The sequence below is a fragment of the Cetorhinus maximus genome, chromosome 31 (assembly GCF_964194155.1).
Source record: "Cetorhinus maximus chromosome 31, sCetMax3.hap1.1, whole genome shotgun sequence".
In the NCBI taxonomy this organism is placed as follows: Eukaryota; Metazoa; Chordata; class Chondrichthyes; order Lamniformes; family Cetorhinidae; genus Cetorhinus; species Cetorhinus maximus.
Window position 1 is genome coordinate 14,139,303 of NC_135909.1, and position 72,089 is coordinate 14,211,391.

General features: G+C 44.0%; 1 long non-coding RNA gene and 7 other non-coding genes across 8 annotated transcripts; 1 reads left to right on the top strand and 7 right to left on the bottom strand.

Annotated features, from left to right (window-relative positions):
- Window positions 1–8,352: 8,352 nt before the first annotated feature.
- trnaw-cca (transfer RNA tryptophan (anticodon CCA)) lies at window positions 8,353–8,424 on the bottom strand. The gene has a single exon. It is a non-coding gene; the product is annotated as a tRNA-Trp (tRNA).
- A 565-nt stretch (window positions 8,425–8,989) lies between these two features.
- Window positions 8,990–9,071, bottom strand: trnas-gcu (transfer RNA serine (anticodon GCU)). The gene has a single exon. It is a non-coding gene; the product is annotated as a tRNA-Ser (tRNA).
- Window positions 9,072–15,249: 6,178 nt separating this feature from the next.
- Window positions 15,250–15,332, top strand: trnal-cag (transfer RNA leucine (anticodon CAG)). The gene has a single exon. It is a non-coding gene; the product is annotated as a tRNA-Leu (tRNA).
- A 5,437-nt stretch (window positions 15,333–20,769) lies between these two features.
- LOC144670299 (uncharacterized) lies at window positions 20,770–39,399 on the bottom strand. Its single transcript, XR_013573842.1, has 3 exons — window positions 39,049–39,399; window positions 38,475–38,671; window positions 20,770–21,002 (listed from the first exon to the last, which is right to left on the bottom strand). It is a non-coding gene; the product is annotated as an uncharacterized LOC144670299 (long non-coding RNA).
- Window positions 39,400–42,856: 3,457 nt separating this feature from the next.
- trnas-gcu (transfer RNA serine (anticodon GCU)) lies at window positions 42,857–42,938 on the bottom strand. The gene has a single exon. It is a non-coding gene; the product is annotated as a tRNA-Ser (tRNA).
- A 507-nt stretch (window positions 42,939–43,445) lies between these two features.
- On the bottom strand, window positions 43,446–43,535 carry trnap-ugg (transfer RNA proline (anticodon UGG)). The gene is given in 2 exon segments: window positions 43,446–43,481; window positions 43,500–43,535. It is a non-coding gene; the product is annotated as a tRNA-Pro (tRNA).
- Window positions 43,536–50,755: 7,220 nt separating this feature from the next.
- On the bottom strand, window positions 50,756–50,838 carry trnal-aag (transfer RNA leucine (anticodon AAG)). Its single transcript has one exon. It is a non-coding gene; the product is annotated as a tRNA-Leu (tRNA).
- A 7,134-nt stretch (window positions 50,839–57,972) lies between these two features.
- On the bottom strand, window positions 57,973–58,062 carry trnar-ucg (transfer RNA arginine (anticodon UCG)). The gene is given in 2 exon segments: window positions 57,973–58,008; window positions 58,026–58,062. It is a non-coding gene; the product is annotated as a tRNA-Arg (tRNA).
- Between the last annotated feature and the right edge of the window lie 14,027 nt (window positions 58,063–72,089).

Sequence of the window (72,089 nt, forward strand, 5' to 3'; positions counted from 1 at the left end):
CATAAACTCTAACCCCCTCGCCTACATGGTCATCTGTTACTTGTTCTCATATTTGCCTTCTGAGAGCGCTGACCCTTGTTCTGCTGTTAACACGTTCTGTAATCTTACCTTTATGCCCCATATTAGCATTTACTATAGTCTTTAACACCACCTTTAACACTCCCCTTGTCTTGTGACCATGATATCCTTGTCAAGTCTCTGCTGAGGTCCCTACTCTCCCTGACCTTCTGTTTTGCTCCACCTGCTCCACCCGCTCTCTTCCACAGTATAAAATCCATCACATTTCTACATCTCTTCAGCTCTGAAGAAGAGTCAAACGGAGCCAAAACTTTTCTGTCTCCACAGATGCCGCCTGGCCTGCTGAGCTTTTGCAGAAGTTTTTATTTCAAGTTTCCAGCACCTGCAGCATTTTGCTTTCATTTTATTGCACGATTCCGGGATTCCCAGCCATCGGAAATAGTTTCGCTCTCTGATGCTGTCGCCTTAACATGACGGAAAATTAGATCAAATTACTGGTTAAATGGAAAGAAGGGCTTCCTTCATGGAATGGGTTAAATGTTCCGTGTTTTAATTGCTGGAATTTATGGAACAAATGCAACCACATGTTTATTCACATGAGACCGGTATTGGTTTACTTATACCGTGTAATGACCGCGTGGCCTAATGGATAAGGCTTCGTGTAATGATGCTATTAAAAGGTTGCAGGTTCGAGTCCATCCGCCGTCGCTTTATACAGAAGTGGATTGGAGCTTTTTGAAAACCATGGTCTTACTCGTCAGTTGAAGGTTCTGCTTTTTCTTCCAAACATTTCAGAGCTCTTTCTCAGAATGCATTGTCTTGTTATTTTGTACAATCTTTGTTATTTTGTTCAATTTTTAACAAATCCACAATATCTGATGGATCTCGATCAATATCTGATGTTTCCAACTGGAACAAAACGCTTTGCCTCAACCCATTTCATGGGTTTAATAAAATGTTTTGGAAGAAATTCCAATCTCTCCGTGAAGCGGCTGAAACATACGCTAAACGCGCTGCTTTGGTGTGCAGCAGGGATGAACCACAATGTCACTGTGTTCCTCATCTTGAAGCCCAGACTAATCTCCGTGGACAAAAGCAAAATACTGCGGATGCTGGAAATCTGAAACCTTCGGTCTGTCCGCAAGCATGACCCAGACCTCCCTGTCGCTTGCCATTTCAACACACCATCCGGATCTCAATCCCACATGTCCTTTCTTGACCTGTTGCAATGTTCCAGTGAAGATCAACGCAAACTGGAGGAACAGCAGCTCATCTTCCGATTAAGCACTCTACAGCCTTCCAGACTTAATATTGAGTTCAATAACTTCAGATCATGAACTCTCTCCTCCACCCCCACCCCTTTTCCGTTCCCACTTTTTCCAAATTCATGTTTTTAAAATATATTTTTCTTTTCCCACCTATTTTAAAATTTATTCCGATCTATCGTTTTATCTCCACCTTTTAGCCCATTTCGATCCCTTCCCCCCACCCCAGCCCTACTAGGGCTATCTGCCACTTGCTTGTCCTGCTTTCTACCCTAAATGTCACCATTAGCACACTTCTTAGATAATATCAGCACCGTTAACACCCCTTTGTCCTTTTGCCTATGACATCTTTGGCAATCTCTTCTATTCATCTCCACCTGTCCCACCCCCCATCAATCAGCTTTTATTTCACCACATTTTTATATTTATTTAGTTCTGATGAAGAGTCATTCGGACTCGAAGCGTTAATTGTGTTTCTCTCCGCAAATGCTGTCAGACCTGCTGAGTTTTTTCAGTTATTTTTATTGTTCTTTCTAATCTCCGTGGACACGCGTTTAAATCCCGTGATGGCAGCTGATGGAATTCAAACTCAATTAGGTAATAAATATGGAATTGTGATCTCATATTAGTAATGGCGACCATAAAACTATAGTCAATTGTTCTCAAAACAAATCAATTTCATCAAAGCGCATGAGATACAGAAGTCTGCCGCCCTGTCGGTGTCTGGCCCGCATGTAACTCCCCACCCACAGCAATATTATTCCCTTAACTGCTCTCTGAATTAGCCGAGGAAGCCACACAGTTCAAGGGCAAATAGGGAAGGGCAACAAAATGCTGGCCCTGCAGGCGACGGCCACATCTCATGCAAAGAAGAATAATTAAGAAATAAAGAAAATCGTTGCGGACAGAGACGGAAGGAGTGACAGGTTGGGTCTTCTTCTCTTATAACAACAAACGTTACGATCCCAGCTGATGTTACTGCTGGGTAAGTCAGATCCAGGGTGGAACCTTGCTTGATATATCGTTTCCGTTTTTTGCTTAGAAACGTGAGGGATAGTTATTGAACAGAATCACAGGGGTCTGCTGATGAAATTTTAACAAAATAATAAAACATTTATTTTGCAAGGAAAGGTGAAAAACATTACAGCGCTCCTTCATCCAAACACTACCTTTACTGATATACACAAATTCATAAAGATAACAGAAACTACAAAACATATCTTATTCTCTAACGTTTACGGCAAGTGTACAGTCCATGTAGCTGAATGGGTGAGCTGCAGTCGGACATACCACACTCCAAAACGAAATTTCGAGAGATTTCTCATTAATCCCCCAGTTGCTCATCGCACTGTGAGGCAACTGCCCTCAATGAAGCTCTGTCTTTCTCACAAGGGTTTCCAATCTTCACATTCGAAGATCTCGCTTTGGTATTCTTTCCCAAACGACGCTTTCTCTCAGATGCCTTCAAGAAGGATCGACCTCCAGGGTTTCAGCCTCTCTTTCCAAAGGTCTTTTCTCCTGGATCTATCCGTACATTCAAACTTCACCTTCCACACGGACACTATCCGGTATTAGGCCCCGCCATAAAGAACAACATTGCTCCAAAGGTCCATAATAAGGGCCAACCTTTGGCTGTCTACGCAGATTTTCTGGCTTCTTGCAAGCCCATCTCGTCCTAAGTCTGCTCCGCGCGGCTTTGACTCTACTCCTCAGTCTTCACTGAACAGGATCTGTTTCAGATTCCTGTCCTCATCCTTCAACTTCCTGAGACCCCTTTTTGTACCAGTCCCTGGTTTGGGACTGTTCCTTTGTTTTGGGACCTGCTCCATGTACCTAGACTGTGTCCAGCTTTTTCTGGCACTTTTTTCAGAATGGAGCTCTCAATCACCTGCGCCCCTTTTCACGCTGTTTTGCTTTTGGACCTTCTTTCACTTCTGCGCAGGCGCAGAGGTAAATTCCAACCTGAAAGAAAGGAAACCAACTAGGCATGTGTGCAAGGCCGTGTCCCGGCCTGAGGCCGAGATAATGCGCAAAATGCGCATGTGCAAGTTTTTTTTTTTGCCGACCAGCACATGCGCAGTACTAACAACGTCGCTAAAAGAACAACCTTCTCATGTGCGACCATTTCAGAACCAGCCGCTGCGACCCCCTGGGAACTGTAGTTCCCAACATCCGAGGGCTCAATCACCATTTTGAAAGGTAAATTTTAGCTTGTTCCTTTTTGGGTTCATCACAGAACGCTGAGGAGTGGCGCCTCGTTTCAGTTCCCTCCAGATTAAGTTTTGCTTTCTGAAAAGGGGGTGGAATAATTAACTTTAAGAGGCAACGATTACAGACTGGGTGATAATTTGAAAACCTGTTCAGGCCAATATTATGAAAATTGAAACATAGGAACAGAAGTAAACGTTTCTTCCCTCATGCCTGCCCTGCCATTTAATGAACTCACGACTGGCCTGTATTTTAGCTCAATCTATCTCTCTCGTTCTAATTTTAATGCTGTGTACCTTTGGCCTGGCTTCCCCCCACCTGACGTCATAGCCTCTACTTACCTACCATGTCAAATTATTGAATCATCATAAACATTTCAGGCAGATTACCCCTTACTCTTCGAATTTCAAGGCATTACAAGACTAGGCTTTGCAATCTGTCCTCACCATTTGAGTCTGAAAACACAGCTGAAAATCTGCTGCACCCACTTCAAGGCCAAGCTGACCTTCATGAGGTTTGTTGTCCAGAATTGAACGCAATGATCTGAATGGGGTCTTAACAGTATCTTACATAACTGTAGAATAAGTTCAATCAGTTGTATTCTATTAGCCTTGTTTTTTTTTCACCTTCCTGTCCAATAGCTTTTAATGTACATGGCTCCCTGTTCTTCCACAGCTGCTACCATCTCACCACAAAAATAACACCCTGCTCTAAGTTTCATATGTTTATTTAAAAGGGCCCTAACTTTAAACTTATTTTGCTAAAACTTGCTCACTCACTTAACTTATCAAGTAAATTCTAAATTAAATGTGTTCCCCAAGGATAATGTTGTGTTTCAGCTCCATTACCATTAACTTTTTCTGTTGCTCTTTCAGCTGGTGTAAATCCAGAGAATGGAATGGAGGGAGGAAAATATCTTGCTGTCTTTCATGAATCCTATTTTATCATCATTCCAGTAAAATTTGGGTGAAAAACTGAAACTCTCAATCTTAGTGTTTTTATGGCCTGAACAGACCCGGAATCTCCATTGAGATATTAGCAAGGATAGGATTCCAGGCCTATTTGATTCAAAATGTTGGCAAACAGGAAGAAGCAATTAATTGATAATATCTACAAACTAGCAACAAGGATCCAAATCAGAATGGATCATCGGTCCATCACCTTGACCTCTCTGTCACCTCGTCACCTGTCTGAGTTTCAGAACACAGTCTCATACACTTTTTCCATCCAGGAACGTTGACAAGAAGGTTCTGAATAGGCAGGCAGGTGTGCAATGTTGGACATTCAGCTTCTGTGAGCAAAATAACCTTCCATCACTTCAGGTCAAGGATTGTTTTTAATTTACAAACGCGAAACTTTTCCTGACAAATTTATTTCGGACAAAAGCAAAACCCTGCAGATTATGTTGAATGTGTTCATTGGTTACCTAATATTCAGTCAATGGGAAAAATATGTAATAATGTGTATAAGAAAATCATATGCCTGGGATGAATTTAAATACCTGCACTGAATGTCCCCTTAACATTCTCTGTTGTAAGAAGAAAATCCCTAGTTGTTGTTTCTTTGTCCAGCCACATACAGAATCCCTCACCGCTGATGCCATTCCAGTACATCCCCACTGTACGCTCTCCAAGGCCTTGCCGTCTTTGCTAAAACTTGTCCCTAGCCCTCACCAGGATTTTATAATCCACATTATAATCTGATTCTTTGAATCACGTCGTTCTGCATTATTTTGATAAACTAAGATTTCAATACATTTTCGATCACGATTGAGCTTTTTCAATGTTAATTTCCTAAAAGATGTAGAAGAAATAGACTTAAAATCTCTCAAAATAAACCTTCATGAAAATCTGCAATCAACTCATGGACAACCCGCCTCCTTCATTCCACTTATTGCTATTTTTTTTTCCGCTAACTCTACTTCTTTACCACAAAGGCCTCTTAAAACCCTCTTCAAGAAAGGTTCTCACTTTTTTCCATCGACAATTTGCAAATGTTTTTGTTGTTCCCATAAATCTTGTGAAAGAAGAGGCCCGAGCAGGATTGGCTGCAATGAATGTTAATAAGTCACGAGGTCCAGATGTGATGCAGCTGAGGATGCTGTCGGATGCAACAGCGGAAACCCTGAAGGTACTGGCCAGAATCTTCCGAATACTGTTTGTTATTTTTAATGGACAGCTACACACCACAGGAAACAAAAATGAGTAAAAGTGAATCAGAGATGAGCGGATTCTAACGTCCTACATCTCCAGATGTCAGGTTTTTGCATTAAGAATGAGACCCCGCCTCCAGGGAACACTGCAGCGATACCACCAAGATCAGATCTGCAACCTTGAAACTCAGTGAAAGGCTTTCACACTCCCCTCGGGATCTGTGGCAGAGTGTGCGGAGCCAGCATTGGATCTTTAGTCACCTTAGAACTCACAGCCCCGGAGTGGAAGGAAGTCATTCTCATTCAGGAGGTACTGTCTAAGACAGGAGACTAAATTCTTCTGTGAGTGTCTCTGGGTGATGAGCTGATGGTGCTCGGAGCTCTCAGCTTTTACTCATTGATTTCACAGGAGTTGATTCAGTTTTGACGTTGATTGGTTCTCTGGTGTCGATTCCTCGTATTCTTCGCCCGATTTTCTGTCCAATGTAGCTCTCTCAGCAGAATTCTCATTAACGCCTTGTCTTTTCCTCGCAGCGTTTCAATCACGATGTTTTTTGAACTATATTATTAAAGGGTTTGCAACAGCCAGCTTCCAGGAACAGCAATGTGATGAAGGCAGGAGAATCTGTTTTGAAGTGGTGTTAATTGAGGGGCAAATGTTGGCTCCGACACGATGGAATAACTCCCGTGCCACTGTCCGAAATTGTGCCATGGTAATTTTACATGTGAAGGCAGATGGCACCTCAGTTTGCCATAGCATCTCAAAACTGGCAACTGTAACAGTGAAACTTTGGCTCAGCGCGGCACTGAAGTGTCAGCCTGACTTTCTGCTCAGAATTCTGGAGAGATTTTGAACTCACAACCCTCTGCCTGTAAAAACTTGAGAGCAACTGACTGAATCATAGTTCACAGAATAGGGCAAAGACAGGGGACATTGTACTGAGAGCAGAAGCAGCACTAGATTGTTATTTAGAGAGGTGTTACAAATAATGAGAGATAAACACTCACAGTTGAAAGAGGTGGACTTTTTAGCAGGGGAGGGGAAGAGAGGTTGCAGGAATTTCGATTCGAGTGTCGAAATCAGAAAATGTTAAATTTGTTTTAAAGATTGGATGTGATAAGGCGTCAGAGGCGGAGAGAAATTAATGATAAAAACTCTTATCAGTCGGATCCACATAGGGAGGAAGTGATGATTTCTGATTCCCACATTTGCCCCGGGAATGGAGCAGACACCATTACAACATTGAGAAGTTCAACGAAACAAGGAGGGAAACTCTTCAATCGACTGTCTTTGAAGACAATGGGCAACATCTGCTGTGGTGTGTGAGCTTTATTCTGAGGTATGTCTACATCACATCTCCACCAACTGGAAGAGGTTATGTTTTATTATCAGAGGCCACGTGAGTTAGTAATGACAGGACGAGCAGTTTCTCAGTGTTTCCAACTCCTTGACCTTCTCGAAGAGTTAAATTGTTTACCACGATGTACTGTAATACCACAGAGGGGTAACAAGGATATATGACACTATCCAGTAATAAACCACATTTAAAACCGAGATCTCATCTTCCCCACTGGAAGGGATGTGAACAATCCAAACAGACTATTTACAGCAAGAGAAGAGGAGTTTTAGCCGGAGTCCTGGGATCACTAATAATCCCTCATCCAGGATCACTGAAACAGGAGATCCTAATATTGATCAGGTTACTGCCTGTGGGATCATGCTGTGCACATTCAAGCACGAATCTCAATTACCAAGACCCCCAAGCAACCCCCTTGTCCAAAATGCCCACCCATTGGCTGTGAGATTTTGGATCTTTCTGCGGTTGCAAAATGTGCTGGCGAAATGCAAGTTCCTCCTCATTCCCGCCCTCCCTTCAGCTCCCTCCCTCTTTTCCTCCGTCGCTCTCTTCCTTGTTCTGACAGATGCTGTCCCCCACAACCCCTCCCCTTTTCTCCCCCGTTTGCATTCCTCCCGTCGCCAACCATTCAGTCCCCTCAACCCCGCAATAACCTTCCTTCTCTCTAACATCATTCCCTTTCCCTGGGATCTGTCCTCTCCCCAGGCTCCCTCTGACACCGGGCTCGGGGACTCTCAGGCCGGCCCGGGCTCTTTGACCGGCTCCATTCACAGGAAAAGTGGCTTCAGTTTCCACAAAAAGATCCGCTCTCTCTCAAATCCCAAAACTGAAATTCAGGCTGCCGGTTAATGTGAAGAGGCGGGTGTCGGGCTGCGGTTTCCGCTCCTGCTGTTTAATGCAGGTCGCTATAACTGGATGCCGTGAACAGAACGAAATTGCTTCTGTTTTTAAACATCTGTTTTAACTGAACTCACTGTCGCTCTGATTTAAAAGGACGAGTTTGAATCTCCTGATTTATAGATAAAATAAAGTCGGGTGATTATAGCTTACATAACCTACTCCAGCTAACGGAATTAAGCAGCTGTATGGACGGAAGCGGCTGTGGGTTTAAACCCCATGATGGACACTTTGTGTTTTCCTTCTCATGCTGGGTAACAGAACAATTGCAAAAACAGTAGATACCCCACATCGCTGAAACGTTGTTCCAATGTAAAACTGTGTAAAATGAAAACTAAGCCGGAAATTCGGAAGAGATGACTTTCATCATGGTTCTGAAATTCAACATTACGGCAGAATCCAGACACAAGGAAATTTGTGTCCAGACAAAAGCTTCAGGTACAGTGAAGAGCCATGAGCCTGACGTGATTTGAACACGCAATCTTCTGATCTGGAGTCAGACGCGCTACCGTTGCGCCACAAGCCCAGCTACAAGAAGCTAGCAGTTGCTTGTCCTAGATTCACTTCCTTAGACCTTGATCATATTCAGTGCATTGAAAATCAAACAGGGATCATGAAAGGGAACATGATTTTCCCTCCTTTCCTCGTGGCCTTCTTTGCTTTCTGTGGATTTACATCACAAGGACGAGTAACAGGAAAAGCAAAGAACGAGAGAGAAAACGCACAACAATAAGCCGTGGGAGAAGTTTATTTTCAAATTTCATAAATCGTTTAAATGAGTGAGAAATACTTTGACAGTTGGATTCACAATGAACCATAATCTGATTGAGGCCACGAATGCACGAGTTTCGCTTCGTTTTGTTTTTAATTGGTGAGATGTTGCAAACGATGGAGGAGCAGAGACCCAAATTATACAACTGAAAATTAGCGGACAGGGAGAAAGAAATAACGATGCAGGATTTCAAGGAGTCACATCATCACACAGTGCAGAACAGCACCTTCAGCACATCGAGTCTGCACCGACACGAGACCTACCAACCTAATCCCGTTTACCAGCACTTGGCCCACAGCCGTGAACGTTAAGAAAGTGACGACGAAGGTGGGATTCGAACCCACGCGTGCAAAGCACAATGGATTAGCAGTCCATCGCCTTAACCTCTCGGCCACCTCGTCACGCATCTGCGATTTATTAAACCTCCTTCTATGCTTTTTGCATTCACGATCTGTTGAAATAAATGATCCTCTTTCGTACAGGTCCTGAATATTCGGCCAGGTGTCTAAAGATGGAAATGTATTTTCTGTCCATAAAATGCATTTCCACCACATCAGATCAGATGCTGTTGTAAATGCGCTGATGTGAATCGTTTCAACACTTCAACATGATATCCAACATGTTTCTGCACAGTGTGAAAACCCATCGCGGAAAGACCGGAACATGCAAGCATTTGGCAGCAAGAAGAAACCCTTCCCAGCTCACTGCCAGTGCCCGATCACAGCTAAAGTGTGGGAAATGAAAATAAATCTTTGGAGATCCCACCTCTGCTTGGCCTTTCAGTCAAGATTTTCACTGAGTTCAATCAGCCTCCCACCTGAATCCAGAAGTAGGCAGCTCCCTTATTTGATGCATTCGGATAATTTCAGAGTCCCATAACACGGAGAAACGTTCTTTAAACCCTGTGTTCATTTTCTTCACGTGTGTTGAGGTGATGCATTCTCTGCAATGACTTCCTGGGTGTTCAAACTTGGTCCTGATTTCCGGAACTGCCACCACCTCGAGCGCGAAAAAATACTGCATTAAAATGCTTGCTGGGCTCGTCCTGGAGATGAAAGTGGGACCTCTTGCATACGAACTCATTGAAAAGCCCAAAGCGAGAATCGAAGCCCAAGAACAACCAGCCACCTGCACGAAAAACTGCTCTCAATGGATCCTTTCATTGCCACCCACAGTGTATCAACCAAAAGCGAATTCCTGTTAAGGCTGGAAATCTTTTAGAATGTATTGGAACCCCCGGGGACGACTCCAACCAGTGGAGAGTTTCCTGCCTTATTTCTATTGACTTCAGTTTTGCGAGTGTTCCTTGATGCCACACTCGGTCAAAAGCTTCTTTGGTCTCAAGTGCAGTCACTTGCACCTCAGGTATTAAGTTCAGCTGCTTCCTCCATGTTTGGACCAAGGCTGCAATGAGGTCAGGTGCTGAGTGACCCTGGCAGATACCAAACTGAGCTTCAGTGAGCGGGTTATTGCTGAGTAAGTGTCACTTGATCGCGCTGTCGAAGAAATTTCCACCCCTTTTCTTGATGAACGAGAGGAGACTGATCGGGCGCTTTTCGCCGGTTGGGTTTTCCTGTTTTTTGTGGACAAGACAGACCTGAGCAATTTCCCACATTGCCGGGTAGATGCCAGTCTTGTAGCTGCACTGGAACAACTTGGCGAGGAGCGAGGCTATTTCTGGAGCACAGGTTTTCAGTACTGCTGCAGGAATGTTGGCCGGGCCCAAAGCCTTTGCATTTTCCCGTGCCTTCAGCCATCTATTGATTTCACTTGGAGTGAATGGAGCTGGCTGAAGACTGACATCTGTGATGCATTTCCCCAGCTTTGTGCAAAAGCGGAACTGAGGGAATCACATTTGTGGCTCCATGAAACTCACCTGCTAAACAGTGAAAGATGACAGTGTTTATCACAAGTGGGTCCCATTAATTCAGAAACAGGTTTGCTGCAAAAGTAGCCATGACCATGTGCGACACACAGTTTTCTTATCTGCAATTAGATGTGCTCCCGCTGTGACACTTACTTACGCGTGAGTTGAGAAGGTTTAGGCGCTATCTGGTTGAGGTAATTGAGATGATTAATAGGTTTTAATGTGGAGAAACAATTTCCTCTTTTGGGGGAATACAGAACAAATGTATATAACCTTAAACTTAGAGTTAAGATATTTAACGGTGACATCAGCAAACAATTCACTGAAAGGATGAAGAAAGCTGTTTGTAGGACAATTCCAATGTAGCGATTGGCCGAGAGCTTATGGCAATGAACTGATGCTTCGTTGGGCTATGGACCCCCTCTTTGTCAAGAAAAACATCGAAATCTGGAGGGAACTGAAACGAGGTGATGGCTGTCCTTTGTCATTATGCGATCATGTTCTCTAATATAAGCGGAGGACAGTCGGTGACTGTAAAACTGGTATCCTGGTCGCTGTTTAAATTCTGGCTCGAAGCATCACTTCTGTCAGTTGGAATAGCTCGTTTGGGAGAGCTTTAAACTGAAGATCTAAAAATCAGTCGTTTAATCCCGGGTTTCGGCAAAGAGTTGCAAATCGACTCTCCTGAGCATCTCCGGTTTCGTGTTTCCCGGTCGCTGAGTGAGGGTGCCTGTCTCTTTTGGGGAGACGCAGTCCCATTTCTGAGGGCAGCGGATACTTGCCCTTCCCGCTTGCACGTGTCCAGCTCTGTTCCCGCTGGTCCACGTTACTGGAATAAAGATCGGTTTAACTTCTAAAAAAATTTGAAAAAGCGCTGGTCAACTTATCCCCCATTAAACTATCGTAACCAACCTACAAATCTCAGACGCAGCAGCGTATGCGTGCTAGGCCCATAACCCAAAGGTCGATGGATCGAACCCATCCTCTGCTATTTATATTGGCACGGCAATAATTCATTCCGAGGAGGAAGCATACGAAAGGGAGGACGAGGCAACCATGGCTGACAAGGGAAGTCGGACAGCAGAAGAGCGAATGAGAAAGTATACAATGCGGCGAAGAACAGGGGAAACCAAAGGATTGGGAAGCCTACAGAGGACAACTAAAAAAGAAATAAGGAGTGAGAAGAGTAAATATGAGGGTAAACTAGCCAGTAATGTAAAAGAAGATTGCAAGAGTTTTTTTTTTTGATATATAAAGGGTAAGAGAGAGGCAAAGGTCGACATTGGGCCGCTGGAAAATGACGCTGGAGAAGTAGTAGTGGGGAACAAAGAAATGGCGGAGGAACTGAATAGGTACTTTGCGTCAGTCTTCACGGTGGAAGACACGAGTAACATCCCCAAAGTTCAAGACAGTCGAGGGGCAGAGCTGAGTATGGTGGCCATTACCAAGGAGAAGGTGCTAGGAAAACTGAAAGGTCTGAAGGTGGGTAAATCACCTGGACCAAGTGGATTATACCCCAGGGTTCTGAAGGAGATAGCTGAAGAGATAGTGGAGGCGTTAGTGGTGATCTTTCAGGAATCACTGGAGTCAGGGAGGGTCACAGAGGACTGGAAAATCTCTAATGTAACCCCCTCTGTTTAAGAAGGGAGTGAGGCAGAAGATGGGAAATTACAGGCCGATTAGCCTGACCTCGGTCTTTGGTAAGATTTTAGAGTCCGTTATTAAGGATGAGATTTCAGAATACTAGGAAGTGCATGGTAAAATAGGGCAAAGTCAGCATGGTTTCATCAAGGGGAGGTCATGCCTGACAAATCTGTTAGAATTCTTTGAGGAGCTAACGAGTTGGTTAGACACAGGAGAGCCAATGGATGTTATCTACTTGGACTTCCAGAAGGCCTTTGACAAGGTGCCGCACAGGAGGCTGCTCAGTAAGGTAAGAGCCCATGGTGTTAGAGGCAAGGTACTAGCATGGAGAGAAGATTGGCTGTCTGGCAGGAGGCAGAGAGTGGGGATAAGGGGGTCCTTCTCAGGATGGCGGCTGGTGACTAGTGGCGTTCTGCAGGGGTCAGTGTTGGGACCACAACTTTTCACTTTATACATTAATGATTTAGATGAAGGAACTGAGGGCATTCTGGCTAAGTTTGCAGATGATACAAAGATAGGTGGAGGGACAGGTAGTATTGAGGAGGCTGGGAGGCTGCAGAAGGATTTAGACAGGTTAGGAGAATGGGCAAAGAAGTGGCAGATGGAATATAACGTGGGGAAGTGTGAGCTCATGCACTTTGGTAGGAAGGATAGAGGCATAGACTATTTTCTAAATGGGAAGAGAATTCAAAAATCTGGAGTGCAAAGGGACTTGGAAGTCCCAGTCCAGGATTCTCTTAAGGTTAACTTGTATGTTGAGTCGGTAGTTAGGAAGGCAAATGCAATGTTGGCATTTATTTCTGGAGGACTGGAATATAAAAGAGGGGATGTGCTGCTGAGGCTTTATAAGGCTCTGGTCAGACCACATTTAGAATATTGTGAGCAATTTTGGGCCCCGTATCTCAGGAAAGTTGTGCTGGCCCTGGAGATGGTCCAGAGGAGGTTCAAGAGAACGATCCCAGGAATGAAAGGCTTAACATATGAGGAACGTTTGAGGACTCTGGGTCTATACTATGGAGTTTAGAAGGATGAGGGGGGATCTGATTGAACCTAACAGAATACTGAAAGGCCTGGATAGAGTGGACGTGGGGAAGATGTTTCCATTAGTAGGGGAGACTAGGACCCGAGGGCACAGCCTCAGAGTAAAGGGACCAACTTTTAGAACAGAGATGAGGAGAAACTTCTTTAGCCAGAGAGTGGTGAATCTATGGAATTCATTGCCACAGAAGGCTGTGTAGACAGGTCATTGAGTGTATTTAAGACCGATATAGATAGGTTCTTGATTGGTAAGGTGGTCAAAGGTTACGGGGAGAAGGCGGGAGAATGGGGTTGAGAGACTTATCAGCCATGATTGAATGGTGGAGCAGACTCGATGGGCCGAATGGCCTAATTTCTGCTCCTATGTCTTATGGTCTTATATGTTCCCAGCTGCTGATTCGTTGATCAACCACTGGGAATGTAAATCCTGAAAAATCCGCCGATTGATCCATTTCATTGGTGCTTTGGTTAACATTAATCGGGGGGAGCGGAATTTTAATCTATCGTTTCCCACTCGTTTATTATGCTTTATTGGTGTTTGTATCTGTCAGTGATGAGATCGAGAAGTGAGCTCGCCTCAGTCATGCGGCGGACGGATCTTATGAGTATGACAAATATTTACCCTTTCCTTTTAAATTCAGATCAGAATGTATCACTGAAACACAGGAAATGCTGCTTAATCTGCCCGAAGGAGGCTTTAATGACTCTCTCAGACAATGTAATTTGACCTTTCACTAAGCGCTTTGTGTGCAGCAGTTACTGGTCGTTTTCCTCAGTCACAGAATTCCACAGAATCACAGTGCAGAAGAGGCCCTTCAGCCCATTGCGTCTGCACCGACACATGAGAAACACCTGACCTACCTACCTAATCCCATTTACCAGCAATTAGCCCATAGCCTTGAATGTTGTGACGTGCCAAGTGCTCATCCAGGTAATTTGTAAAGGATGTGAGGCAACCCGCCTCCACCCCCCTCCCAGGAAGTGCATTCCAGACCGTCACCACCCTGTGGGTAAAAAGGTTTTTCCTCACGTACCACCTAAACCTCCTGCCCCTCACCTTCAACTTATGCCCCCTTGTGACTAACCCTTCAACTAAGGGGAACAGCTGCTCCCTATCCACTCCGTCCATGCCCCTCATTATCTTGTACACTTCTAACAGGTCGCCCCTCAGTATTCTCTGCTCCAAGGAAAACAACCCAAGTCTATCCAACCTCTCTTCCTAACTGAAATGTTTCATCCCAGGCAACATCCTGGTGAATCTCCTCTGCACCCCCTCCAGTGCAATCACATCCTTCCTATAATGTGGCGACCAGAACTGCACACAGTACTCCAGCTGTGGCCTCAATAAGGTTCTATACAACTCCAACATGACCTCCCTAATTTTGTAATCTATGCCTCGATTGATAAAGGCAAGTGTCCCAAATGCCTTTTTCACCACCCCACTAACCTGCCCCTCTGCCTTCAGAGATCTATGGAAACGCACACCAAGGTCCCTTTGTTCCTCAGAATCTCCTAGTGTCATGCCATTCATTCAATAGCTCTTTGTCAAATTTCTCCTTCCAAAGTGTATCACCTCACACTTTACAGGGTTAAATCCCATCTGCCACTTATCTGCCCATTTGACCATCCCGTCTATAACTTCCTGTAGCCCAAGACACTCAACCTCACTGTTAACCACCCGGCCAATCTTTGTGTTATCCGCAAATTTACTAACCCAGGATGTAACTCTCCAATTGGACACTTCACGTCGCTCAGATCTTACACTCTGAACACCTTCGTGTGAGGAACAGGTCGGGCGGGAATTGGGTCTTTGTTGATTTGAGGAAACGGAGCAATGTAGCAATGAGAAGCTCCTCACCCCCCAGCGGCTTGGGGAAGGATGGCACTCAGATACAGGAAGCTGACAGGTGCTGAAAAAAGGAAAATCACATCGAGTGTTTTAAAGCAGTGTCGATGAATTTGTACCATTTGTACAGAACCATTTGTACAGAATTCAATGGATTTAGTGTCCGAGGAAACGCTACCAAAGCGTCAGGATGGCCGAGCGGTCTAAGGCGCTGCGTTCAGGTCGCAGTCTCCTCTGGAGGCGTGGGTTAGAATCCCACTCCTGACACTAATTTTCCTTCAGCAACTTCCAAACCTAAGGCCTCCAGCACTTGGAAGGAAAAGGGCAGCAGATGCATGAGAACACCACCAGCAGCAAGCTCCCCTCCGAGCCACAAACCATCCTGACTTGGAACTGGATCGCCGTCCCTTCACTGTCGCTGGGGCAAAACCCTGGAACCCCCTCCCTAACAGCACTGTGGGTGTACCTACACCACATGGACTGTAGCGGTTCAAGATGGCAGCTGATCGCCAGCTTCTCAAGGACAATTTCAGTTGGGTAATAAATGCTGGCCGAGCCATCGACGCCCACACCCCGTGAAAGAATAAAGCAGAAGCTCTTGGTCACCGGAACACAGCTCATTTCACTGATCGATTTCAGCAACAGCTCCGAGATTTAATAAAACTACCCAAAGCGCTTCAAAGGAGTTTTATCAAGCAACATTCGACATCGAGTCACATATTTGGACAACTGAACAAAACCTTCGTAAAACTGTTAGATTTTAAGGGGGCGTTAAGGGGGAGAGTGAACTGCGGACGTTTCTAGAAGGAATTGCAGAGCTAAAGGCTCAGACAGCTGAAGACGTGGCCGCTAATGATGAAACAATGAAAAGTGTAAATGAGCAAGAGGACAGAGATAGATTCAGAAAGAGAAAGGGAGATGTCTGGGAATGGAACTGGAACTCCAGTTCAGCCAATGAGAAATCTCCACCTCAACCACTAATGCTCACACAGCCGCTCATTCCATGTGTCCAGTTGGAAGCCTGTCTGAAGGAACATGCAGTCTGACAGAGCGCCTGTGATAATCCTCCACTGTCTGATCTAAAGCTGTAACAGGAGCTGTTCATTACAGCTGTCTAAACCGTGATGACCTTGATATTCAGTGGTGCAGATTCACATCATCATTTGAAATCTTTCTGAAAGCTGAGCAGACTGACTCTGGTCAGCATCTTTAAAGGTTTTGGTTTTCTCCTGCAATAACCCACAGGGCAGGAAAGGCAGCTCATTGTCCTTTGGTACAAAAACAAAATACTGCGGATGCTGGAAATCTGAAACAACGCCAGAAAATGCTGCAAATGCTCAACACATCTGGCAGCATCTATAGAGAGTGAAACAGATTCACGTTTGAGATCTTTTTGGTGCAAGTTCGAGCCCTGAAATTTAAACTGTTTCATTCTTCACAAATACTACCAGATCTGAGAAGGATTTCTAGCAATTCCTTGCGGGTAATTAAGCATCGTTAGGTTCTGTGGCTTAATTGGTAAAACACCTGCCGAGTAAACAGGAGATCCTGGGTCCAAATCCCAGCAGAACCTGACTTCCTTGGATTTCATCTGGGCAGTTGGGCGCTTACTTTATAACAGGGCCAAATCTGGAATTTAAGGTTAAAATGGTCTCTCCTTTTACAGTGGACTATCTGCAAAGGCTTTAACAATGACAGGTTTTCCTTTCTGTGACCGTCGAAGATGAGACCTTGTGGAAGTTACCACACACAATGAGAAACTCTCCCCAGTGTGCCGCTACTGGAAGAGCTGGGCTCTATTCTATTTAACAATTGGTGCCCGGAACACGAACATCAAGATTTTGAAAAGACAAGGGGATCATCACTCGGTCGGTGACAGAATTCAAACATCATCCTGGGAAATAAGAGGAAGAGAGATCAAAGCAGATTACTGTATGAACGTTGGAACAAGCAGTTTCTAAATCCTGTTTTCCGGGAACTCACTGAATATCTGTGGCTAACCTGTTTCCCACTCCGGTTAAAATACTGAATATTCTGCAATTACATCGGGACGGAAATTTGGTTTATAATTCATTTGTGAACAAAAGTATCAAGTGTTTAGGTGTTGTTGAGCTGGCAGCGCGTAACAATTTCAAGAAGTTATCCTCATGACCTGGTCAACACGTTCCAATTAACTTTAATCTTTCCCAAAGAGGGATATTAGGAATCATTCCAGGGAAATCCCATAGCATTTGGGATGGATGCACTACAAAATATCAGGACTTTCAAAACACCTTAACCACCCACAATTCCTTCAAATGAAATGTGTTCACTGTTGCATTGGACCTAGAAACCGCTCTCGGCATTAATCTCGGTGAAGCAGTGTGTGACCGTGTTGTATCTGTCAGTGTGGAGGTGACCAGTTCGGGGTCACTATGGGCCGCTTCCAGCCGAGACTAAGGCACGATGCAAGGGGGATGTTTACCCCGAGCTTAGGAAGATATTGTCAGTCTGGAAAAGGGACAAATCAAAACGAACCAAAGAGTAAACCCCAGGGCCCAGATTGGAGAATCTGTAGATTCCCTTTGGGAAAGTGAATGGGAGCAGAATGAAGGGTGAACATTCCCACTGCCCAGAAGCGGTGAAGACAAAGCTCAGTCAGCCCGGCCCTCTCCATTCTCACGCTGGGACATTCCTCACATGGAAATTATTTAACCCAGTGAAATAAATCCTTACAGCCGATAATTTATACAACTGATTGAAGGAATGTCGAGCGTGGTTACCGAGTGACGGTGAAAAGTTGAACATTTGTTCCGTTCAAACAAACTGCGATGAAATCTGAACATTTTTTTCTCATTGTTAAAAATAATTTGAAGGGTCTGGATGAAAATGTTCAGTGTTTGTGAGAGTGGGGTCTGGGTGAGCAGCTGGTGAGTGCGACAGGGCCAGTGCTGGATGCAGGAAGCTCCCGTCAGTGTGGGTGGGTCTCATGGGGCTGAGTGATTGACAACTGGCGGTTGTTGGTGTTTCCATAAATCATGGAAATTCCCTCCAACAGTTTATTTTCTTCATTTGATTGTAAACAACTTGAAATAAAGGGAATAAATGCAGGAACTTTTTTGGTCTGTATTTCAGCTGCCATTGTCCAGTGGTTAAATTTTCCTCTAAAAATCCACTGGGTTTTTCGACTTTGACTTGAGTCATAGAAACATAGAAACTAGGAACAGGAGTAGGCCATTCGGCCTTTCGAGCCTGCTCCGACATTCATTATGATCATGTCTGATCATCCAACTCAATAGCCTGCTCCCGCTTTCTCCCCATACTCTTTGATCCCTTTCGCCCCAAGAGCTATACCTAACTCCTTCTTGAAAGCATGCAATGTTTTAGTCTCAACTACTTTCTGTGGTAACGAATTCCACAGGCTCACCACTCTCTGGGTGAAAAAATTTCTCCTCATCTCAGTCTCCTCATATGTCAGTCCCGCCATCCCAGGAACCAGTCAGGTAAACCTTCGTTACACTCCCTCTATAGCAAGTTCATCCTTCCTCCGATAGGGAGACCAAAACTGCACACAATATTCCAGATGTGGTCTCACCAAGGTCCGGTACAATTGCAGCAAGACATCCCTGTTCCTGTACTCGAATCCTCTGGCTCTGAAGGCCAACATACCATTTGCCTTCTTTAACACTTGCTGCACCTGCATGGTTACCTTCAGCGACTGGTGTGCAAGGACACCCAGGTCTCGTTGCACATTCCCCTCTCTCAATTTATAGCCATTCAGATAATAATCTGCCTTCCTGTTTTTGCTACCAAAATGGATAACCTCACATTTATCCACATTATACTGCATCTGCCATGCATTTACCCACTCAGTCAGCTTGTCCAAATCACACTGAAGCATCTCTGCATACTCCTCACAGCTCACCCTCCCACCTAGCTTTGTGTCATCTGAAAATTTGGAGATATTACGTTTAATTCCCTCATCTAAATCATTAATATGTATTGTGAATAACTGGGGTCCCAGCAACGATCCCTGCGGTACCCCACTAGTCACTGCCTACCATTTGGAAAAAGACCCATTTGTTCCTACTCTTTGTTTCCTGGCTGCCAAACTGTTTTCTATCCATCTCAATACACTGCCCCAATCCCATGTGCTTTAATTTTACATGCCAACCTCTAACGTGGGATTTTGTGGAAAGCCTTCTGGAAGTCCAAATAAACCACATCCACTGGCTCCCCCTCATCAACTCTACTAGTTACATCCTCGAAAGATACCAGTAGATTTCTCAAGCATGATTTCCCTTTCATAAATCCTTGCTGACTCTGTCCGATTCTGCCACTGTTTTTCACGTGCTCAGCTATTAAATCTTTTATAATGAACTCTAGAATGTTTGCCACAACCAACATCAGACTGACTGGTCTATAATTCCCTGTTTTCTCTCTGCCTCTCTTTTTAAGTAGTGGGGTTACATTAGCTACCCTCCAATCTGTAGGAACTATTCTAGAGTCTATAGAATCTCGGAAGATGACCACCAATGCATCCACTATTTCCAGGGCCACTTCCTTAAGTACTCTGGGATGTAGATGATCAGGCCGTGGGGAATTATCGGCTTTCAATCCCATCAATTTCCCAAACACCATTTCCCAACTAATACTGATTTCTTTCAGTTCCTCCCTCTCACTAACCCTGTGTTCCCCAACATTTCTGGTATGTTATTAGTGTCCTCCTGTGTGAAGACAGAACAAAAGTATTTATTTAGTTGGTCAGCCATTTCTTTGTTCCCCATTATAAATTCCCCTGTTTCTGACTGTAAGTGACCTACATTTGTCTTCACCAATCTTTTTCTCTTCACACACCTATAGAAACGTTTACAGTCGGTTTTTATGTTCCCTGCAAGCTTACACTTGTACTCTGTTTTCCTCTTCTTAATCAAACCCTTGGTCCTCTATTGCTGAATTCTAAACTGCTCCCAATCCTCAGGTCTGTTGTTTTTTTCTGGCCAATTGTATGCCACTTCCTTGCATCTAATACTATCTCTAATTCCCATTGTAAGCCATGGTTTGGACATCTTTCCTGTTTTACTTTTGCGCCAGACAGGAATAAACAATTGTTGCAGTTCACCCATCCGCTCTTTGAATGATTGCCATCGCCTACCCACCATCATCCCTTTAAGTAATGTTTCCCAATCCATCATAGCCAACTCGCGCCTCATACCATCATAGTTTCCTTTGTTAAGATTCAACACCCAAGTCTCAGAATCAACTACGTCACTCTCCATCTTGATGAAGAATTCTATCATATTATGGTCGCTCATCCCCAAGGGGCCTCGCACAACTAGATTGCCAATTATTTCTTTCTCATTACACAATACCCAGTCGAGGATGGCCTGTTCTCTCGTTGGTTCTTCAATGTATTGGTCCAGAAAAACATGCCATATACACTCCAGGAATTCGTGCTATACGGCCCTGCTCCCAGAGGATCTGTCCAGCGTTTTTAATTCTGTTTTATCTTGTAGCCTCTATTCCCACAGAATGCCGACAGAGAAATTGCTCATACTTCCTGCCATTGTTCTCTATGAAGCAGGTATTGTCTGCACGGTCTAATGGAGACATGCTCAGAGGGCTCTACCAGAGGGTTTCTTTCAAGTTTTAGGCCTCTTTTGGTCCATTAGCAGCAACCGGATGTCTGCAGAAGAACTCGGAATGCCGAACCGCTCTTCTTGTTGTTAGTTTGTGGATATTATTAATTAATTGCTTCGTTCCGTTTCATTACATTTTGCAGAAAATAGACCTGGAATCTGATGCTCGTCAATACCTCACTGGAGATCCCGGATTTGTTCAGACTTCCTCAAAATTGAGACTGGTAATTACAGGTCTTCAGCAAAATTTTTCTAGAATGATTATAAAATAGGATTCATAAAAGGCAGCGAGATTTTCCGTTCTCTGGGTTTACACTAGCTGAAAGAGCAATGGGAAAAGTTAATGGTGATGGAGCAATAACATAACATTATGCTTGGGGAACACATTTAGTTTGAAATTTTCTTGGTAAGTTTAGTGAGTGAGCAAATTTTAGCAAATGGACTTTAAAGTGAGGGGCCGTCCAATTAAACCTATGAAAAATAGAGCAGGTTGTTTAATTTTGTGGTGAGATGCTCAAAACTGTGGAGGAGCAGAGAGCCATTCACAGATATCATTAAAAGGGAGGTAAAAAAAAATCTAACAAGGCTAATAGAATATAAAGGGTTGGAACTCATGCTACAGTTATATAAAATCTGTTTAGAGCCCATTTAGATCACTGCGGTCAGTTCTGGACATCACGCCTCAGGAAGGTTAGATTGCCCTTGGTGTGGGAACAGCAGAGTTTCACCACAGTGATACCAGGCTCAAATTGATGAGGAGAGATTGCAAAGACTAGCCTTGCAACGCCTTGAGTCTCGAATGTTGAGGGGTGATCTAACTGAGATGTTTACGATGATTGAATGATTTGACAGTTCAGATAGAGAATTCCAGGGAACCCTCAATGTTAAGGGATATAGAGGATTGGATAAGGAAATAGAGGCTCGTGGCAGGTACAGAGGGCAGAACACAGCAGGAGCTCTGGAAGAGTATAGAAAGTGTAGGGGGTACTTAAAAAAGTAATTAGGTTGATGAAGAGGGGGCATCAAAAACACTGGCGGGCAAAATAAAGGAAGACCCTAAGTCTTTTTCTAAATATAATTATATTTTATATAATTTATATATTATAATTTATAAGTATCATTTATAAGACCATAAGACATAGGGGCAGAAATTAGGCCATTCGGCCCATAGAGTTTGCTCCGCCATTCAATCATGGCTGATAAGTTTCTCAACCCCATTCTCCTGTCTTCTCCCCATAACCTTTGATCCCCTCACCAATCAAGAACCTATCTATCTCGGTCTTAAATACACTCAATGACCAGGCCTCCACAGCCTTCTGTGGCAATGAATTAAATGTAATCAAATATAAATATAAATATTTCCAAAGGTCTTGCATGGCAGAATGGTCAAGAAGGTAAGAGTCCATGGGGTCCAGGGCAATTTGGCAAATTGGATCCAAAATTGGCTCAGTGGCAGCAAGCAGAGGGTGATGGTCGAAGGTTGATTTTGCAATTGGAAGTCGGTGAAGAGTGGTGCTGGGACCTTTGCTATTTGTAGTGTACATTAATGATTTAGAGGTGAATACAGGGGTCTGCGCTGGAGTGCTGCTTTGGGCTGCAGCAGAGTGCTTAAGTTGGAGTTTGATGACTGAGGGAATTTGAGGGTTAATTTCTATCTAAAGTCTAGTCTATCTTTAATTTAGTAATAAACTAAAAGTTGCTATTTGGGTTGGAAGAAGGTGAGTTTTTAGGCCAGCTTTAAAACAGGGTTTATACAGTCTCTGCTTGCAGCTACTAGTTAATTAGATAACTGGCTTCAACAGGTTTTCAGAGGCTGAGTTCAGAGGGTATAAAAACAGGCCATGTTACATTGCTGACTTTGCACTGCACAGCAGTGCTGCTTTGGGCTGCAGTAGAGTGCTTAAGTTAGAGTTTGGTGACTGAGAGAGTTCAGTGAGGAGGGAGCAAGATGATCCTTGAATACCGTGAGTAGGGTCGGGTAAGTGTTTACTACTTTTATCGCTTATAGTTTTCAAAGTCTTATTTTGTGGTTAATCGTTTGTAAGAGCAATATTCTGTAATAATGAGCTGCAGGGAAGAAGGGCCCTAGAGTAATTGATATTATTTGATACTAAGTATCTTCCAAAAGGTTTAAATTAATTTAAAGGGGTAAGTTATGGCAGAAGAGCTCAAAGCCGTGGTGTGCTCCTCCTGCTCTATGTGGGAAGCCGGGAAAATGTCCAGTGCCCGAGGCTAGCACATGTGTGGGAAGTCTCTCCAGCTGCAGCTCCTGGAAGCCCGGGTTTCAGAGTAGGAGCGGCAGCAGGGGACATTGTGGAGCATCTGCAAGGTGGAGAGTATCGTGGATAGCACTTATAGAGAGGTGGTCACACAGCAGGCTAAGAGTCCGCAGGCAGGAAGGGAATGGGTGACCACCAGGAAGAGCAAGAGGACTAGGCAGGCAGTGCAGGAATCTCCTGTGGCTATTGCCCTGCAAAACAGATATACCGCTTTGGATACTGTTGGGGGGGGGAATGGCCTCTCAGGGGAAAGCAGCAACAGCCAAATTCGTTGCACCACAGTTGGCTCTGCTGCACAGGCGAGGAGAAAAAAGTGTAGTAATGCAATGGTTATAGTGGATTCAATTGTAAGGGGAATAGATAGGCGTTTATCTGGCCACAAACGAGACTCCAGGATGGTATGTTGCCTCCCTGGTGCGAGGGTCAAGGATGCCTCAGAGCGGCTACAGATGTTATGAAGGCGGAGGGTGAACAGCCAGTGGTCGTGGTACACATTGGTACAAACGACATAGGTAAAAAAAGTGATGAGGTCCTAAAAGCAGAATATAGGGAGTTAGAAAGTAAGTTGAAAAGTAGGGCCTCAAAGATAGTGATCTCAGGGTGACTACCAGTGCAATGTACTGGTTAGAGTAGAAATAGCAGGATACATCGGATAAATATGTGGCTGAAGAGATGGTTTGAGGGGGGGTTCAGATTCCGGCAACATTGGGACCCGTTCTGGGGGAGGTGGGACCAGTACAAACTGGACAATTTACTCCTGGGCAGGACAGTGACTGATGTCCTAGGAGGAATATTTGCTAGAGTGGTTGGGGAGGGTTTAAACTAAAATGGCAGGGGGATGGGAACCTATGCAAGGAGTCAGAGAATGGGGAATCACGGACAGGAACAGAAGATAGAAAGGGGAATATGAAAACTGATCGGCAGCGAAAGCAAGGGCAAGAATCAAACAGGATCTCAGTGAAAAATAGTGGGAACAGGACAAGTAATGTTAAAAAGACAAGCCTTAAGGCTTCGTGCCTTAACGCGGGGAGCATTCACAACAAAGTAGATGAATTAACCGCGCAAATAGATGTAAACAGGTATGATATAGTCGGGATTGTGGAGACATGGCTGCAGGGTGACCATGGACGGGAACTGAACATCCAAGGGTATTCAGCATTTAGGAAGGATAGACAAAAAGGAAAGGGCGATGGAATTGCATTGCTGGTTAAAGAGGAAATTAACGCAATAGTGAGGAAAGATATTAGCTCCGATGATGTGGAACCTGTATGGGTAGAGCTGAGAAATGCTAAGGGGCAAAAGATGTTAGTGGAGGTTGTATATAGACACAAACTGTAGTGGTGACTTTGGGAATGACATTAAACAGGAAATTAGAGATGCATGCAATAAAGGCACATGTGTAATTATGGGTGACTTTAATCTGCATATAGATTGGCCAAATCAAATTAGTAACAATACCATAGAGGAATTATTCCTGGAGTGTATACGGAATGGTTTCCTTCAGCAATACGTTGAGGAACCAACTAGAGAACAAGCCATCCTAGACTGAGTATTATTTAATGAGAAAGGAATAATTGGCAATCTAGTTGTGCGAGGCCCTTTGGGGATGGGCAACCATAATATGACAGAATTCTTCATCAAAATGGAGAGTGAAGTAGTTGATTCTGAGAAAAGGGCTCTGAATATTAATAAAGGAAACTGCGATGGTATGAGGTGCGAGTGGGCTATGATGGATTGGGAAACGTTACTTTAAGGGATAACAGTGGATAGGCAATGGCAAACATTGAAAAAGTGTATGGGTGAACTGCAACAATTGTTTAGCAACAATTGTTTATGACTGTCTGGCACAAAAGTAAAACAGGAAAGGTGACCAAATCATGGCTTACAAGGGAAATTAGAGATAGTATGAAACACAAGGAAGAGGTATATAAATTAGCCAGAAAAAACAACAGGCCTGAGGATTGGGAGCAGTTCAGAATTCAGCAAAGGAAGACAAAGGGATTGATTAAGAAGGGGAAAATCGAGTACGAGAGTAAGCCTGCGGGGAACATAAAAACTGACTGTAAATTTTCTATAGGCATGTGAAGATAAAAAGATTGGTAAAGACAAATTTAGGTCTTACAGACAGAAACAGGGGACTTTATAATGAGGAACAAAGAAATAGTTGTGCAACAAAATACATACTTCTGACTGTTCTGTCTTCACAAAGGAAGACACAAATAACATACCAGAAATGTTGGGGAACACAGGGTTTAGTGAGAGGGAGGAGCTGAAAGAAAGCAGTATTAGTAGGGAAATGAAGTTGGATAAATTGATGGGATTGAAGGCCGATAATTCCCCGCTGCCTGATCATCTACATTCCAGAGTACATAAGGAAGTGTCCCTAGAAATAGTGGATGCATTGGTGGTCATCTTCCGAGATTCCATAGACTCTAGAACAGTTCCTACAGATTGGAGGGTACCTAAGGTAACCCCACTAACTAAAAAGGGAGGTAGAGAGAAAACAGGGAATTATAGACCAGTCAGCCTGATGTCAGTAGTGGGGAAAATTCTAGAGTCCATTATAAAGGATTTAATAGCTGAGCACTTGGAAAACAGTGGGAGAAACAGAGACAGTCAGCATGGATTTACGAAAGGGAAATCTTGCTTGACAAATCTACTGGAATTTTTTGAGGATGTAAAAAGTAGAGTTGATGAGGGGGAGCCAGTGGATGTGGTTTATTTGGACTTTCAGAAGGCTTTTGACAAAGTCCCACATAAGAGATTAGCGTGTAAAATTAAAGCACATGGGATTGGGGGTAGTGTATTGAGGTGGATAGAAAACTGGTTGGCAGACAAGAAACAAAGGGTAGGAATAAATGGGTGTTTTTCCGAATGGCAGGCAGTGACTAGTGGGGTACCACAGGGATCGGTGCTGGGACCACAGCTATTGACAATGTATATTAATGATTTAGATGAGGGAACTAAATGTAGTTTCTCTAAGTGTGCAGATGAGACAAAGGTGAGTGGCAGGGTGAGCTGTGAGGAGTATGCAGAGCTGCTTCAGTATAATTTGGGCAAGCTGGCTGAGAGGGCAAATGCATGGCAGATGCATTATAATGTGGATAAATGTGAGATTATCCACTTTGGTAGCAAAAACAGGAAGGAACATTATCTGGATGGCTGTAAATTGAGAGAGGGGAATGTGTAACGAGACCTGGGTGTCCTTGTAGACCAGTCGCTGAAGGTAAGCATGCAGGTGCAGCAGGCGGTAACGAAGGCAAATGGTATGTTGGTCTTCATAGGGAGAGGATTCGAGTACAGGAGCGGAGATGTCTTGCTGCAATTATACCGGGCCTTGGTGAGACCACACCTGGAATATTGTCTGCAGTTTTGGTCTGCTTATCTGAGGAAGGAAGTTATTGCTTTAGTGGGAGTGCAGCGAAGGTTTACCAGACTGATTCCTGGGATGGCGGGACTGACATATGAGGAGAGATCGAGACGGTTAGGATTATATTCGCTGAAGTTCAGAAGAATGAGGTGGGGATCTCATAGAAACATATAAAATTCTAACAGGACTAGACAGGGTAGATGCAGGAAGGATGTTCCGATGGTGGGGGAGTCCAGAACCAGGGGTCACAGTTTGAGGATATGGGGTAGACCATTTAGGACTGAGATGAGGAGGAATTTCTTCAACCCAAGAGTGGGGAGCCTGTGGAATTCGCTACCACAGAAAGTAGTTGAGGCCAAAACATTGTATGTTTTCAAGGAGTTAGATATAGCCCTTGGGGCGAAAGGGATCAAAGGATATGGGGAGAAAGCGGGAGCAAGCTATTGAGTTGGATGATCAGCCATGATCATAAAGAATGGCAGGGCGTGCTAGAAGGGCCGAATTGCCTACTCCTAGTTCCTATGTATCATCAGTAAGTTCACAGATGACATGAAAATTTGTGGCGTTGTAAATAGTGAGGTGGAAGCCTTAGATTATGGACAATATAGATGGGCTGGGAAGGCGGGGAGAGCAGTGACAAAAGGAATTTAATTGGGTTGAGGTGATGCATTTTGGGAGGGCTAATACAGCAAGGGAATACACAATGAATAGTCGGACCCTAGGGAGCACAGAGGGACCTTGGTTTAAATGTCCATCGATCCCTGAAGGGAGCAGCACCTGTAAATAAGGTGATTAAGAAGGCATATGGGATACTTGCCTTTATTAGCTGAGGCATAGAGTATAAGATCAGGGAGGTTGTGTTGGAGTTGTATAAAATGCTAGTTAGGCAACAATTGAAGTCCTGTGTGCAGTTCTGGTTGTCACACTATAGGAAGGATGTGATTGCACTGGAGATGGTGCAGAGGAGATTCGCCAGGATATTGCCTGGGCTGGAGCGTTTCAGCTAGGAAGAGAGACTGTATAGGCTAGAGTTGCTTTCCTTAGAGCGGAGAAGGATGAGGGGGAACCTGAGAGAGGTATACAAAATTATGAGGGACATAGACGGGGTAGATATGAAGAAAAGTTTTCCCTTAATGGAGGTGTCAATAACCAGGGGACACAGATTTAAGCTCAGGGGCAGGAGGTTTAGAGGGAATTTGAGGAAAGAAGTTTTTACCTAGAGGGTGGTTGGAATCTGGAACACACTGAGGAGGAGGTAGAGGCAGGAAATCTCACAACATTTAATAAGTATTGAGATAAGAACTTGGAATGCCATAGCACACAGGCTATGGTCCAAGTGCTGGAAAATGGGATTAGAATAGATCGGTGCTTGATGGCCAGCATGGACACGATGGGCCGAAGGGCCTGTTTCTGTGCCGTATAACTCTATGACTCTATGAGAGACACTATTGCCTCTGGTGCAGGGTGTTCTCACCAAGGAGGCATAACCTTAAAATTAGAACAAGGCCTTTCAGGGGTAATTTCAGGAAGAACTTCTTCATACAAATAATGGTGGAAATTTTGAACTGTTAAGACTGGGGGTCAACCGAAAATTTCCAAACTGAAGCTGGTAGCTTCTGTCTGGTAAGTGCTTTAAGGATTTCAAAACCAAGCTGGGTAGATTGAGTTAAAATAAAAATGACTCATTAAATGGCACAGCAGACATGAGGAAGAATAGTTTATTTCTGCTACTATATCCTGGTCTTCATAATCCTGGACCAAGCAGGATTTCAAATTACCAGCCAGTCTGAACACGTTGCCTGTTAAAATTAATTCCTCCACCCCCTCTTCAGAAAGAAAAAGACTAAATCTGGAGGAAACTGAAATGGGGAGTCATGTACAACGAGGGAGACATTTACAAAACTAAATCCGTTAATAAAATAGTTTGTCATGAAAATATAATATTTTTCATAATGTTATTGTGATTTATTGTAAAGGTAGGTTAATAGTGGGGTTTGGATTAGTTTCTCTGATTGAGTTTGTGTGTGTGGGAGGGGTTTCAATTTAATTCCAAACAGCTAGTCTGGAGTTTTTGTGTTATCTAGGTGTTACTCGGTTTGAAATGCTAAATATGTAAACATGGCTGAAGTTTTAGAATGTGAGGAGTGAAGAACATTTGCGTTTTTAGATAAAGCAGAGTAGTGAATTTCAAAGAGATAGTAAGGTGTTACACCTAACCATATGGAGGCTAAGACAAACAGTGTGTTTATTTTTTCCAAAGATTACTGATAGCATGAGCGCTATGAAAGGTTTATATTATGGAGAAAGTAAAGTTTCAAATACATATTGGAACAATGGGATTTTTATTAAAAACGGAGAAACATATATAAAGGAACTGAGTTTATGTGTAAGCAAAAGGCATGGTAAGATCCAACAAGTGTGAAAAGCCTCCAACTACAAAGTACCAAGATGCTGTCTACAGGAACTGAAGCTGAGAAAACTCATTGTGAATCTCCCTGTCAAGGGTATTTTGTGCTTTGTCTGGGTCTGTTGAATCTATTTTGTATTACTGTTACCTTAATGGAGGTGTAACTGGGAGATAGATTAATTAGGAGATTTAGCAGTTATTATTGTAGAAATTTGAAGGCCCATACATGTGCTTAAAATCTTTTCTTCTATTAATAAATGTTTACTTTAGTTTTGTAAAAAAACCTCTAAGTCTTAGTGGGCTCACTACTACTGAATTCAAGGCATGAAATAAAGTACAAATTGCAAACAGTCATGGCAGCTGTTTTAAGTTTCCCTCTGGGATTTGAGCAGCTCAGCACTTGCTATCCACTGTGCCATAAAAAGTTCAAAAACCATCAAGATCACATTTTCCTGTGAGGAAAAGTCAAGTTATTATTGAGAACTCTGCTGAGAGAACTTCATTGGGCAGCAGAGAAATCTGGTGAAGAATCCGAGAAAATCGATATCAGCGAACAAGTCAACATTCAAAACTGGATCAACTCGTGTGAAGATCAATGAGTAAAAGCCGAGAGCCCCGTGAATCCTCAGATCATCAAGTAGAGATATTGTCTGGATAAAGCATTTTGTTTAGGACAGGATTCACTGAACTGGGTGGAGCAGACAGCTTATTGCAGAACAAGTAAGTCATGTCTAGATTTTCCTTAGTAAACTTCCAGTTTGTTGAGACATTGAATTCAAATAAACTAGAATTACAGTGCAAATGAATTGACAATTCAAAAACAATCTTAACTTTGCGATAAATGAATTGTAACAATTAAATTACAAACAAGAAATTGAGTATCCTGCAAGCTCAAACACAGTGGGAATAGGCGTGATGACTTTAAAACATGGATAAAAGCAAAATACTGTGGATGCTGGAAATCTGAAACAAAGACAAAAATCACTGGAAAAACTCAGCAGGTCTGACAGCATCTGTGCAGAGGAAGACAGAGTTAAAAGCATTTGTTGAGAGTGGGGATTAGGTGCATCTTATGTCTGTGCGTACGCCAAAACAGGCTGATGATAAATGTCAGATGATTAATACATTAGAGAGCCAAGCAGCATACAGAAAGTACAGAGGAGAGCTGAAAAAGGTAATTAGATCAGCAGAGTGAGAGTGTATGAGAAAGGGTTAGAGGGTAACACAAGGGAAAACACTGCAGGATGTTACCAACATATGGACAGTCACTGAAAGGGTCGGCTGATTAGGAGATCCTGTGGAGGCAGAGAGCATGGCTGAGGGATTAAATGGGAACATTACATCTGTCATCACAAAACAAGTGGATGCCGCTAATGTCAGAGTGAAGGAGGAGCTGGTGGAGAAATGAGATGGGGTAAAAAAAGATAGAGAAGGCAATTACAAGGTTGGTAGCGCGTACAGTAGAAAAGTCACCCGATCCGGATGAGATACACTGAGGGAAGGGTGGAAATAGCAGAGACTCGAGCCAGAATCTTTCAATCCTCCTCGGATATGGGAGTGAAGCCACAGAACTGCAGGATGTTAATGTTACATCCGTGTTTAAAATGGAGAGGGATAAGCCCAGTAACTACAGACCAGTTAGTCTAATGCTGGTCGTGGGGAAAGGTTTAGAGACAATGATCCAGGACAAAATTCATTATCGTTTCGTAGAACATGGGTTGATAAATAACAACCTGTACAGATTGGTTAACAGAAAATCAGGACTGAAATAGTTAATGAAGTTCTCTGATGAAGTTTTAGAGAACATTGACCAGGGGAGTGAGGTTGATTGTGTGTGTCTGGGCTTCCACAGGGGTTTGAAACAGTTCCACATAATAGAGAAGTTAGTAAAATTCAAGCAGATGGGATCAAAGGGGCAGTGGCAGCATGGACACAAAATTGAATAAAGGGACAGAAAGGATAAAGTAGTGGTGAGCGGTTGTTTTTCAGGCTGGGGGGATTGAGACAGATCTGATGCTCTGTCAGATCAGTCGGCTGTTCTATTCCCATTCCCAGAGCTCTTGTAAATTTCAATAACTTCCAGCCTATATCCAAGTTTGCTGATGACACTAGGTTAGGTTACATGGTTAGTAGTGTAGGTGGGAGCAGCAGGTTTCAAAGGGTCATTGACAGATTCCGTGGCTGAACAAAACTGGCTGAAGATGTTCAACATGGGGAAGTGTGAGATTATCCATCTTGGAGTAAAGAAAGATCTGAGAATTTCCTAAACAGTCAGAAACTTGGGAGTGTGGAGGAGCCAAGAGTGAGTGAGAGTGAGAGCTGAGTGAGGCTGAGGGGTGGATAAAGAGCAGCGGCAGAGCAGCCCGAGAGCAGCAGTGGGAGAGAGAAGGAGAGAAGAGAGAGAGCGGTGGGGGGGATAAAGAGCTGTGAGGGAGGGGTTGGAGCAAACCGGCCATGTTTATAATAAATAGTCAAAGCATGATATCAGGGGAAAGAAGGGAGCTGGTTGGTTTGTGCCGATTTCTCTAAATTAGGGCATTGATTTAAACAAGGAGCTGGAAAATTAAACATTTCAATCAGGGTAAGTATAACAGTAAGTATAAGTGTAATAAGAGTATTAGTGCAGGGCAGGTCAAGAGGCCTTAAATAAAATTAATAATTTAAACAAAGTACTGATTAGATTCTAAAAGAGGGAATAGGGGTTTATTTAGATCATGGATGGGCAGCTGTGACCTGTTGTTTGCAGTTCCTGCCCCATGTGGGAACCTCAGGACACTTCATGTGTCTAGGGGCCAATTGCATACAAGTGTCTCCAGCTGCTTGAGTTCGAGCTCAGGATTTCTGAGCTTGAGGGGCAGTTGGAGTCACTGCAGAGAATCAGGGAGGATGAGAGTTTCCTGGATCGTACGTTCCAGGTGGTGAACACCCCAAAGGGAAAGAGGGAGTTCAGGATCGAAGATGGGTGGCCATCCAGAAGAGTAGGAACAGGCAGGAAATGCAGGAGTCTGCGGGGTGGGTGCCACTGTCAAACCGGTACTCAGCACTGGAGACTGCTGGGAATGGGGACACCCTGAAGAACTGCAGTCAATGGGCAAGAAACTGCACAGGAGGGAAAAGTGAAGAGTAGAAATGCAGTTGTTAAAGCAGATCCCATAGTCAGGGGGACAGACAGGCATTTCTGTATCGGTCAATGTGAGTCCCACATGGTGTGCTGTCTCCTTGGTGCCAGGGTAAAGGACATCACGGGGAGGGTACAGAATATTCTGCAGGCAGAAGGGAGTGAGCCAGAGGTTGTCGTACACGTCAGTATCAATGACACAGGGAGGACAGGTATTGAGGTCCCTCAGTCAGAATTTCAGCAGCTAGGGAGGTTGTTAAAAAGTAGGACCTCAAAGGCAGTAATCTCTGGATTACTACTAATGTGGCATGTGCTAGTGGGAGTAGAAATGTAAATATGTAAATGTCAATATGTGGCTTGCGGCCAGTGCAGGAGGTGGGAGGGCTTCAGATTCGTGGGACATTGGGGCCAATTTTGGAAGAGGAAACAACTATTTAAAAGGAACAGGTTGCACCTTAACAAGACTGGGACCAATGTCCATGTGGGGAGGGTCACTCGTGTGGTTGGGGAGGGTTTTAATTAAGCTCACAGGGGCTGGGAATCAGTATATAGAAGTAGAAAAGAGGAATAACTAGAGAAGGAAGTAGGAGCATATAAGATAGGAGTAGATGAAGAAGAATCTAAGAGGAATACAAGGAACTGTTTGGATTGTATGTTTGTAATCGCATAATGTGTAGTGAATAACGTTGGTGATCTCAAAGCACAAATAGCCATGTGGGAAAATGATGCAGTGGCAATGATTAAAACGCAGTTTAAAAATGGTGAGGATCGGGTTCATATTCAAGGATACAAAGTGTTCAGAACAGAGAGAGAAGGAAAAAGGGGAGGTGTAGTGAGAGGGATAGAGAAGCAAATCTGCAGGAAAATCACAGATGTATAAGAACGATAGAGTGGTGATATCTGGGGATTTCTGAAATGTGTTCAGAGGCACTTCCTCGACCAGAATGTTCTCAGTCCAGTTAGGAAGGAGGCATTGCTGGATCTGGTGCTGGGGAATGAGGTGGGCCAAGGTTGGCCACGTGAACCAAGTGTCTGTGGGTGGACCCTTGGGTAAGAGTGATTGGAAGGGAGCGAACTTCAATGGGAGGAGAGGCGATTTAGCCAGGGTGAAATGGAAGCAGAGACTGAAAGGAAAAACTGTAACAGAGCAACGGATGATCTTTCAGGAGGAGATGTTTCAGGTACAGACTAGGTACATTCCAATAAGGGAGAAGGGAGGGAAACCAAAGCCAGGGCTCCTTGGATGATGAGGAAGATAGAAAATATGATGAAACAATGAAGAGGCCATGTGACGCACGTCAGATGAATTATTCAAGTGTGAACCAGGTCACTGTTATTGTACGAGAGTGTGGAATTTACTCCCTCCCTGTCCATCTCTGTTACTGTATGGGGATGTAGAATTAATTAATCCCTGGTATTTGTCAATCTGTATGTGAGTGCATGATTAACTCTCTATCTGGCAGTCTCTGTTACTGTGTTTCAGGGCAGAATTATGGTAACTTTCTACCTATCTGTCTCCATTAGTCTATTTGAGAATGGAATTAATTTTGTATCTGCCAGCCTTTATTACTGCAAGTGAGTCTGGAATTAACTCTCCCTCAATCTCTGTTAGTGTGTTTGAGTGCACAAATAACTCTTTGTTAGTCGATCTGTGCTCCTGTGTTTCAGTGCAGAATTACCGCTCTGTCCATCTTCATTAGTGTGAGAGAGGGTGGGATTAATTCTGTATCTGGTGTTCTTCTATTAGTGTATGTGAGTGGGGCATTAATCCTTTGTTCATCGCTGTTATTGCATGTGATAGTGTAATCAACTGTCAATCTTTGTTACTGCATATGAGGGCAGCATTAATCATTCTCCATCTCTAATTGAAAGTAGATTTAATTCTCTCTCCGTCGTCTCCGTTACTTTGTGAGTGTGAATTAATTCTATATCCTGTAGTCTCCAATAATGTATTTTAGTATGGTAATTACACACTGTAAATCTCTGTTACTGTATGAGTGCAGAATTCACTCTGTCAATCTATAATAAGGTGTAATTAACTCTCTGTCCATCAGTCTCTGTTCTTGTTTGCAAGTGTAAGCTTTCAGGTAAGCAAACTGCAACTAGTAGAGTGCCACAGGGAACAGTGCTGGGTTCTCAGCTTTTTACAATCTATATTAATGACTCAGATGAAGGGACAGACCATCAACAAATTTTCAAACAACACATAGATAGGTGGAAAAGCAGGTGATGAGGAGGACAACAAGTGTCTGCAAGAGGATATAGATAGTTTAAGTGAGTGGCAATCATTTGCAATACAATGTGGGAAAATGTGAGTTTTCCACTTTGATGGGAAGAATAGAAAAACAAAACATTGTTTAAAAGATATATATTAATGACCTAGACTGTGGGTGTGCTGGGTATGATTTCAAAATTTGCATACGATACAAAGATTGGAAATATTGTCAACTGTGAACTTAAAAAGGACATAGACATGTTGGCGGAATGGGCAGACAAGTGGCAGATGAAGTTCAAAGCAGAAAAGTGTGAGCTGATTCATTTTGGCAGGAACAATCTGCTGAGACAGTATAAAATAAAGGGAGAGCCTCTAAAGGAGGTGCAGGAACAGAAAGACCTCTGTGTATACGTACATACGTCATTGAACATGGCAGGGCATGTTGAAGAGCAGTTAATAAAGCAAATAGTATCATAGGCTTTAATTACAGGGTCATTGAGTATAAGAGTAAGGAGGTTATGTTGAATTTGTATAAAACACTCGTTAGGCCTCATCTGCAGTACTGAGTCCAGTTCTGGGCACTACACTTGAGGAAGGATGTGAAGGTATTAGAGAGAGTACAGAGGCGATTCACAAGAATAATTAGAGTGGTAAAGAACTGTAGCTGTGAGGACAGATTGGAGAGGTTGGGACTCTTTGCCCTGGAGAAAAGAATGCTGAGAGGTGTTCAAGATCTTGAGGGGTCTGGACAGGGCAAATAGAGATAAACTGTTACCACTCAAGAGAACATCAAGAACTAGAGGGCACAGATTCAAAATAATTGGCGAAAGGAGAAAATGTGATGAGAAGATTTTTTTTTCACCCAGAGGGTGGTTGGAGACTGGAACAAACTTCGTGAAAGTGTGGTGGAGGCAGGTTTGATCGCCGTATTCTAAAGCGAATTGGACTGCTGCCTGAAAAGAAAGAACGTGCAAGGATACAGGGATAAGGCAGGGAAGTGGGACTAGATGGAATGCTCTTTCAGAGACCCACTGCAGACTTGAGGAGCCGAATGGTTTTCTTCTGCACTGTAAAGATACTGTGATACCGTGGAGAGAGACTACACAATGTTGCAGTACAAAGGGATCTGGGTGTCTTTGTACATGAATCACAAGAAGTTAATGTGCAGCTGCAGCAAGTAATTAGGAAGGCGAATGGAGTGTTGGCCTTTATTCCAAGGCGGGGTGGAATATAAAAGTAGGTAAGTCTTGCTACGACAACAGGTCATTGGTGAGACGACATGTGAAGCGCTGTGTAAAGTTTTGGTCTCCTTATTTAAGGAGGGATATACTTGCATTGAGGACAGTTCAGAGAAGTTTGACTAGACTGATTCCTGACATGAAGAAGTTGTCTTATGAGGAATGTTTAAGCAGGTTGGGCCAATCACCATTGGAGTTTCGAAGAAGGAGAGGTGATCTCATTGAAATATATAAGATTCTGAGGGTAGATGTTGAGGGGAATGTTTCCATTTATGGGGAAACTAGCACCAGAGGGCACAGTTTAAAAATGAACATCTCCCATTGAAGATGGGGATGAGAAGGAATTTATTTCCTTTGTAATTCAGAACCCTAGAGTGCAGTGGAGGGTGGGTCGGATCATTGAATATATTCAAGTGGAGTGGACATATTTTTGATCTACAGGAGAGTCAAGGATTATAGGGTGGATGGTAAAGTGGAGTTGAGGCCACAATCAGATCAGCCATGGTCTTATTGAATGGCTATGCTGGCCTGATGGGCTGAATGGCCTACTCCTGCTTCTCTTTCTTATATTTTTAATTTGTCATTGTGGGATTGATCCTGTCTTTTAGTCTCTTTTGCTCTATTTCAGTGTGGAACTAACTCAGTCTGATCTACATGTGAGTGTGGAATTCATTCTCTGTCTATCACTTACTGAATGTGAGTGTGCAATTTAAATCTCAGTCAATCTCTGTTACAGTGTGAGAATGTGCAATTAAATCTTTATATCAGTCCCTGTTAATGTATGTGAATGCAGGATTAACTCTCTGTTGGTCAGTCTCTGTTACTGTATGAGAATGTGCAATTAAATCTTTATATCAATCCCTGTTAATGAATGTAAATGCAGGATTAACTCTCTATTGGTCAGTCTCTGTTACTGAATGTGAGTGTGGAATTAACTACAATCAGTCAGTCTCTGTTACTGTAGGTGAGTGTGGATCAAAGTCTCCATGGGTCAGTCTGAGTTACTGTATGTGAGTGCGGAATTAACTCTCTATCGGTCGGTCTTAGTTACTGTAAGTGTGGAATTCTCTTTCACAGTCTTTGTTAGGATATCTGAGAGTGGAATTAAGGACCTGTCAATTTCCATTACCGTTTTAGTGAGGAATTAACCTACAATAACAGAGACTGAGAGTAATTAAGACAGTTATTTCACACTCTCATATTAGTCTATGTTAATCTATGTGAGTGAGGAATAAACAAACTACTTGTCAGCCTCTGTTACTTAGAGTGTGCAATTAATTCTCTGCAAATCACTCTTATTGCATATGAGTGTGAATCTCTGTCATGTGTGCAAGTGCTGATTTAGCTTTCTATTCCGACCATGCTGGTTGCTGTACAAGAGTGTGAAATTAACTCTTTGCATGATAACCTGTTACTTTCGGTGAATAAAATTAAGTTTGTCAGTTACCGTATTGGAGTGTAGAATTAATTCTGTGTCTGTCAGTCTCTGTTACTGTATAGGCCTATGGAAGTAACTCTCTTTCAGGCTCTGTTACTTCAAAAAAGTTAATTCCACATTCATCGTCTGTCAATCTGTGTTACTATATATGAGTGTGACATTAACGCTCTGTCTCTGTTGTGTGTGAGTGAGGAATTAACTCTCTTTCGCTTAGTTTCTGGTACTGTCTGTGGGTGTTGAATTCATACCTTACATGTCAAGCTCTGTTACTGTACATAGATGTGGAATTAATTCCATGTCTGTCAGTCTCAGTCATGCAGTGAGTGTGCTCTTCACTCTGTGTGAATCTCAGTTACTGTGAGTGAGTGTGAAATTAAATTTCAGTCAAACTTGGTTGCTATGTGTGATTCTGGAATTACCTGGTGAGGCCACAACTGGAGTATTGTGTGCAGTTCTGGTCACCACATTACAGGAAGGACATAATAGCTCTGGAGAGAGTGCAGGGGAGGTTTAGAAAAATGTTGTCAGGGTTAGAAAAGTGTAGCTACGAGGAGAGATTGGATAGGTTGGGGTAATTTTCCTTTGAACAAAGAAGGCTGAGAGGTGACTTGATTGAGGTGTATAACATTATGAGGGGAATAGATAGAGTGGACAGGATAAAATTGTTTCCCTTGGTGGAGAATTCTAGAACAAGGGGACACAGATTCAAGATAAATGGCAGAAGGTGTAGGGGGAACATGAGGAAGAACTTTTTTACGCAGAGGGTAGTGGGTGGCTGGAATTCGCTGCCCAAGTTGGCGGTAGAGGCAGAAACTTGAAACTCTTTTTAAAAGTGCCTGGATCTGCACCTAAAGTGCTGTAAGCTACAGGGCTATGGGCCAGTTGCAGGAAGGTGGGATTAGAAAGGACACCTGGGTGTCCTCGGGCTGGCATGGACAAGATGGGGTGAATGGCCTCGTTCTGTGCTGTAACTTTTCTAGGTCCTATGGTTCTACCTTCCAGCCAAAGTCTGGTATTGGAAGTGATGTGAAACTAACTCTTTGTCTGAGTCCATTACCGTACATGAGTTTGAATCAAAACTCTAATAATCTGCATTACTCTATGTATTTGGAATTAATTTTCTGTCAGTTTCTGTTACTGTGAGTGTGGCAGAGTAGACATGAAAAATTTTTCCCTCGCATTGTTAGAAAGAAATAGGACCAGAGGGCACAGATTGAAGGTAATTGGCAAAATAAGCAATGGTAACATGAGGAAAAACCTTGTCATGCAGCGAGCAGCTGGGGAATATGACTGAGAATGTGGGGGAGGCAGGTTCAATTGAAGCACTCGAGAGAGAATTGGATTATTATCCAAAAAGGAACAAAGTGCAGGTCTATGGGGAACAGGCAGTGAAGTGGCATGAGGTGAATTGCTCCTTCAGATGGCCAGCATAGTCATAATGGACTGAATGGCCTCCAATTGTGCTGTAATCATTCTATGATTCAATGAATTAACTCTATCAACCTCTTTTACACTAAGTGTGGGTGGAACTAACTCTGTCACTCTTTGTTCATGTATGTAAATGTGAAATTCACTTCCTGTCAGTCTCTGTTACTGTACAAGAAACAGTTAATGACCTTTTATCAGAAATGGTTGGGCCCTCCTGTACTTAAAAGTTCTCGTGGTTAAACCCATCAATGTCTCCTCTCTCTGCTCCGCAATTCAAAGTCAGCCAACAAGAACATACCTTCAAAGAAAGTGAGGAACGACTTCCACTTCCAACATCCACCCTTACGCAAAAGGGATCTGCATTTGTCAGTTTGTGTTTCTGGCCTCGGTTTTGTGAGCAACACCAGCAATAATTCACGTGCAAAATCAGGTGGATACTGGGAATCTGAAATGAGGAGAGAAAATGCTCAAAAGACATGGCACGTCAGGTAGCATCTGTGGAAAGAGAAACAGAGATCACATTTCAGGTCACTGACAGTAAACCTGCAAAAAAACACTTACTAACATCTGCTCATGGTGGCTGCAGTTCCCACAATTCCCTGCATCTCGGAAACCGCTCTATTTAATGCACTGACTTCCCCAGGCATTGAGAGTGTGCATGCTCCCCACAGCCGGTCCTGTGAAATTCCGAGGTAGACCTTTTACCTCCTCACAGTTCACAATACCACCAAGTTTAATCTCATCCGCAAATTTTGAAATGGTGCCCCGTGCACCAACATTAACATCAGGTAGAGCAGGGGTCCTAACACCGACGCCTGGGTAACTCCACTATAAACATTCCTCCGGTCTGAAAAACAACCATTCACCGCTACCCTCTGTTTCCAGTCACTCAGCCAATTCCATATCCATGTTGCTCTGTCCCTTTTATTCCATGAGCTGTAACTTTGTTCACAAGTCTGTTGTGTGAGACTTTATCAAATGCCTTTTGGAAATCCATGTAAACCACATGAACAGCATCACCCTCCCCAACCCTCTCTGTTACCGCATCAAAGACTCGGTGCAAACGGGGGAAGAAATCGGGAAGCGGCGGCTGGGATGGGGGAGGCGCTGCACCATCGGCTTCATGGTGAAGTCCCCCGGGTCCCTCTCCGCACGTCCGCCGGACCCGGCGGCTCTGATTCGGGCTCTGAGAGCCGCTGAGACTCGGCGTTACTGAGGCTGCGCTCGGCCAACCTCACGTTCTGGGAGCTGTGACGCGCGACTGCTCGGGGCAGGCAGGATTTCCGGTGTACGACCTATTGCACCTGCGCAGTGCCTATCTGATAGAGATAGGCCGTTATACATCACCCCGAGCATTCTGGGAAGGGCTGTCCGCCATTTCCTAATAAACTGCAAAACAAGAGGATGTGTTTGTGTTAATCGTATCAGAGCAAGCTCATTTGTCCCAAATCAGCCCCACTCCTCTGTCCTTTCCAATAGCCCTAAAATATTTTTCCATCCCGTATTTTTCGTTTCACTCATGTAAGTTTATATCGAATCCGCTTCCACCTCATTTCCCGGCTGAATATTCAGGTCACAACAACTGGCTGCCTTGTTAAGAAATGACAAGTGATGATCCATTCAATGTGGAGGATGGTGGAGAGGAGGGTGAAGACAAGGGAAAAGCCAGAATTAACCCCGGCCTCACATGCAGTACTAGACATTGACCGATAAAGAAGGAATCGCATCTCACAAGCCGTTCGACAGACTGAGATACAGAATAAATCTTACACTCGCAAGCATTACCTGTGTAGTGACTGACAGATACAGAACAAATCTCATTCAGGTATAGTAGCAGAGTTTTATAGATGCCTCATGTATCCCACAATCACATGTTCTCCCAAGGTTTAACAGCCACAGTCGAGGTTTGATGACAGTAATCCCATTCCGGTTTAACGAGAGCTTTGCACAAGATCCAGAATATCCCCTCCCCCCCCAATCCCCCCGACGAGTCGCTGGCTATGCCAACAGGCATGTCATGTCCACAAAAAATAAGCAGGACAAATGCAACCAGGCGAGGTACCACCGCATTATTGTCCTCCCTATCAAAATAAAGAAATGATGCATGGGGTCTTTGACAGTGGTATCCAGCAGCAGTTACTTAGCAATAACCTGTTCATTGACGCTTAGTTTGGGATCCACCAGGACCATTCAGCTCCTGACTGCACTGCAGCCTTGGCCCAAACATAGACAAAACTGCTGAACTCAATGGGCGAAGTGACAGCGACTGCCCTTGATATCAAGGCAGCACTTGACAAGGAAGACCATGACATCAGGAAGAACATATTTTCCCACAGAAAACCTCCTCACAGAACAGAAAACATCTTTAAACTAGAGGAAATATCTTTATCGAACAGAATTTTTTTTTGCGCACAACGGATCATATTTAGGCAGCCGGGAGCACATTTGCACAGCAGGGAAGCATTTTACACAACGACAGTGAGGATGTTTCAACGGCAGAATCACAGTTTCACCACAGAGGGATCAGTTTTACAGCAGGAAGCACAGTTACACAATAGGAACTACTTTTAAAACAGGCCCAATCTTTATGCAGCAGGAAATACCTTTTCGTAAATTATCAGTTTCTCCATTGTAATATCTTGCTGGTTTGTTCAGCACCTTTTCCTGTCAGCGATTGTGTTTACCCTGATAGTCTCTTGCTACTTTCCTGTGTATCTTTCTCTGTCTGGTATATTTGTGGTAGCGTAAGTGGATTTGCGGAGCTTGGGTGAGCTTCCCAATAGTTGTGCTCTTGTTTAAAATGTAATGAGGAAGTGATTAGGTGTTTGGCTACCAAACAACGGTAATAGGCAGTAGAAAAATGTTGCTTCGGAGGAGACTGGTGTGCAAAAGCGTGCTGGCCTCCTAACCCAGCGATCGATGGATTGAAACCATACTCAGTTTATTTAAATTCTCATTAACACTAAAAAAAACCACATTTGGCTGCGACACAAGATCACCTCTGAATTTGCTTCATAGTAAATTTACATCAGCTTCTTGCTTCCAGTTAACACTTCAATCTGTAACCAATCTCTCAAATCGTTTTAATTTACACATGGACGCAGCAGAAGTGCTGCAACAATACACCAGCCGAGGATTTCCCCTTTCTCTCAGCCCATTTCAGGCCATGGTCCGAACGGCCTTCCCTTGCTCTCTATCACTCTATGATTATCTGAGTAACAAAAAAGAAAACAAATATCTTATTTGGACACGATATAATGAAGTTTATACATATTAGCTTCAGTATGTCCGATCTACAGGACAACCTGCAGTAATTTCCATGCTTATTTGGACAGCAACGTCCACCCTGAGACATTGACCATCGAGAAGGACAAGATTATCAGCATAGCGGAAACAGCATCACGTCAAAGACACAGATAATTATTGTTTTGACAGATATAATTGTTCATTCTTTATCACTTATTTAAAATATGGAATTCCATCCCCAATATCACCTTGAACTTGGAAGCTTTCATTCCTTCAGGTTTGCATTAGAGACACATTGTACAAAGTACAACTGTGAGTGTCTCTGGTCAATGAACTGATGATGTGCGGAGATCTCAGCTTTTACTCATTGATCTTCACAAGAGATGATCCAGTTTTGACGTTGACTTTTCCTCTGGTGTCGATTTACTCGAATTCCTCACCTGATTTCTCTGCTGTCCAATGAAGCTCACTCAGCAGAGTTTTCAATAATAATTTGATTTTTTCCTCACAGGATTTCAATCACCATGTTTTTGAACAATTTGTTAAAAAAATGCTTCCAGGAGCAGCAATGTGATAAAGAAAATATAATCTGTTATAAAGTGCTTTTAATTGAGGGATGAATGTGGGCTCCGACACCATGGGATAACCCCCCCGCCCCTCTCCGAAATGGTGCTTGGTATTCTGTACCTGAGAAGGCAGAGGGCACCTCAATTTACCATATCATCTAAAAGCTGGCACCACTTACAGTGAAACATTCACTGATTACTGCACTAGAGCGTCAGCCTGAATTTGTGCTCAGGATTCTGGAGTGAGTTTTGAACTCACAACTTCCTGATTGTAAAAAGCAAGAGAACAACTGACTGAATAGTAATTCACATCAAAGGAAAGACGACAGAAGACATTTCACTCCAAGGAGAGGCTGAAGTAGATTGTTAATTGAAGAAATGTCACAGGCAATGAGAGATAAACACCCACAGTTGAAAGAGACCGACATTTTCTCACGGCACGGAGAGAGATTGTTGCAGGAATTTCGATTCCCAATGCTTCTTGTCAACACCCCAGTACAAGCTAAATGGTTTGCACACTGCCCGCTAGACTAAAAAACGAAGCTAGAATGCTATTTAATCATCGTAAAATTTTCAATCATATCGGCCTTGAAACATTGATATTCACGGTATTACAGGAAACGCCATAACTTGGGTCTGATGGTAATTTCAGATTTCCTTTCTGCATAACGCCGTCCCATACAAAAACAGGATTTAAACTCACGAGTGAGAAGCACAGTGGATGATCAGCCTTAAATTCAGATAATCATGGAGTGATGAACGACATTATCCCGACGTAAAACAGGCCTCGGAACGATTACATCAGTGATTTCAGACATGTCTTCCGAAAAAAGCACCGCGGTCACGAAGAACCCGTTAGTAAAAGTGACAACGAAGGTGGGATTTGAACCCACGCGAGTAAAGCACAATGGATTAGCAATCCATCGCCTTAACCTCTCGACCACCTCGTCACATGCGGTCTCCTTATTAAACCTCCATCCGTACTTTTTTGCATTCATGAACTGCTTGTTTCAGGTCCTGAATAACCATCCAGGTGTCTCATGTCGTTTGTCAATAAAATACATTTCCATCACATCAGGTAGGAACTGTTGTAAATCGACTAATGTGAATCACTTCAACACTTCAACATGTTTCTAGACAGTGTAAAAAGCCACCGCGGAAAGACGGAAACATACATTCATCTGGAAGAATAAAGAAACTCCTTCCGACTCACTGCAAGTACCGGAACACAACTGAAATGTGGTTTTTCACTCAAGACTGTAACTGACTGTAATCAGCCTCCGACTGAACCCACAAGGAGAGAGTTGCCGTATTCGATGCATTAGGAGAAACTTTGCGTTGGTTTTCTGTGTTGTGATTTATTCTCCGCAATGATTTCCCGGATGTTCAAACCTGGTCCTGATTTCCCCAACTGGCACCGGCTCGAGCACACGAATTAATGTATTAAAATGCTGGCTGGGCTCGTCCGGGAATTGAACCCGGGATCTCTCGCATATTAATTCACCACAAATCCCAAAGCGAGAATCATACCCCTAGACCAACGAGCCAGCTGCCACCATGAACGCATTCAACATATCCTTTCATTGCCACCCACAGGAAATTAACAAAATGCGAAATACTGTGGATGCTGGAAATCTTTTGGAATGTATTAGAAATCCCGGGGCCGACTCCAACCAGTGGAGAGTTTCCCTCCTTGTATAATTTGACTTCAGTTTTGTTGGGTTTCTCAATGCCACACTCTGCCAAATGCTTCTGTATGGCCAACTGTAGTCACTGGCAACTCACACGCCTTGAGTTCAGCTCTTTTGTCCATATTTGGACCAAGGCTGCAATGAGGTCGGGAGCTGAGTGGCCCTGGCGGAAACCAAACTGAGCTTCAGTGAGCAGGTGATTGGTGAGTTAGCGCCACTTGATCGCACTGTCGAACACACAGCAATGTGGTTGACTCTGAAATGCCCTCTGAAATGGCCTACCAAGCCTCTCAGTTGTAACAAACCACGACAATGTCACAAAAAAGGGAATGAAACCGGACGGACCACGCGGCATTGATATCGGCACCGTCAATCTCAGCCCTATCCACCCTGCAAAGTCCTCGTTAGTAGCATCAGGGTGTTAGTGCCGAAATTGGGAGAGCTGCTTCACAGACTTGGCAAGCAACAGCCTGACACAGTCATCCTCACAGATAATGTCCCAGACTCCACCATCACTATTCCTGGATATGCCCTATCCCACCGGCAGGACAGGCCCAGCAGAGGTGGCGGCACAGTGGTATACAGACGGGAGGCAGTAGCCCTGGGAGTCCTCAACATCGCCTCCGGACCTGATGAAGTTTCATGGCATCAGGTCAAAATGGGCAAGGAAACCAGCTGATTAACACGTACCGCCCTCCCTCAGCTGATGAACCAGTGCTCCTCCATGTTGAACACCACTTGGAGGAAGAACTGAGGGTGCCAAGGGCACAGAATGGCCTCCGGGTGGAGGGATTCAACGTGCATCACCAAAAGTGACTCGGTAGCACCACTACTGACCCAGCTGGACGAGTCCTAAATGACATCGCTGCTAGACTGGGTCTGTGGCAGGTGCTGAGTGAACCAATAAGAGGGCAAATCATAGTTGAGCTCATCCTCACCAATCTGGCTCCCGCAGATGCATCTGTCCACAACAGTATTGGTAGAAGTGACTATCGCACAGAAGTTGCAGAGACAAAGTCCCGCCTTCACATTGAGGATAGTCTCCATCGTGTTGTGTGGCACTACCACCATGCTAAATGGGATAGGTTTCGAACAGATCTATCAACTCAAAACAGGGCATCCATGAAGCACTGGGAGCCATCAGCATCAGCAGAATTCTACTCAAACACAATCTGTAACCTCATGGGCTGGCATATCCCCCACTATATCATTACCATGAAGCCAGGTAATCAACCCTGGTTCAATGAAGAGTGAAGAGGGCATTCCAGGAGCTGCACCAGAATTACCTAATAATGAGTTGTCAGCCTGGTGAAGCTATGACACAGGACTACTTGCGTGCCAAACAGCATCTGCATCAAATGATAGACAAAGCTAAGCGATCGCACAACCAACGGGCAGACATTAACTCTGCAGCCCTGCCACATCCAGTTGGGAATGGTGGTGGACAATTAAAGAATTCACTGGAGGAAGAGACGCCACAAATATCCCCATCCACAATAATGGAGGACCTCAGCACATCAGCACAAATGATAAGCATTTGCTACAAGAAGTGCCGAGTGGATGATCCATCTCAGCCTCCTCCAGAGGTCCCCAGCATCACAGATGCCAGTCTTCAGCTAATTCGATTCACTCCACGTGATATCAAGAAACAGCTGAAGGCACTGGTTAGTGCAAAGGCTATGGGCCCTGACAATATTCTGAAAATAGTACTGAAGACTTGTGCCCCAGAACTTGTCACGGCCCTAGCCAAGATTTTCCAGTGCAGATACAACACTGGTATCTACCTAGTTATGTGCAAAATTGCCCAGGTATTTCCTGTACACAGAAAGCAGGCCAAATCCAACCCGGCCAATTACTTCCCAATCAGTCTACTCTCGATCATGAGTAACGTAATGGAAGGTGTCATCAATAGTGTTATCAAGCGGTACTTGGTTAACAATAACCCGCTCACTGACTCACAGTTTGGGTTCCGCCAGGGCCACTCAGCTCCTTACATCGTTACAGCCTTGGTTCAAACATAGGCAAAAGAGCTGAACTCCTGAGGAGAGGGGAGAGTAACTGCCCTTAACATCAAGGTCGGATTTGTCTGAGTGTGGCATCAAGGAGCGCTAGGAAAACTGGAGTCAATGGGAATCAGGTGGAAAACTCCATTAGTTTGGAGTCATGCCTAAGGCGTTCAGTCATCTCAGCTCGAGGATATCACTGCAGGAGTTCCTCAGGGTAATGTGCTCGGTCCAACCATCTTCCGCTGCTTCATCAACGACCTTTATTCCATGAAAAGGTCAGAGGTGGGGATGTTCGCTTATAATTTCACAAAGTTCAGCACCATTCGTGACTCCTCAGATACTGATGCAGTCCATATCCAAATGCAGCAAGACCTGGACAATATCCAAACTTGGGATGAAAAATGACAAGTAACAATCGCGCCACATAAGTGCCAGGCAATAGCCATCTACAACAAGAAAGAATCTAATCACTGGCCCTTGACGTTTAGCGTTACCACCACTGAATCGCCCATTCTCAACATTCTGAGGGTTACTGATGAACAAAAACTGAACTGGGCTAGCCTTATAAACACTGTCGTTAAAAGGGCAGGTCAGAGACGAGGGATTGTGCGATGAGTAACTCACCTCCTGACTCTACAAAGCTTGTCCAGAATCTATAAGGCACAAGTCAGGAGTGTGATGGAATGGTCGCCAATTGCCTGGTGGAGTGCAGCACCCACAACACTCAGGAAGCTTGGCATCATCCAGGAGAAAGCTTGAATTGCAACACATCCACTCCCTCCACCACTGACGCACAGTCGAGGAGTGCGTAGCATCTACAAGATGCATACACCAAGCCTCTTTAAACTGAAGGGTTCTGCTGAAGAGTCATGAGGACTCGAAACATCAACTCTTTTCTTCTCCGCCGATGCTGCCAGACCTGCTGAGTTTTTCCAGGTAATTCTGTTTTTGTTTTGGATTTCAAGCATCCGCAGTAGTTTTTTGTTTTTATCACTTTAAACAACACTTTACAAATCCACGACCACTACGGTCGAGAAGGTCAAGGGAAGCAGCTACATGGGAACATCGCCACCTGAGAGTTGCCCTCCAAGTCACACGCCATCTTGGCTACGGAATATATCACCTTTCCTTCACTGTCGCTCGGTCAAAATCCTGGCATTCCCTTCCCAGCAGCACTGTGGGTGTACCTACACCACATGGACTGCAGCGGCTCAAGAAAGCAGCTGACCACCACCTTCTCAAAGGAAACTAGGGATGGGCAATAAATGCTGGCCCAGCCAGTGAAGCGCACATCCTGTGAATGAATAAAAGTTTTCCTGTCACCTTCAATCATTTATGAACATGCCCACAATTTCCCCCTGCTCTTGCACGCCCTTTGGGTGCACACGCTTTATTTTATGTTGCCTCTTTGCTTTCTTCGACCACAATTAATCTTTTCACATTTCCCTGGAAAAGGAAATCAACTGCAAAAGCGCTGGTTAGTCCACAGCTGGAATTTTGTGCACAGTTCTAGTCGCCACCTTACAGGAAGGAGATAATTTCACTGTAGATAGCACAGAGAGGATTTACAAGAATACTGCCAAAGCTTGAAAATTGCAGATACGAGGAAGGATTGGATAGGCTATTGTAGTTTTCCTTAGAACAGAGGAGGCTGAGGGGTGACCTAATTGAGATGTACAAAATGATGAGGGGCATGGATAGGGTGGACAACAAATACTTGTTTCCCCTAGCTGAGGGGTCAATTGTCAGGGAGCGTAGATTTGAGGTCATTGTTAGAAGGATTAAAGGGGAGACGAGGAAAAGCTTTTTCACGCAGTGGATGGCGAGCATTTGGATTTCACTGCCTGAACCGGTTCAACTCATTTAAAATGTACTTAGATCTGCACCAGGAGCCCTGTAACCTGCAAGCTTCCGGGTCAGGTGCTGTGAAGTGGGTTCAGAATAAACGGCTAGTTTCTTCTTCTTCATTTTTCTATCCAGTACAGACATGATGGGCTGAATCACCTCTTTCTGCGCCGTCACTTTTTCAGGGTTCTGTGGTTCTCTCTGCCGCTTAACCGCCCATTCCACCAACCTGCCCACGTCGTTTTGAAGTTCTACTGACTTTCTATAGTTCTTCACGCAACCACAGGACGTCCAAAAACATTTTACAGGCGGTGAGCACTTTTGAAATGAAGTCACTGTTCAAATTGATGAAATTTTGAACCGTCTGTTCGTCAATGTCAGAAATTCCCATATTGGGATTGGAAACAAGTATCATTGGTGTAGATCTGTGGCGCAACCGATAACGCGTTGGACTTGCAGTTGGTATAAACAGATACATTTAAACGTTGTGGGTTGGAATGCTTTAGATAAGCATTGAAGAAAGTCAGCAAGAGGTTTATCAATATTCTCAGAAAAGGGAAACTGCCGTCCCGAACTTCCTTCTATACAGGTCACTCCCCACTTTCCCATCTGAACCACTGAACAGGCGAAATCTCATCACCGTCTCAGGACAAAACAAAAACCTTTGAAAGATGCTGACCAGAGTCAGTCTGCTCAGCCCTCAGAATGGTTTAAAATTGGACATATACAGCCACCGCGGAAACTGCTTCCCATTACTGCTCAGTCATCTTTCCAGACTGTTCCTGACAGACAGCTCGAAACAAGGATGATGTGAACCTGCACCACTGAATACCAAGACCAACACGGTTATCACAGCTGTAATGAACAGCTCCTGTTGCAGCTTTAGATCAGACAGTGGGGGATTATCACAGGTGCTCTGTCAGACTGCATGTTCCTTCAGACAGGTTTCCAACTGGATACATGGAATGAGCGGCTGTGTGAACATTCGTGGTTCAGGGGGGATTTCTCACTGGCCGGACTGGAGTTCCCGTTCCATTCCCAGACATTACTCTCTCTGAATCCATTTCTGTCCTCTTGCTCATTTACACTTTGCATTGTTTCATCATTGGCGGCCACGTTTTCAGCTGTCTGAGCCTTTAGCGCTGCAATTCCTTCTAGAAACATCCCCACTTCACTCTCCCCCTTAATACCCTCTTAAAATTTATCAGTTTTACTAAGGTTTTGTTCATCTGGCCAAATATCTGACTCGATGTCGAATGTTGCTTGATCAAGCTCCTTTGAAGCGCTTTGGGGAGTTTTGTTAAATCACAGCACTGCTGCTGGAATGGCTCGAATTTGGAGAAATTCACATACAGCTTCAATCTTCTTAAAGATTCACCTTTATTCTCTCCACTTGCTTTGCATCGAAAAAACATCTCCTATGAGGTGTTCAAAATGATGACCAGTTTACTAGAGTAAATAAGGAGAAACAGTTTCCACTGACAGGAGGGTCGCTAACCAGAGGACACAGTTTGAAGCTGATTGGGAAAAGAACCAGGAGCGGGATGAGTAGAATGTATTTTACACAGTGAGCTCATTGTGAAATGGAAGCTACCTGGGAGGCTGATGGAAGCAGATTAATTATTACCTTTCAAAAGATAGTTGGAGAGAAAAAAAACTTGAAGGAAGGGAATACTGGACAATGGGAACAGATCCCGGATCTAGGAGTAATTATATCGCTCAACCAAAGAACCAACGCAGGCGGAATGAGCTCCTTCTGTCCTTTATCATTCTATGATTTATGGATTAGAAATCAGTCCTACATTCTGTAGAGCAGGAAGGGTGTGAGAAGCCGGCATGGGAATTGATCCCCTGGGCACAGAATGGAATCGGTATAATTCTGTATTTTGTCAGGGATTCGAAACTGTGTAAATATGACTCTGTCTGTTTAAAAGTGGCTTGTTACCAATTCCAGATAATTGACGCTTTGCTTAAAAGGGATGTGTTATCAGTCAATGAAAAGGCTTATAATATAAAAACGGAAAATGCTGATAATACTCAGCAGCAACTGTGGAGAGAAAAGGAATTAATGTTTCAGGTTGGTGGCCCTTCATCTGAACTGAGGGAATATAGGAATGTAATAGGCTTGGAGCAAGGGACCAGTCCGGGCTTTGGGAAGAGGTTGAACAAAAGCGCAGGTTTGTAATGGTTTGGGGGCCCGGAGAGATTAAATTACAAAAGGTTTCACGGCGCCAAAGCCAAAGGACTGGAATAGGCAAAAAACAAAATGTGGCTCCAAATGAGGTGGGAATGGCTAAAGATCAGCCGCCCAATTGCAAAGTGAAGGAATTAAATAAGAAACAAAAAATAAAATGATAAACCTGAAAGAAACACATGAAACAAGAGGGAGGCTGAGTTTATAATTTAAAAATATTGAACTCGACGTTGAGGCCAGAAATATGCAGGGTGAGGTGTTCTTCCTCGAACTTATGTTATTCTTCACTGGAACACTGCAGCAGACCAAGGACAGAAAGGTCAGAGTGGGAGAAAGGTGGGGAATTGAAATGACAAGTGACAGGAAGCTCAGAGTCAGGCTTGCGGATTGAACGGAGATTCCTCAAAGCGCTCACCCACCTGAAGCAGTTGAGAACATATTGCGGCAGCAAATACTGTACATTAAACTGAAAGAAGAACAAGTGCATCACTGTTTCACTTGGAAGGTGTATTTGAAGCCTTGGATAGGAAGGTGTCATTAAAAGGGGAGGGGATATTAACTGAGTCAAGGATTTCACACTGAGAGAGAAGGAAATGATGATCTCACCAGCCTGAAATGCTAGTTCTATATTTCTCTCCACAGATGCTGTATAATTGTTGTGTTTTTCCAGCACTTTCTGATTGTTACTATTTCTGATTTTCAGCATTCGCAGTATGTTGCTTTTGTATCCAGTTTACTTTATGAGCTGTTTTCAGGGGATCCGGTTGCGTCGAGTCTGGCTCGGCCGACCGAAACTCCCCTTGAGAAGCTGGCAGTGAGCTGCCTTCTTGAAATGCTGCAGCCCACATGGTGTAAGTAGGTCCACAGCGCTGTTAGGAAGGGAGTTCCAGGATTTGAGAGGGCGATACAGTTCCAAGTCAGGATGGTGTGTAGCTCGGAGGGGAGCTTGCTGCTGTTCTCATGCATCTGCTGCCTTTTTCCTTCCAGGTGGTGGAGATCTCGGGTTTGGCAGGTGCTGAAGGAAAATATAATGTCAGGAGTGGGATTCGAACCCACGCCTCCAGAGGAGACTGCGACCTTAACGCAGCGCCTTAGACCGCTCGGCCATCCTGACTATGCCGCTCTGTTCTGCATAAATGGTTTTGAATTTCACATTCATCGCCACTGCTTTCAAAAACTTGATGTGATATTCCTTTTTTCAGCACCTATCAGGTTCCTGTATCTGAGTCCCATCCTTCCCCAATCCGCCGGGGGCTGAGGAGCTTCTCATTGCTGCATTGCTCTGTTTGCTCAAATCAACAAAGACCCAATTCCCGCCCGACCCATTCCTCACACGAATGTGATGAGAGTGTGAGATCTGAGCGACGTGAATTGTCCGAATGGAGAGTTACATCCTGGCGACAGGAATATCTCTCCACAGCTGCTTTCGGACCTGCTGAATATTTCCAGCATTTCCTGTTTCTGATTTTGTGCCTTCATTACAGGAGATCTTTTTACTGACAACCCAAAGCTTGTCTCTCGGGGCAGCTCCAGGCACCGCTTTCCTGTGACCTTTAAAGTCGGCTGTTTTCACACTCATCACTCTGCGCCATGGCTTTCAACCCCCGCGCAACTCACCCCATCCCGACCCTCACTCCCGCCCCCAGCCCCATCCACGCTCCCGCCCCTCACCCTCACCCTCACTCCCACCCCTCACCCCCATCCCCACTCCTGCCCCTCACTCCCATCCCCACTCCCGCCCCCCACCCCATCCTCACTCCCGCCCATCATCCTCATCCCTACTCCGGCCCCCCACCCCCATCCCTACTCCCGCCTGCTCAGGTCTCAGGTTTTATTCGTAATTCGCAAAGGCCCGGGGATCACAGAGTCTGTGAGGGAATATAAGGTGTTGATCCACATTCACATACAGGGAACTGTGACTCACTTAAGATGGACGGAAGTTGGTGTCCCTTCCAGATCCACTAGGAGGTCTAGTTACTGGAGCTGTGGGAATTTCTGCCACTTCTATCCCACAGGGAGTCGCGCCTCCCCGTTGGTCCCGCTGGGATGGTGATGGCTAAAGTGAGTGGCCGAGAAAGCGGGTGGTCCCCATGTCCCTCTTGGGCTTGTTTCCCCTCATCCAGCTGTGAGGGGGCGGGGGGTTGAGTTTGTGGGGTGGGGGCGGGATCTTGCTGGTTTGCGCACCTTTTCCTGTCTGTCACTGTGTGTGTCCTGATCGTCTCTACTGCTTTTCTGTGTTTTTTCTCTGTCTGTTGCATTCGGAGTGGTGTGAAGTACAATTGCGCAGCCAGGGTGAGCTTCCCAACACGTGTGCTCTTGATTAAAAATTAGTAAGAAGTGAATATTTGTTTGGCTACCGTAAAGTATTCAGCGGCAGGAAGGAATTACGGCTCCGTCGCAGGGCGGTGCAGCGAAGCCCACAGCACAGAGGCCGATGAATCCAAACCATCTTCTGCTCTTTTTGTTCTTATTCACACCAAAATAACCAGCGGTCTGTGACCGAAAAACATACCTGGCTTTGTCTGTACAGTGAATTTGTATCAACTTCTTACTTCCAGTAAACACTTCAATCTGCAACCAACCTCTCAAATCGTTTTTATTCACACTCGGACAGAAGTAGTAAATGCTACAAAAATATACCAGCCCAGTATTTCCTCTTTCTCTCAGCCCGTTTCAGGCCATGGTCCGAATGGCCTTTCCTTGTTCTCAATCACCCCAAGATGATCTGAATCGAAAAAAATAACAAAACAAATCTCTTAGGCGGAAACATTGTTGCGGAGATTATACATATTAGCTGCAGTATGTCCGATCTACAGGACACCCTGCATTAACTCCTATGCGTATTTGGACAGCAGCGTCCTCCCTGATACATGTATCATCGAGAAGGACAAGATTATCAGTATAACGGGAAAAGCATCACGTCAAAGACACAGATAATCATTATTTGGAGTTTATTCATTCTTGCTCACTTATTAAATATACGGAGCTCCATTCCCAATATCACCATAAACTGGTAAGGCTTCGTTCCTTCAGGTTTGCGTTAGAGACACATTGTACAAAACACTCTGTGAGTGCCTCTGGTTAATGATCTGATGATGCGCGGAACTCTCAGCTTTTACTCATTGATCTTCGCAAGAGTTGATCCAGTCTTGACGGTGACATGTTCTCTGGTGTCGATTTACTCGAATTCCTCACCTGATTTCTCTGCTGCCCAATGAAGTTCACACAGCAGAATTTTCAATAATAGCTTGACTTTTCCTAACAGGAATTCAGTCATCATATTTTTGAACAATTTTTCAAAGGATTTGCACACAGTCAGCTTCCAAGAACAGCAATGTGATGAAGGCAATATGATCTGTTTTGAAGTGATATTAATTGAGGGACAAATTCTGGCTCCGACATCATGGAATAACTCCCCCGCCCATCTCCGAAATTGTGCCATGGTATATTTTACGTGAGAAAGCAGATGGCAGCTCAGTTCAACATATCGTCTAAAAGCTGGCACCAGGAACAGCAAAGAATTCACTAGAGCGTGAGCCTGAATTTGTGGTCAGGATTCGGGAATGAGTTTTGAACTCACAACTTCCTCATCGTAAAAACCAAGGGAGCAGCTGACTGAATCATAGGTCACTGCAAAAGGTAAAAAGACAGAAGAGATTACACTCTGTAAGGAGAGCAGAAGTAGATTGTTAATTGAAGAGGTGTCACAGACAATGAGAGATAGACACCCACAGTTGAAAGAGACGGATTTTTTTTATCACGGCAGGGATAGAGAGTGCAGCAGGAATTTCGATTCCCAGTGTAGATAACAGAAAACGTTAACTTTGGGTCAAATATTGGACCTGATAAGGGGTCAGAGGCTGACTGACCTTAATGATAACAACTGTATCAGTCGGAGTCACACAGGGAGGGAGTGATCATTTCTGATTCCCACTTGTCTCCCAGGAATGAAGCAGACAGCATTACAACATTGAGAAGCTCAGAGTAACAAAAAAGGGAAACTCTTCAACCGAGGCTCCCTGGGAAAAATAAAACAACATCCGCTGTGATGTGTGAGTATTTTTGGTGCCTATATTATATCTCCACTGCCTGGAAGATGTTATATTTCATTATCACAGTTCACGTGAATTAGTAAAGATAGAACCAGGACTTCTTCAGTGCTTCCAACTGCTTGAAATTCTAGAAGAGGCAAATATGTTTCACAAATTGTGTAATGCCCCACAGAGTGGCAATAAAGATACATGACTATTTCACTCATAAACCACAATTTAAACCGAAACCCCATTTCCCCTATCGGACGGATGTGAACAATCCGACCAGACTATTTACAACAAGAGAAGCGGAGTCTTACCCGGAGTCCTGGGATCAATACTAATCCCTCAAACAGGGTCTCTGAACCAGATTATATAGTCATTGATCAGGTTGCTGCGGTGGGATGTTGTTGTGCACTTTCAAACAGCAATCTCACTTACCAAGACACAGCTCTGCTCCCGCACCATTGGCCGTGAGGTTTTAGGTCTTCCTGAGGTTGTAAAATGTGGTGGAAAAATTCAAGTTCCTCCCTCCCACCCGCCCGCTGGCCTCTCTTCCTCCAGCTCCGCCCTTCTCTAACTCCCTCCCTCTCTTCCTCGCTGTCTCCCTCCCTATCTCCCTCCCCGGCTCTCCCTCCCCCTCCCCGCATCACCCCGTCCCGCCCCACCCCGCCCGCACCCCCTCTCTCTTTCAAATCTAATTTCCTGTCTCTCGGGTCTGTTTTATCCCCAGGCTACCCGATGACCCCGCCCTCTGGGACTCTCAGGCCGGCCCGAGCTCTTTATCCGGCTCCATTCACAGGAAAAGTGACTTCAGTTCCCACAATTACATCTGTGCTCTCTGTACCCCTCTACCCACAAAACTGAAATTCAGGTCAATGCTAACATGAAGACTGCGGGCTGCGGTTTCCGCTCCTGCTGTGTGAAACAATTCGCTATATGTGTGTACTGTGAGCAGAAAGAAATTGCTGTACTTTGTAAACATTTCTTACTGAACTCACTGTCATTCTGCTTTAACAGGACTAGTTTGAATCTCTTGATATATTAGCAAAATGCTAAATGAACTGCATTTGAAATTTAACCGTATCAGAAATTGCACTAATATTCAGTTGGTCTGTATTCCACTGGACTGATGAAAGATCAACTCCTGTGTCCAATCAGTAATATATGCAGCCACCGAGAAAGAGGTTTAACAGAGAGGGAAAAGCCCGGTTGATTGGATTTGGTTATTGTTAACAAAACCATCATAGGACTGATTTTTCAGGATTAATATTCCCCAAAACTGATGGAAGAATTTGGGGAAATATAGAGAATGCATGGGGTGACAGGATTCTCTGTGTATCAACAGCAGTTACTGGTAACTGACCGGTGGATGGGGTACTAGTATTCAACAGGAAATCGTTAATCGTGAGAGGAAAATGTTCTCAATAAAGGAATGAGCCTCGTTTCAGTTCCCTTCAGGATTCGTTTTTCGTTATGAAGATTGGGAGGAGAAATTAACTTTGACTGTTAAGAAAAAGTAGAGTGGGTGATGATTTGTTTGGTCCAGGATTAGGAAGATGTGAATATAGGAACGGACGGAGACTGTTCTCCACTCAATCCTGTTCAGCTCATGACTGGTCTGTATTTGAACTTTATCCATCCACCGTGTTTTTATAAACCTTAAAATAATTGCGAAACAAACAAACAATCAAAAAATATCAGATGCAGTTCCTAAATGTTCGAATTGACGCCCAGGTTCAAAACCACTTTGCGGGAGAGGGTTGCAGATTTGCACGGTCCTTTGTGTGAAGAAACCTTCCTGATATCACCCTAGATCGGTTTAGCTCAAATTTTAAATTAGGCCCTATTGTCTTGTAGAAATGGAGATCGGAAACTCAGCCCCTATTGCTCGCTCTCTCTCAGCACCATTCCCCTGAATTTTTCTGCTCTCTGTAACTCTTGTTGGCCCTTGAGCTCCCTCCAGGAGCTGGTTAGTTCCAGAAATTAAATCACAACTCGGTCCCTTCATTTAAACCAATGACTGCTTCTTTAAGGAAGTTCTTCATCCCGATTTATCGAGTAATTTGATGGAACATACGAACAAAGAGCAGGGATTGGCCAGGAAGTTTTCCGAAGTTGTAGGTATGGGGTCAGACTGGGAAACAATGCTTGACGATCGGGAATACAGGATGACGAGGCCGCGACAGATTGAGACAGATTAGACAGTGAGAAACAGTTTCTATTGGTGCAAGGCACCGGCTTTAAACGAACCAATGTGGACATGAGGATTCATCTTCCCTGGTGAGTGGTGAGGGTCTGGAATGCACTGTATGAGATATGTGGTAGAGGCAAAATAAAATCGGGGCTTTCATAGTGGAACTGGACAGCCACCTGAAGATAAAAGTTTACATGGCTATGGAGACAGGGCTGGGGACTGGGATAGCTGAGTTTCTGCTGAAGCATCTCAGGAGAGACAGAGGGCCGAATAGTCCCCTTCTCTGTTGTAGCTATTCTATGTGTATGTGTGTGAGGTTCATTCAGGACCACTTTGTCTCTGGAACAGGGTTTGAATGTGTAATTCATTCTCCATCTGTCGGTCTCTGTGGATTAATTCTTTATCACTTTGTCCCCGGGACAGGATTTGTTTTCGGGATTAATCGGGGATCTGTCAGTTTCTGATGATGTGCCTGTGTGTATGATTCATTCTGTATCATTCTGTCCATTGAATACTGTGAGAGTGTGCGATTCAATAAGTATCAGTCAGTCACTGATGCCAGGCCTGAGTTAATGAGTCATTCTGGATCTCTCTGTCTCTTGCTCGCAGTTTGAGTGTGGGATTCATTACGTGTCTGTCAGTCCCTGAGATACTTTGCAAATCTGGATTCATTCAAACCAGAATATACCTCACTGAAACTGGGCCATTTGTTCTAACAGGTAAACTGCCCGACAAGATCCTCCACCTAGAATACTTCATGTAACATTTTCTGTTTATCCCTGAAATTCATTCTCCCTCCTATACTTATCTAGACTTCCCTTAAATGCAGTTTATCTAATCGTCTCAGTAGCTCCAGGCGATAGTTGGCCTGTAACTGCTGCCAATTCAATGGGAATAAATTAATTAATCATGTTTCCTAAATTGTATTTCATATTTGCGTTTCTATGTCTGCCCCATCACATCACAAATCCTCACATTGACCTGTTTCCGCGACACCGACAATGTGAATTTCTACAGCACATTCTGATACAGTGAAGTTGACAGATCAGAGACAACAGAGGAGACTTGTTCATATTATTCGGGAAGGGGCAGTTGTAGAAATACTATGGACAGAGAAGACCTCTTCTTATATGTATTATGTAACAAGCAGTGGTTATCGTCTGTCCCTCGATACGAGGATGACAACCACTCAGGGCAGTGAGTTTCTGCCATGGGTCTTCATGAGAGTGAACAGGCCGATTCTCGGCCCACAGACCTTTGGACACATGGGGACAGGATGTCCCACGAGGTAGTGAGATCCAGAGAGCAGGATCTGCTTCCTGTTACTTCTTTTAGCCGCCGTTCTGCCTCATCATTGAGACCTGGGGACTCACAGCGCGTTGCAGCTTGGGGGGCAGGTTTTGGTCATTTTGAATGATGAGAAGCAAGTTCCTCGGAGTCATTAATATGAATGCTGCAGCGTTTGAATTAACGTTTCAGAGTGTCTTTGGAGCATTTTCTTTGTCCTCCCCTGGAATGTTGTCCATTTGAGAGTTGAGAAAACAGGACTTGGCGGATGCGACGCTTTTCGATTATCCGGACACAGTGTGCAGTCCATCCAAGTTAATGTTTCAGGAACAGAAACAAAAATACCTGGAAAAGCTCAGCAGATCTGACAGCATCGGCGGAGGGGAATACAGTTAACGTTTCGAGTCCGAATGACTCTTCATCAGTTGCACCTCTGTATTGTTAGTCCAGTGACAGCAGATTCAGCTAATGATCGAGCCGCTTCATGGGAAGATTGGAATTCACCCAAAGCATTTTATTAAACCGACTGATGCACAGCTTTTGTTCCAGTTGGACACATCAATCATTTAACGAACCTGATCAGAAAAACAAAATTAATTAGAAATTAATGCACAAATTAACAAGAGCAGACATTTTGAGAAAGAGCCCTGCCATGTTCGGAAGGAAACGCAGAACCTTCAGTTGACGTGTGAGACCGCGGTTTTCAGGAAGTTAAACAGATTTCTGTATAAAACGACCACGACAGGACTCGAACCTGCAATCTTCTGATAACCTCTTCAAACACCACCGAAGTCAGACGCCTTATCCTTTAGGCCACGCGGTCAGGTAATATGATACTGGATCTGATGCTAGTGTCATGTAAATAAATATCGTGGTTGTATATTTTTCAGTTTGATGTTTGGATGATCCGCTGAATCCCAGATCCATAGCCTCAGGGTCTGAGTTTGACTCCGTGTCTTTCGTTGGAAAATAAGGATTGGGAGATCGGGAACTCAGTTCCTATTGTCCGCACCCTCTCCTCATCATTCTGCTGCAGTGTTTTGAATCTCACTCATTCTCTGCCTCGTGGCCTCCCCTCAGCCACTGCTAAATTCCAGAAAATAAACCACAGAACAGCCCCTTCATATAAACCACGAACAAAGGAAGCCGTTCTTCCCGAACTAATGAGCAATTTGATCGCGGTTTGCGACATGTTAAGGCGATAGTGTCAGAGAGAGAAACTTCTGCGATGGTGGGAATTTCGGAATTGGGGGAGGGGGAGGGGTGTGGGGGCGTTGGGGTTCAGTCAAAAAACAAGACGTTTCCGGAGTGAAATTAGGAAACATCTCTCTCAGCAAAGGGTCCTGGAATTTCAGAGATCCCATCGGGAAACAGCACTTTACTTTTAAATCTCAGTTTTATAGACTTGTGTTCATCAAATATATGATGGATCAGTGAGAAAATGGGTATTTATCTGTCCCGGTTTATTTGATCCTTGAAACATTATTGAAGACATTGAGTTATGCATTCACTGTAATCGAACCCAGGTTTCTTTGATGAAAAATAAGAATTCTACCCCTGAATCACCAATCCGCCCATCATGCTGAAATCAATTTATTTCCCTAACTACAAGATCACTGCACTAAAACAGAAAGCAAACTGAAAGTCACCTGAAGAAAAGAAAATAATTTAGGGACTGTGACGCTGTTACAGAATCGGCAACTTCGGGAATCTAATCCGAGTTTCCCACGTCCTAGTGACGCATTGTGCTCCTGAACCAGCAATGCACAGGTTTGGACGGATTTCATAACTTTCAAACTATTTCCTAATCTGATTATCAAAGTATCACTTCCCTTATGATTGATCTACAGTCCCTCGTTGTTCAAATCCCACATCTGTCTTTCGGTATTTTTAATCACTCCACAGACAGAACTTTCAAGAGGGTTTAGAGAAAGTAAATAAAGATGAATTGTTCCCACTGGCGCAAGGGTCAGTGACCAACCAGGGCAGATTTTAATTCATTCGAAAAGGAACTAAAGACAACGTTTTGAAAAGATTTTCTCGAAATAAATTTTGAGCATTTGGATGGACTGCCTAATCTGCAGGCAAACGCACGACTGCTATCATATGGAAGTGCAAAGGCAGCAGACACATGGGAACACCAACACGTGGAAGTTCCCCTCCAAGCCGCACATTATCCTGACTTGGAAGTAGATCGCCATTCCTTCACTGTCGCTGGTTCAAAATCTGGGAACTGACTCTCTAACAGCACAGTGGGTGTACCTACACCACAGGGACTGCAGCGGTTCAAGATGGCAGCTCACCGCCAGTTTCTGAAGGGCAATTGTGGATGGGCAATAAACGCTGGCCTAGCCAGCGACGCCCACATTCGGTAAATAAGTAAATCAGCACCCACAATATTTTTGTTGCTGTTGTTATTTCTGTGGAGGTGTTTACCTGGATAAGGAAACAGCTCTGATCAGCCCTTTGACAGAGAGCCGAGATTGCGACTATGAAGCCTGCGAGATCAGACTCCAAAGTGTGCAGGGAATGAGGAAGAGCGAGAAGGAGGGAACATCCTGCGTTGGATAGATTTTCTCGAAAAGAAAACAAAGGTTTGCTTTTCTTCAGCTGTTTTGACAACCACACGATTTCACAACGACGCGTGACAACCACTGGAGAACTTCTCAAGTGTGTTCGGCATTTTAATGTAGGAAATTGGTGAAATTTCCAACCGTTTGTTTCACATTGTCAGGCTGCATGTTCCTTCAGACAGGTTTCCATCTAGACACATGGAGTGAGCGGATTTGTGAACGTCAGTGGTTCAGGGGTAGATTCCTCACTGGCCAGACTGGACTTCTGGTTCCGTTGCTTAACATCACATTTTCGCTTTCTGAATCCAGTTCTTGTCTCTGACTCATTCATGTTTTTAATCGTGAAACTGGGTTTACCTTGGCGTTACAGATCTAAGATAATTGGTAAAAGAATAGCAACTACTGTCTATCTGTCTCCCCTTACACAAGTTTACAATTCATAGTGCTAAAGACCAATAAGTAGGCAAGCAAAATGTGAGCAGAATGTAAAGTGTTTGTAAATGAATAAAGATCGCTTGAGATGGTGGACAGAAGTTTGGTACATACAATAATGTGGGAATATGTGAGGATCACCACTTCGGTGGGATAGATTAAAAAAAAACAATATTCTTTAAATGAAGAGAGATGGCAGAATGCTGTGCTGCAATGACATTGAGACTTGGGTGTCCTTGTACATGTATCACAAAACAAAGCTACATTGCAGGTACAGCAGGCTGTTAGGAAGGCTAATGAGGTGTTGGCCTTTATTGAAAGGGGAATGGAGTATAAACTCGGGCATTCTTGTGATAACTGAAGAGGGCGTTGATGGGACAAAACTTAGAGTATTGAGTCCTGTTTAGGTCTCCTTCTTTAAGGGGGGAGATACTTACATTTGAAAGAGTGCAGATTTGCCCTGAGAAGATGGTGCTGAGCTGCCTTCTTGAGCCACCGCTGGGAGTGTTGACATTGACTTTGGTCCTCAAGCCCTGGATTTATATTTGACTCTATAAACTTGCGGCTCAGAGGTGTGAATGTCACCAACCGAGACACCCTGTGCAGAAGTAATTTATCAGGATGAATAGCTGTTGTTGGTTTGTTAGGAACTAAAAATACAAAGATGACTGAGAACAAAGGTTCAAAACAGCAAGATGAAGCATTTCAATAAATAACTCTGCAATGTTTGCAAATAAAACAGCACTTTCAGCGAATGAGTGGGAACGTGGTTTGATTTCATTGAGTTGAAACTGATTTCTTTGTGAAATGACCATGAATCAATTTCAACATCAGCACTTTGCATGGATCAACCAATGAATCCATGTCTCCCAAGTTCTCTGTCAAGTGATTCTACTGCCTGTCTTATACTATTGACAGAAGATTGAAGGTTGTTGAGTGCACTTGCTAGTTAAACTAGGTAACTACATAGGTTAGGTTCAGATGGATGTTGCAGTATGAGGTGTTAAATAATTGCGTTAAATGATGGCCAATTGCCATAGGAAGGTGGGATTAGAAAGGGCACCTGAGTGTCCTCGGGCTGGCATGGACAAGATGGGCCGAATGGCCTCCTTCTGTGCTGTAACATTTCTATGGTTCTGTTTCGATGAATGTTTTGTTCCAGGAAACTGCCACTTAGTCACATCCTGTCCCAGGAAATTCCAACACTTACTGCCCTGAGAAACTCACTTAGACACTTGATCACCAATTGATCATAGTCTTCACTAACGTCCCCGATTCTTTATGGGATCATTGAATCACAGAACATAATGAGAACATTCGGCCCGTCTGGACTCGGCTGGCCCTCTGAAAGAGCAGCTCACCTGCGGCCACTCCGCACCATTTTCCCTGTAACACTGCTCAATTTTCTTTTCAGATCAAGATCAAATTCACTTTTGAAAACCTCAATTGTCCCTGCCTCCAGCACAATCTCAGACATTGCATGCAACATCCTAAACACATGCTGCAAGAAAAAATAAAATTCCTTATGTGGTAATTGCTTTTTTTGTAAATTAATTTAAATCTGGTCCTCTTGTTTTGGATCATTCCATCAATGGAACAGTAAAACCTTATTTACTCTGTCCACACACCTCGTGATTTTGAATACCTCTATCAAATCTCCTCTCAAACTCCCTCTCTTCAAGAAACACATTCCCAAATTCTCCAATCATTCAATGTGAATTAAGTTCCTCATGCCTGGAATCTGTCTCACTAATGCTTTCACATGCTTGCTAAATTGTGGTGCACAGGATTAGATACGATACTCTAGTTGAGGCCGAAGCAGTGTTTTCTACAGGATTCACATAACTTTATTGTTTTTGTACTACATGCTATATTGATGAAGCCCATGACGTTGGCTGTTTTACTGGTCATTCTCTCAACCTGTCTTGTGACGATAAATGATTTATGCACATATACACCCACATCCCTCTGTTCCCGCAATCCCTTTAGATTTGTAACCTTCATTTCGTGTTGCCTCTCCCTGTTCTTTCTACAAAAACAAATGACACCAGGTTAGTCTGCAATAAATTTCACCTGCTAATTATCCGCCCATTCCATCAACATTTCTAGATCCCTTTGGAATTCTACACTATCCTCCTCACAGTTCACAGTGCTTCTAACTTTTGTATCATCGGCAAATGTTGGAATTGTGAGCTTACAACAAGATCTGGCTGATGAATTACTGGAAGGGCAGGGGCCCTGACACTGGACACAAGAAATAGGAACAGCAGTAGACCACATGGCCCATCGCACCTACCCTGCCATTCGATGGTATCATGGTTGACCTTGGGCCTCAACTCTATGTTTCCACCATTTCCCGATATCCCACAAGTCCCCGAGAGACCTGGGGAGCTCCACAAGATAACTTTCTTCAGTCCAAAATGCAACAGTTCACCACAAATCTTTGGTTCCCGTCACTCAGCTCATTTCGTATCTGTGCTGCTATTGTCCCTTCTATTCAATGAGCTCTAACTTTCCTCAGAAGTCTTTTGTCCAGCACTTTATCAAATGCCTTTTTCAAGTCCATTTAAATCACGTCAAGGGCTTCACCCTCATCAAAATTCTTTGCTGTCGCATCAAAAAAAAAACTAACTGAAGTTAAGTAACACGATTTGTTCTTACCAAATTGTTAGGAAGTAGAGAGGTTTAAGTAAATTATACTGGTATTTGCAAATGTTAGGAAAGAGTTTTAGCTTTAAAGTTTAAGTTTGATTTGTATTTCTGTATGTGTGTTAAGAAAGGTCAAATGGAGTTTTAGTTTCGTTTTAAAAAAGTGCTTGCATCTCTAATCAGGTTTACGACTTATGAAGTTAAGCAAACACATCAGTAGAAGAATTGGGCTGTTGCCTAGCAACAGGGAGGCAGAGAGGCAGGTCCCTCCCACAGACACACACACAGAAGGAGAGAAACAGCAGTTTTGATTTGGAAGCTGCGGACCTCGGTTGGTTTTTGAAAGTTGCTGCCGAGAGAGACTGGAAAAGGGGGCAGATAGTTAGTCCCAAGCGAAAGAAAAATCCCAAAATCCAGGGGAGTGGAAGAGGGGAAAATACGAAAAAGACCTTCTTGTCAAAGGAAGGATGGGAACCTGGAACAGGTCCTGTTAATGAATTTAAGAGGAGGGGCAGAGGGAATGGCTTCAATCCTCGTGTGAAAGGCGGAGCGCAGTGAAACTGGTTGACTCACGGCTTGACAAGCTTCTGTGGGGAGTTGAGGAGTGATCCATAGCATCTGGTTATGGTGGTATCTGTCACTTGGTTTCAGAGTCTGGTGTGCCTTACCACAGGGTGCCTATTGATACATGGATTGTGTAATTACTGTGGAAATTAAAGAATAAAATAGATTTTGCAACTTGCGTTATCCTTACAAATTTGTCTCCACCTGTAAGGTTATAGTTGTGGATGAAAGTGTATTGTAACATGGTTCATCTTTTCTCATTGAATAAATGTTTTATTTATTTTCTGGTAAAATTTGATCAGCTGACTCCTCTGACTCTGTTCAGTAGTTACTTTCCATGTATTTAAACAAACAAATAAAAGTTAGAATCTATCAAGCTGGGCTCCACTCTGGGTTTAGGATTGTCCAGGGGTAATCACAGCTGGGACCATAACATAATCCATGCTGCTTTTACATATTAATGTGCATTTTCCCGAGGTAATTTTCATGTTGTTGGGAATTTTCCTTTCTGAAAGGTAGCTCACCACCCAGGTTAAACTGGCTGCCCTGTAGTTTCTGGGCTTATCCTTACACATTTGTTTGACAAGGATGTTACAATAGCAATTCTCCACTTCGCTGTCACCAAAGCGAGTCTAAGGAATATTGGAAAATTCTGGCCAGCGTCCCTGCAATTCCTGCTCTCCTCCCTCAGTATTCTGAATGCACCTCGTCTGTGTCTGGTCCTAAACAACTTTAAGCACATACAGCATATCAAATACTTTCTCCTGAAATTGTTTATTACCTTTACACTAAAATATCGATCGAGGTGAAACGGCTCACTTTCTGCTCAGTACAATTCCTAGAACAAAAACAAAATATGATCAAATCAAATTCACACTATGGGGCTACCAGACCTGGCCGTCTCAGAGAAGTTTACAATTCTCTCAGAGAATACAACAGCCGAATGCATTCATCCAGAAAATTGGGTCGTCTAATTAGTGTTTTCGGGTAACATTACAGTGCGATTAAGTGGGCAATTGTGTTTTTTTTCAAATTGTCTTCATGTGTATTTCATTGATGAGTTCTCTGCAATGGTGGGTCCAGTTCTGAAACTTACCCCTGATATAAGTAAACCGCTCTACCTCGACTCACTGCGAGTTTTATACGATGCACTGGGCTACTGACACGACAAGTAACAACTCGTGAGAGCGCGCATGTAACTTGTAACAGAGACGGCTCACATTCTCCCTTACGAAACGTCCCATAGCGAGAATCACACGGCCATACCAATAATGTAACTGTATGTATATAACTCAGCCAATATAGACATTCATTGGCACCCAAAAGATATCAACCATTCTTTCAGAGCGCTCTAGGTAAAAGAGAACATTGAAGAAATACACCAGGCAGTGTCTAGGCCGGGCAGTATCCATGGAGACGGCAAGAAAACTCAAGTTTCAGTTACACTCATTCTCTTCTTGGGATAAATTAACTCATTCTCTTATTAGGATAAATTAACCGTCTGATTACATGAGCAACAGTTTCTTCATTTACTCCACCTATTTTGCAGTGATAATTTGGTTATAATGACTTCTCAGGTTCTAAAAACTCGCCCGGGTTTAAGTAAAACCCGCCTTTTCGCTCTTAAAAAATATGCATCACAAGTGGTAACACACGAGGGCTCGTCCGGGATTTGAACCCGGGACCTCTCGCACGATCATTTAACGAAATTCCCGAAGCGAGAATCATACCTCTAGACCAACGAGCATTCCACAAGTAAGCGAGATAACCGCTATGTGCATTCATTGTCCTCCAGAGTGCGTGAACCCTCTTTTGGGTTTCTGTCGTAACACCAGAAAACAATTAAGAATTACACCTCATGGCAGGCAGCAGCGTGGACAGTGAAAGGGTGTTCACGTTTCAGGTCGATGACATTTCATCAGAACTCAGCAATGCTAGAATTGTGATCAGTTTTACACTGTAACTCCTGACACCGAGCTGGAACAGGAACTCGGCACCCACTCAGTCTGCCGGTGCGTGCGCCGTTCCTCCCACCGCTGACGACCTCGTTGTTCAGCCGTTGACGGTCGCCCACTTGCTGCCTCCCACTCACTCCCCTGCTCCCGAATGCCAGGTGCACAGACCCGGGGCCCTCGCCATCTCGCTCGCTGCGCTATATGCCAACACTTATGCCGCACCTCTCGCTACCCGACTACCAAGCCGCTCACCTCCCACTCGGCATCTCCCTCCTGACTCTTGTCGCCGCCCATCTCATCACAAGAACTGAGGAGATGGTGACAAGCAGAATAGCAAGTGAGGCGGTGAGGGGTAGGGAGCAGGCCGGAGAGCGGGAGGTTACTGAGGCGCCGAGCAGTCCGGCAAGCGAGACGGTGAGCAGGACAGGGACAGAAGTGCCGAGAGAGGCACACAAGAACAAGAACACGAAAATCAGAAGCAGCAAGAGGCCATTCAGCCCCTCGAAGCTGCTCCAGCATGGCTGATCTGAATGTGGCCTCAACTCCACTTTCCTGTCTGCCCCCCATAATTCTTTACTCATTCCTTTGTCAAAAATATCTCCAACTCAGCCTTGAACATTTTCAATGACCCAGCCTCCACTGCTCTCTGGGGAAGAGAAATCCGCAGATTAATGTCCCACCGAGAGAGAGAGAAAACAAATTACCTTCTGTCAGCCTGAAATGGGAGAGCCCGATATTTTTAAACTGAGTCACCTGATTGTAGAGTCCCCCACAAAAGGAAACAAAGCCTCAGCAGCCACCCTGTCAAGTCCCCTCAGGATTTTATATCTTTCAATAAGATCACCTCCCGTTCTTCAAAACTCCAATGGGTATAGGCCCAACCGCCTCAACCTTTCCCCATAAGAAAACCCTTCCATTCCAGGAAGCAGTCGACTGAATCTTCTCTGACCTGCTGTAATGCAATTATATCCTTTCTTAACTAAGGAGACTAAGACTGTCCACAGTCCACCAGATGCTGCCTCACCAACGCCCTGACTGATATAGAGTATAACTGTGGGGAAACTTCCATAATTTTATATTCGATTCCTTCTGTAATAAACACCAACGTTCCATTCGCCTTCTTAATCACTTGCTGCATCTCTATACCAACTTTTTGAGGCTCATGAACCAGGACCCCCAGAACCCTCTGCACTGTAGAGTTCTGCAACATTTCTCCATTCACATGATGTACTGCTTTTAAATTCTTCCTGTCAAAGTGGACAAGTTCACATTTTCCCAAGTTATTCTGCATCTGCCAATTATTGTCTACTCACCAACCAATCTATATCGCTCTGTACACTCTATATGTCTTTCTTCTACAGTGAAGGCAGAAACAAAATACCCGTTCAACAGTTCTGCCAGTTCTTTGTTTTCCATTATTAATTCCCCAGTCTCACTATCTGCGGGACCAACATGCACTTAAAGAAATATTTATAAACATTTATAGACTGAATTCCGGATCGGGAGTGGGCCAGCGAGCGGAACACAGCAAAAACAGTGTTCATTTCGGGCTGAGTTTGATCTGCACCATCTCCGCTGCTGAAAGTGACCTGGAGCGTCACTGGCTTTGACGTCACAGACACGGAAACTCCACGTGTGGAGCGCGTGCTCTCTGCTGTTCCGGTGTCAACAAACTCAGCCAAAAGGCCTTTCCCATGTGGACCAACATGAGAACTTCCCGGGAAGTTTACATTTACCCCTCCTTCATTGGACCCTCCTCGAATGCCTCCGACCCTGAACTAGAGTCAGAAACTTGGGACAGATCCCAAACAATTAGCTTGCTAGATGCCCAGGAAAGGTTAAACAGTTTAACTTCTGGTCTATCACCTGGTCTATCACCATCCTCAGTCGCCCCGATCCGACCACCTGACCTCTCCGCGGATCTCCTGACTGGCTCCCAACCTGTATGTTGACGCGGTCACGCACTTTAACCATCAGACCCACCTACGCACTCACCCACCAAACTCATTCACTCAGCCAGCTATCTACCTACACACGTCACTCACCTATCCATTCATTCAGTCATTAGCTCACCCAGTCAGTCATCTATTCGCTCCCTCACAGTCAATGACTCGATATTTAAATTACCAGAATATGGCAGTTAATGTTGTAAAAAGGGGCCATGTACTTTCGTTCCATGACTCTGCCGCTGGGTTTAGATGTCCTACCACCTTCAATGATTTACGTACCTAAACATCCAAGTCCCACTGCTTCTCCACCTCCCTTAGAGTTATACCCTTCATTTTATATTGTCTTTCAAAGTTCTTCCTTCCAAACCTCTCTCCATTGAACTTCATCTGCCACCTGTCTCCCCATTTCCACCAACTGGTCCAAGTCCATTTGAAGTTCTACACGATCCTCAACACTCTCCACAATGTTTCCAAGCTTTGTATCCTCCGCAAACGTTGAAATTTTGTCCTGGGCACAAAGGTCTCGGTCATTGATATTTATCAGGAACAGCAAAGGTCCCAACCCTTCCGCCAGGCCGAAAAACATCCATTTACCACAAAACTCTGTTTCCTGCCACTCAGCCAATTCTGTATCCTTGTAGCGGCGAAGCGGCTCTACTCCTTTTGCCACCTGTTTCACTATTCGGTGGCGAGTTTTCTTCTGTTCAGTGGTTCAGATTGGAAAGTGGGGTGTGACTGGATTCACCTGTACAGAGAGGGGTTGGTGACGGCCGTTTCCCTTCTCCAATGAACCAGTTGCTGATTTGCTTTTATCTAAAAATCGACTCTGGTGGGACTCGAACCCAGAAACTTTGAATCTCTTATACAACAGCAGCTAGAAATCCAACACGCTATCCGTTGCGCCACAGAGCCCAGAACATGTAATGCACATTTCCTATTCCACATAAGGGAATTTCTGACATTGTAGAACAAAACGTTCAAACGGTCAGCAATTTCCGACATTTGAACAATGACGACATTTCAAGAGCACTCATTGCCTGTGAAGTGTTTTGGACGTCCTGTGGTTGTGAAAAGAGCGATAGAAATTCGAGTGAAAGAGCGATTTCCTTCAAAAGGACATATTCAGGTTGGAAAATAGGGCGGCTGAATTTTTTTGCAGAGAAGGGTGAAGTGATTCATTTTGGTCGGAAGAACACGGGGAGAAAAGAGAAAATAAAGTTTGCAATTCCAAAGACGGTGCCGGAACAGCGGGAAATGATGTACATCTGCATAAATCATTGAAGGAGGCTGTGCAGGCTGAAAGAATAGTTCATGAAGCATACAATATCCTCGGCTTTATGAATGGGAGCATAGATTACAAGAGCAAATCCGTTGTTTTGAACTTGGAAAAGACAGTATTTCGGCCACAGCTGGAGTATTGCGCCCGGTTCCGGACATCACACTTTAGGAAAGATGTGAAGGCATTGAAGAGGAAGCAGTAAAGTTTCACGAGAACATTTGGCGGCGAGGTACTTAAATTACCTCGATACATTGTAGCGGTAGGGGATATTTACCTTGGAGACGAGTAATCTGAGAGGAGATTTCTTAGAGTTCTTTGCAGTCCCGAGTCTTCTGGACAGAGGGTGGGTGATGATTTGGACATGGGCTGCTTCAGTATCGGAGGTGTTGAAAATGGTGCTGAACATTGAGCAATCATCAGCGAACATTCCCAATTCTGCTGGAAGGTCAATGGTGAAGCAGCTGAAGATGGTTGGACCTAGGACACCACACCGAGGAACTCCCGCAGTGATGTCCTGGAACTGGGATGATTGATCTCCACAACCACAATCATCTTTCTTTGTGCTGGGTATGACTCCAACCAGCAGAGAGCTCCCCATCCCCGCCCCCGATTCCCATTGTCTCCACTTTTGCTGGGGATCCATAATGCCACACAGTCAAAAGCTGCCTTGATGTCAAGGGCAGTCACTCTCACCTCGCCTCCGGAGTTCAGTTTGCATTGGAGGACGAGGGGAATCAGGTTGTTTTGTTTGGCCACCCAAGCTGAATGTTGGGCTTGAGGTGGCGATAAGATTCGGAGGGGAGGGTGACAACCTTTCACTGAGTTTCAACATTGCAGATCAGACTTTGGAGGGATTTCTGCAATATTCCCAGGACGTGGTGATCTCATTCTTAGAGCAACACACTTACACTGAGGACAAGTTGCACCATGTAAAATAAAATGGAGATGTGGGATGTCAGAATCTGTTCAACACTGATTCACTTTTATTCATTTCTGCATCCTAGAGTATCAAAGTGGTTTGTAACTGTAAAAAAATAAATAAAATTCAGAAGATTCAGTCCAATACCTCCACAGTTTCCACTATTACAGCCCTCAGCATTTTCAGATGCATTCCATTTGGTCCCACTGACTTATCAACATCAAGCACAGCCAGACCTTCTCATATCTCTTCTTTAACACGAGTTATATGTTAAAAAGTCATTTGCAAATTGTCGATGGAGGATTTGTGCCCTCTTATTGAAGAGGGTTTAAAGGAGAGGAGCGAAGCATTTGTGCTGAAGAAGTGGGATCAGTGAAAATAAAAGTAACAATAAGTGGAATGAAGGGGGCGGGCTGTTCATGGGCTGACTGGAGAATTTCATTAGGATTTATTCATTGGAGATTGGAAGGTCATTTTTCCAAATCTTTAAGAAGATTAACGTTGAAGGAAACCTATCTTCATCGATAAGGAATCATTAGCTAAGTTTATAAAAATAACACGGATAGATAGGATTCAAAGAATTGGAGGGGTATCACGTTGTAATGTGGAATATAAGATCTTGGTGAGGGCTTTAGGAAGAACATCAAGTCCTTGGAGAGCGTGCAGTGGAAATTTTCTGGAATGGGATCAGTGGTGAGGGATTCCATATGTGGATGGACTGAAAAATACAAACTGGAGATGCTCTTATCAGAGAGAATGTTAAGGAGAGATTTAGTACAGATATTTAAGATTAGCCGATGTATTTAATATCAGCCCAGGTATTTCTTATACACATTAAGCAATATTTTTCCCATTGATGGAATGTTTGAAAACCAATGATTAGATAAAAAATAAATCGTGGAGAAATGTTTCACACTGCTCCATTCCAAACAGTTCCTAACTTGACGTGATACATTTTGTTCTGCTTACTGGAGCCGCATTTCCAACATTGCACACCAGGCTGCACTTTCAGAACCTTCTTGCTAACTCTTCACGGCTGGAAAAAAGGATATGAGACCATGACTTAAAGCTAGGATCGGCTCTGAGGGGATGTTAAGATGAGGGATTGTGAAACCATTGTGCTTTTCACACGTGGGTTCGAATCAAGTTATTGGATATTTTTAGTTAATTGCTTCTTCCTGTTTGAGTAGGTTTTGCATAAAAAAGGCCTGGAATCGGATGGTTGTCAATGTCTCACTGGAGATGACAAGTGGCAAGTAACATTCGCGCCACACAAGTGTCAGGCAATAATCATCTCCAAGAAGTAGGAATCCAACTACTACCTTGATGTTCAATTGCATTACCATCACTGAATCCCCCACTATCAACATCCAGGGAGTTACCATTGACAAGAAACTGAACTGGAATAGCCATATAAACATTATGCCTACAATAGCAGGTCAGATGCTAGGAATTGTGCGACGAGTAACTCATGTCCAGGATCCCCAAAGCCTGTCCACCATCTACAAGGCACAAGTCAGGAGTGTGATGGAATGCTCCCCACTTGCCTGGATGAGTGCAGCTCCCACACCACCCAAGAAGCTTTACACCATCCAAAACAAAGCAGCCCCCATGATGGAGACCACATCCAAAAACATTCATTCCCTCCACTGCCTACGCACTTTAGCAGCAGTGTGTACCATGTTCAAGGTGTACCGCAGGAACTCACCAAGGCTCCTTCGACAGCACCATCCAGACCCTGCACCACTACAATGTAGAAGGGCTAGGTCAGCAGATAGATGGGAACACCACCACCTGGAAATTCCCCTTCAAGCCATGAATTGGAAATATATCGCTGTTCCTTCACTGTCGTTGGTAAAAATCCTAGAACTCCCCTCCTGACAGCACTGTGGACGTACCTACACCACATGGACTGCAGAGGTTCAAGAAGGCAGGTCACCACCACATTCTCAAGGGAATTAGGGATGGGCAATAATTGCTGTCCAAACCAGCGAAGGCCAAATACCTAGAATGATTTTTTTTTTAATGGAATATTTCAGACTTAATCAAAATTGATACTGAGCTATTACAGTTCTTTCCCCAGATTTTATTGGATTGATGAACAAATAGGATTCAGGAAAGGGAGCAGGACTTTTCCTTCCCTTTCATTCTCTGGATTTACAGTGGCTGAAAGAGCAGCTGGAAAAGTTAATGGCGATGGAGCAGAAAAAAATAACATTGTCCTTGTGGAACACATTTAGTTTGACATTTTCTTAATAAGTTCAGTGAGTGAGCAAGTTTTAGCAAATGAGCTTTAAAGTGAAGGGCCATCTAATTAAACCTATGAAATATAGAAAAGGTTGTTTATTTTTGTGGTGAGATTCCTGAAACTGTGGAGGAGCAGAGAGAGATGAACAGACATCATTAAAAGCTCGTGGACAGGAAGATAAAAATAATATCTAAGACTAATAGAATACAAAGTATTGGGAATCATATTACAGGTGTATAAAACCCTGTTTAAATCGCTGCGTTCTGTTCCTGACAACAGACC